The sequence below is a fragment of the Strongylocentrotus purpuratus genome, unplaced genomic scaffold (assembly GCF_000002235.5).
Source record: "Strongylocentrotus purpuratus isolate Spur 01 unplaced genomic scaffold, Spur_5.0 spur5_scaffold_15, whole genome shotgun sequence".
NCBI lineage: Eukaryota > Metazoa > Echinodermata > Echinoidea > Camarodonta > Strongylocentrotidae > Strongylocentrotus > Strongylocentrotus purpuratus.
Genome location: NW_022145600.1, coordinates 8,190,133 through 8,257,664, shown reverse-complemented (window position 1 = coordinate 8,257,664; position 67,532 = coordinate 8,190,133). Strand labels below are relative to the sequence as shown.

The 67,532-nt window shown below is 36.3% G+C and overlaps 1 protein-coding gene and 1 long non-coding RNA gene across 3 annotated transcripts; both read right to left on the bottom strand.

Annotated features, from left to right (window-relative positions):
* Positions 1 to 6,877: 6,877 nt before the first annotated feature.
* LOC579394 (somatostatin-like receptor F_48D10.1) lies at positions 6,878 to 24,140 on the bottom strand. 2 transcript variants are annotated; one of them, XM_030985493.1, is made up of 2 exons: positions 23,883 to 24,140; positions 6,878 to 9,179 (listed from the first exon to the last, which is right to left on the bottom strand). In XM_030985493.1, the coding sequence occupies exon 2, from the start codon at positions 9,107 to 9,109 to the stop codon at positions 7,904 to 7,906; it is 1,206 nt and encodes a 401-aa protein (XP_030841353.1). In that variant the 5' UTR covers positions 9,110 to 9,179; positions 23,883 to 24,140; the 3' UTR covers positions 6,878 to 7,903. The 2 variants fall into 2 exon arrangements, with proteins under 2 accessions (XP_030841353.1, XP_003731621.1); XM_003731573.3 differs by lacking the exon at positions 23,883 to 24,140 and adding an exon at positions 9,562 to 9,887.
* Positions 24,141 to 38,412: 14,272 nt separating this feature from the next.
* LOC115924005 lies at positions 38,413 to 41,575 on the bottom strand. The gene is made up of 4 exons (XR_004064118.1): positions 41,343 to 41,575; positions 40,176 to 40,488; positions 39,128 to 39,231; positions 38,413 to 38,909 (listed from the first exon to the last, which is right to left on the bottom strand). It is a non-coding gene; the product is annotated as an uncharacterized LOC115924005 (long non-coding RNA).
* Positions 41,576 to 67,532: the final 25,957 nt, after the last annotated feature.

The window sequence follows — 67,532 nt, the reverse complement described above, 5'->3', positions numbered from 1 at the left end:
GAGCAGACACACAAAATCACAGAGTAACTTACAGATATGTAGTATACAATTATATAAACGGCCACAGGCTGTGACTACAATTTCTTTCATGAGGGACGCTGCCCTTAAAGTGACTCGGTAACATTGCCTCAGATTCTGAAACAAAATCCTGGATTTAGCTCATGCTGCAATCATAATTATAAACCTCTAGATCAGTCAGGAATCCCACAAGCCGATTGCCTGTCTGATTATCAAGGTATTTATGATTGGAAATCGAAATTTCATTTTTCGTTTTCCTAACGGTTTTTATAACACTACAGTCTATTGGGGAAAATGAGTATGGTAAAACCGGTCACTTAAAGATTTTTTTTTTTTTAGGCACGTCATGATCATTTTGAAGCGCAATTTTTTAGGGCTTCAATATTACATCATAGCACAGACACTGAAAACACGTAGGGCCATGCATCTCATATTTAACATTGTTAAACGATGCCTTTAAGGAAAACGGTCGTCATCACGTCTCACCAAGGATGTCATAGTTTAACTAGAATCTTGATTTGCAGCAGAAAATTAGTTTATATCCTTCATCTTAAAGCATTGATATACTGATGATCATCTGCACCTCAGGGTGGCCACTTGCCCCTTTTCGCTACGCTATTGTTTCATATTATAATGACGTTAATTCGTATGCACATTATGTTGCCCCCCCCCCCCATGAAAAACACATTTATATAAACATGTATGCATAGTGCATTCATCTTTATTTTCATTTTTCTGTCAGTTACTTCCTGGCGTTCACTGGTATGAATATGATATTTGAAACAATCTTCCTTTTTTGGGCAGCCGTTTATCAAATGATTATGAAATATGCCCACCGATTCATCGAAAGGATTTTTTTCAGTTAACAAGGGGGGGGGGGGGGGGGGAGGGGTGTTCATAGGGGTATTATTTTGATTTTTTTTTTAATCGCAACTTAGACAATAAAGAGGGTTAGCACCAACCACATTTAACTTCGATATTGGTCCTTGAAATATCAGCATTTCCAAGCATTCGTAAATGACATTGGATATACTTACGTGATTGTGTTAAATCTGTCGAATATGATATAATTGACAATTACGTTTTTATTACTGAAGCGGATCTGACTGTCTATGACATTTCCAGGCACATTAAGAACAGACAATAACTGCAGACGAGGAATCAAATAAAAAAGATCAAAATTGACTATGAAATTAATCAATATAAGTAATGGTCAATTACGGGCTCTTACCATTCCAATTGTCTATACATAAAATGATTAAGCTTGCAAATTGAAGTTTACCGTCCTAACAAGTTCATTATTTTCTGACTTGTCTTCTAACCTACTTATTTATTTTATTTCAGACTTTCATAAAAAAAAATACACCCACACTTGCGGATATGTTCCTGAGGAACCATTTTTGCAAACACACTTGGGAGTTATTTTGCTTTCGAGGTGACCTACTTCAACGTCTCCACACCACAGTAATTCACACCATATTTCTGCATTGCCCACGGTTTGCATGCGGTTTGGTTTTCTATTTCACAAACTGGACATATAATTCTTCATTTATATTTTCATGGTCTATAAATGTTCTTTGGTATTTAGAAACACGTGCCACACGGTCGCATTGAATTAGAATAGCAGTAATGGAGGCAGGTGTGGTCAGGCACATTACAAACATGTAGCATGTCGAAGCCACGCATGATGTATTGGTAAACCACCATATTTCTCCAAATGAATGATAAATACGCTGAACAATAAAAACCAAAATGAGAAATTGTCGCTATTTTAGGAATTGAAATATGAAGTAAGTTATGAAAGAATAGAGGAAACTAAAAAAAAAGAAACAATCTCTCAATATCGATTTTTCATCGATAGGCGATAGACACATCCTTGAATTTATTATTTCAAATTGTTGATTATTGACTGCCGGTCAATTTAATGTTATGATTCTTTTACCTCTCGTACGAAAACTTGAGCATATACAAAGCATACATATTTTTCTTCTTCTAATGTTTCAGTTTAAAAAAAAATCTTTATTTTCAGAGTCCTACACTTGTGTCTCTTGTTGAACCCGGTAACATGATATAAGGGGCTTACCAAGCTTAGGGTGGAGGCGGCAGACAACCACCCCAGCCATTTTAAATCCCAGACCATAAATATCAATATACATTCAGGTCCACAGTACAGAGGCTGGGCTGCCCAGCAGATTCATTCGCTCCAAGTTTGTGTATAAGAATAGGGAGGAGGGGTGGAGGGGGGGGGGGGGGGAAGGGGGGAGGGGCGAGGGGGGGGGGTGAGTGGGGAGGGGAGGCAGGAAAAATTATGGGAGACTGTGTCCCCTTGTTATTCTTGGATGGGCCAATAAAATTGATTAATCAATTTGAGGGAAATTAATTTTTGTGTAATGTTCCCCATTTTAATTTTAGTTTTGATCAATAGTGGGATACAAAAGGTAAGTCGGTACGTGTAAAAATAAAATACAAAACAATGTTTGCAATAATTTAGAGCACTGGTATATAAATACTGTTTGTTCATTTTCTCTTTCTAGGCAACGTCAGAAACTCCAGCAGCTAAGAATCAAGTTTTTTTCAGGAAAAAGTATATTATTCAGTTTGCTGAAATTTCTTCAGAAACGGCTTCTTAAAAAAAGAACAACTTTGTTTCATCATATATTAGTAAATGTATTCATCAATTTAGCTAATTTTAGTATGATATCGTTTTTCATGTTTTCTGTGTAATGTTACAAAATGTCGGTAAAGATTGAATCTGAATTAATTTTTTAATTATCTAGATAGAAAAGAATGAGAAGAAATCAGAAATAGGCAATGAAGCTAAAGATAGTGATACGTAAATACAATGAAGATCCATGAGTGAAACCTTAGTCACACCACCGAAACGATACCTTGTCAACTCCAAACCGATCGATTATATATTATAGGCAATGTTTGTTTTTCTCCTTGCTCGCTTGAAAAAAAGATTCAGTTGAATTCAATCAACCGATCCGAGATTATAGCTCATATTCATTGGTCTACGTTTGCACTTCTAATAACTGACATCGTTCCTTCATTACACTGTGTTTAAGCTGCAATTTCGACCAATCAGATGGCTGGATTTCTTAAGTGAGGTATATAATTAGAATTATCAACCATGGTTCGTTTCTTGCCCATACATCACCTACATTTAGTTCACTCAAAATCTTGCGTTTAGATGATTTACACTTATTCCAAGTAGGAATGTTCATGCACTTATGTCATAAACATATTCTCCCCGAGTCAATCCTAACTTATTTTACTTTAAATTGCAATATTCATAGCCATAGAACAAGAAATGTATGGATTTTTATTTGCTTCATAATTATGCGTACACACTTTTTTCAAAAATCTACAATGTACCAAGGACCTATCATTTGGAATTCGCTTTCCCCATCAATTAAAGAATCTCATTTGCTGATTTTTTTTTTAAAAGGAGGTTTAAAATATTTATTTATGCAATTTTTTTTTTTAAACCTCTTGTTTTATTTATCTGTAATAGTATATATAAGGCACTGTTGTATCCTCCCTTTATCTTTCAATTATACATATTTAGGTCGGCCACTTTATATAACGGTCACTTTCTTTCTGGCTGCTACCTGCCAAGCTTCTATAACACTTTTATATTGATGAACCAATGTATATCCATGTATTCTATTTCTTTATTGAACAATGTATAGTTCTCTCAGTGTAATTTATATTTTTGTAATTGCTTTGATGAAATAGAAAAGAATAGAATTGAATTGAATTGAAAATTATGTCAGGGTTGACATTTGTTTCCACTGAAGTTTGTTTCAGTTCAAACGCCGCTTTCCCAACACAAAACGGTCTTCGTGAAAGCATTTTGTGAGGAAAGCTTCAGCCGTCGGAGCTCCTTTCTCTCGTGAAAATGTCGTGTCCTCCCGTACCCTTCCGTAAAGAGAGAGAGAGAGAGAGAGAGAGAGAGAGAGAGAGAGAGATAGAGAGAGAGAGGGGAAAGGGGAGAGAGAGAGGGGAAAATGAAGGAGATATGGGGAAATAGAGAGAAAGAGAGAGAGAGAGAGGGAGAGAGAGAGAGAGAGAGAGGGGGGAAATGGGAGAGAGAGGGGGAAATGAAGGAGATATGGGGAAATAGAGAGAAAGAGAGAGAGAGAGAGAGGGAGAGAGAGAGAGAGAGAGAGAGAGAGCGAGATAGAGAGCGGAAAGGGGAGAGATGGAACAAATGAAGAAGATATGGGGGAAATAGAGAGAGAGAGAGAGAGAGAGAGAGAGAGAGAGAGAGAGAGAGAGAGAGAGAGGAAGTGGGGGAGATAGATGAGGAGAGAGGAAAAGAGAAAGATACAGAGGAGAGAGAGAGAGTGAGAGAGAGAGAGAGAGAAAGAGAAGAAACCACAGGACACTCACCTATATATTCGTAGTGTAGGCCCCTATATGGAGATGTGAAATATGATACGTTATCCCCATGGGGACAATGAAAACATCTTCATCAAAATGTCATCGTCTCGATTGAGACAATAGTGACAAAGAACCAACTTTAAAGAAAATATGGATTTCATGTAGGATTTCAAAATGAATATCGTATTTTCAGCTCTCACCAAGCGGGATGAGCAAACATGTAGTAGCAGGAGTAGTCCCCAGACGACAGCTCACATGATGTGCCTTCATTTCATGTTTACGGTTGTTAACATGTCGAGAAAAAAAATAGTTTTACATTTGAATGCTGCAGCGGATCGATCTAGTATTATTATCAGAAATATAGGGGGAGGGGGGGGGGGGATATCACGTGCCAATAACATTTACCTAGGAAGGAATTCGAACGGCCTTTTTTATGTCCGGGTGGGGGGGGGGGGGTTGAGTTGGTGAGAGCAATAAATAAGTTCCGTTAGCCCTTTTTTTAAAGCTCATTGAGGGGGACGAGGATTGTATTCCTTGACTAAAACCCCATTTGAATCATCAATTCTTCTGGGAGTGGATTGTTTCTGGACCTTCGATCCATCTTTAGTTTTAATGTACATTGAGTATCAGTAGAAGTAAAAGTAGTAGTAGTAGTAGTAGTAGTAATAGTAGTAGTAGTAGTAGTAGTAGAAGGAGAAGAAGTACAAGTAGCATTAGTAGTTGCTTTGTTATCATTATTGCCTCATACACGCTCCAGATAAACTACTAGACTCTAAGAAATGAATACTATCACCTTATGACGTGCAAGTTTCATCCCATGTTTTATTTTTTAATTGGTTTATTTTTTATAATACGAATTAATATATAATCATTTCATCGTATTTACACGATTGCTTACACAAAATTTCACAGGTATCTGTACATAGCATAAGGCACTGTTATATACATTGCACAAATCCGCGTTTTCCATATACCTTATAAAAAATTACAGTGCGAAGTGAAAACGTAGAACATAATTAAAAATATTTAACTGTTAACCCTTTATTTTATTTTAAAAAAACACGAAATATGCTTCTTTAAGCCAACTTATATTTTCCCATCCTCGTTTGTCACAATCTTTTGAAACATTTGCACCAGCAATTTTGATTAGTCCATAAAGAAATGCGCATATCAGTCAGTACATTTCTCAAGTTTGCATGGAAAATGTGTTTATGCCTTAAACTTCATAATTAGGCCATTAGCATCAATTCTAAAAACAATAATTTATTATAGATGTTATGAACTGCAATAGATGAAATAAGAATACAAACAAACAAGAGGAAAGCATAATTACACATCCAGTTGATGGTTCAATAAATCAAATATCGTTTACATATTTAATATAATATATGCACGTGTTAAACATACTAAGTTTGGTATACCCAATCCCATTATTGTATTGTACCATCAAAACGAATTTTGGTAAGGCTTAAAGAACCACCCTGTCATCGCTAATTGCCTATACAGAATGTTATTTTCAGCACTGCACTCGAAATCAATTCAATGTAATAAAAACAAAACTGCATCAACGACATGACACATTTGCAGAAAAAACATTGCCATTTTTTCCGCATGAAGAAACGTACATATAAATCTATCAAACTATTCAGTGGAAAAGAAGTAAGAACAAAAACTATTCAGTGATATTTGTTTTCTTTCTGTTCAGTAAAGCATGCCATGTCATGTTTATAACTTTTGGAGAGATGAGGGCATGATGGAAAATTTGCCCTGTATAATGTCAAACTATATATTGCTAAGAAATAAAATAATATACACCTGGTGAAATATTTCTCTCAAAAATACCAAATATCTTTGGAGGATCATGGCAGATACAATCAAGGCAAATTCTTTTTTGACACACCACAAAGAATTTAAATCTAATAATTTACCTGATAAGCCTTTTTGGAATTTTACATAGAAATAAACAGAAAGTGTGAATGCACAGTTTAGCAACAAAATAATAAAAAGCTTGTTAGTATAACCAATGGATTTAAAAAAAAATTCCCTAAAAAAAGTGAATTAAACAATCAACTGAGTCAATTATCATCTTAATTTATTGTTCGGTAACGCGATGAAATCACATTAAAACAAATTCATATAGCATGTTTATGTTTTCAATTTTTGCTTGAATAAATGGACATAATAGACTTGTTCTACGGGCGGAATTGAGCAAATACCCGTGGTTCTCTTCCTTCACCTAATCTTAAAATTAATAGCTTACCCTCGTCAAAGGAATGGAACAGTTTGTCTCAAAGGAAATATTTAGTGGCCATATATCATCGTAGACATCTAGCAAAGACCAGAGGCATTTTATTAATGGCTCTCAAAAGATCGCTAACAAGTCGTTTGTATTCGTCATTTCGTATATTTGCTTCAATGCACATACATACATATATTTATTTGAATTTATATGTGGAACGTGAATTAATTCAAAAAATGCCAACCAACTAACCAACCAAACAAGATAAAATAAATTGTATTATCACACACTTGTAAATAGTCCTCCTCCCACTCACAGAAAAATGATCTAAAGCCCCAGGGAAAGTGGTTTGTGGTGTAAAAACCCAAATGATGGAAAGGTCATTGCACAATGGAGAGGAACCCTTTCAACTAAATTAGCAAACAATCAACCTAAAGATTTGGTGAATTAAATTTGTGAAGAAACAATTCCCACAATTAAGCTGATAACCATTACTTTATTCTTCCATTTGTTTTATTTGCTTGAAATACTGAGTACAACCATTCACATCCCCCAAAACATCAAGTGACATATATATATGTGTGTACTCCATGTTGAGGCACCACAATTATCAAGGAACGTGCAATTAAAATATGCAGAAGTGAATGTGGCAAATCGACTTCAGAGCTTGACCAGCTAAATAAAATTACCCCGGTAAAGGGCCTACATCCTAGAGCCATATGCTCAGGAGGCGTTGTTCGACAACCGCCAATTACGCCAACCGATTGTCCTGATCACTCGACATCAAGCCACAGCAAGAAATAAAAAAAAAATGGGCCAATTTAGATACTAACATCTGAGTCAAGAGTTGTCACACAAGATGTTCTGTATGTTACCCCAATTGTTTGTTTGAATTTTCTTTCCGTTGAAAGTCGATTTTCGGACAAATCCTAAACCTTGCGCCAGGACGTCACTGCGCCAGGACGTCACAAGGGGTTGCGTCAATGCTTGATTGTACTTTAGTGGCGCAATTGAAATGACACCTCGTGTGCTTTCGGCCGAATTCACTTAATTTGTTTGAACGTTACACCTACACGCACGAGCATGTACATGTTAACAATACGTACAACGATTAGAATTGATTGCAATGTCCTCGATGCAGCATACTTATCGTGCATGTTAATAGGGCTTATGTAGCATTAAAACGACCTGCATCGAATGATAAGGTGCTTTGGCATATATAGTGTTCAAGTAAGGCATACACAGACGACAGTCACATCACACCTTGTTACTCTGAGATTGTTCATATGCATCGTTACTGCTTCCGTTTACATTTAAGCTGTAACTCCGACTTTGCATCGTCGCTCTGGAGGAAACCGGGATCTTCCTAGCGCAACAGTGACACGCCAATATGACACCCCGCCGTAACTCCCCGTAATGAAAAGCGTAAATTATGGGATTCAAACACATGTTGCACAGTACAAAAATAACAGTTGTGTAAAAGTACACACTTGCGAAGTCCACTGCGATCCCGAGATTGAAAAGTAGGTAGAGGATTTCATTAGGTCCCCAGCAGATCAGGTACGCTAAAGATACGATGACCATGGTTTTAAGGACGCTCCGAGAGGCCATGATGGCAAAACGACGTCGAGGTTGTGATGGGAGTTTCATGCTTGATTTTTTGTTTTTGGGTAAGTCACTATCTTCGTGGTTCTCTTTTCTCGATCCAGGTAAAGTGCCAGAAGACACGCCGACACCCATCCGCAAGGTTGGCATGTCCTTACGAAGTCGAACGACGATGCGAATGTAAACGTACACCATGATGGTCAAGGGTACCAGGTAATGATCAATAAAGACAATGCAACCAAATGCCTTCTGCAAGCCTACTGGTTCTTCTGGCCACGTGGCCCAGCACGAGCGGTTGTCTATGGTAGCATTGTTCTCATCAACGGCTAGGTCACCTGATATCTGATGGACCATCAACCAAGGAATCTCATGCAGAGGACCAATTATCCAGGGCAACAGGCATAGTAACCGCGCACGATTGATGGTAAAACGGTTCCTGTATTTGAGCGGATGGATCACAGCGAAGTACCGCTCCACGGTCAGGCATACCAGGTTGACGGTAGATGACACCGAGATGGCCCAAAGAGGATACTCCGAGTACCAAAACTTGCAGACGAACATCGCGAATTTGGGCTGGATCGGCAGCTTCGGTTTGGGTGTCACATAGAGAAAGAAGAAGATGATGCTACTTGTGAAGTCGATAACGGATTGGTTGGTGATGAGGACATTGGTGAAGGACCGTAGAGACGGAACGCGGGCCAGGACGAAGATGACGAGGCCATTCCCAATGACTCCCAGCAAGGCGATGAAGAGGTAGATGGTAAGAAGTGCAGGATTGGTGCCTTCGTAACCTCCTGAAGAAGCTGTCTCAGATGAGTTATCTTCAATGATGGTTGCGTTGGTGGGATCGATAGACATTGTGTGGCTTAGCGTGAACCAGCTGATTTCATGGGAATGTGGTGGCCTCAATATCGCCCGGAGAAAGGATCTGTGAATCAATAGGAAAGCATACGATTTAGTACAAAAGGAGAAGAAGCAGAACCGAACAAAAAAAAACGAATAAAAAACAAATAAAACAAACCTATGGGAAAGTTGACCAGCGGCTGGCGACGTACATGTACTCTGAATGTCTTTTATCTAGGATACTCGCGGAGTATCCTCTTTACAAGAAAAGAAAGAGAAGAAGGAGGGAGAGAGAGAGAGATAGAGAATGATAGAGAGTGAGAATAAAAGAGAGAGAGAGAGAGAGAGAGAAAGGGAGATGCTCGGGAAATAATAACACTCTAAAATGACCATCACCATTTTCTCTTATTTCGACCAAGAATTTAACCAAGAAAGGTGATTTGTAACACAATCTGCACCAAACAAACCTTTCCAAAGGAGCTGTAATGATATTGCCGGGATAGCACCAGCGCCTGTGGCCTTTTAGTTTACGCCCGCTCGCCCAAATAAAATGTTTTGTCTCTGACAGCTCAGTTTCCGGAAAAAGGAAATTTGACAGGGTTTTGCGTTGAGAATGCGGGTCGCCAAGAACTGTGCTTTCTTTCTGACGTAGGAATGTGTCAGCGAGCTGCCTAGCCCTTTAATGCGCCGGTGAATTATCGTTCGGTCTACAACCAGTTCGTCTACTATCCAAATGGTCTAGTTATCATTTAGTCTACTTATCATTTGGTCTAATGACCATTTAGTCTAATAGTAATTTGGTCTATTGTTCATTGAGTATAATAGCCAGTTAGTCTCATTCCTAGTTTGTCTCATGTCCATGTTGCTTCCATCCATAAGGTCTAATAATCATTTTATGATTATCATTATTCAAGATTGAATGATTATTAGACCATTATGGATAGTAGGCTGGATGTAGACCAAATGGGAATAGACCAAAATGGTAATAAACGAACTTGTTGTAGACCAAATGGCAATAAACCGCCATATGAGAGTTACATCGTATACACAATGAATGCAAAATGAACGATACAAATATATTTGTTGAATTATTATTGTATGAACTGCACTTTTACCCATAAAATTGGAATCTATTTAAATTTAACAATTTGTATGTAGTGATTGTGAGAATATAACTTATCATTGATAGATAATGTTTATATCTTCCCAGAACTTTATAGATAAACCTATTTAAGAGTCATCTAAATCTATCAATTAGGTTCTGAGAAGATAGTTATACACTTCATCCAACTTTATTGGCAACCGTGCCTTCAAAGACTTGATTAGCACGGAATTTTGTTTAATTCCTGGATACGGGTATATTAAACTTCGAACAACCCTTGCTCCATAAAAAAGGTTAAACTTTCCATGGTACCCTGATATTTGTAGTATTATATTCTGTAAATGAAGCCTGTAATATAAGGCTGTATTATGAAACAAATACCAAAGAAAAACACCGTACCAATCAAGTTAATCTTGTTGAAAAAGCCAAACAAGCAAAAGACGACGAGTTATTCTTATGCTTATAAATATTTTTGTATTCATCTATATGAGGAGTGTTAAAGACGATCATAGCATTTTACTTTGAGAGAGATTATTAAATCTTGACATTGTGTAAAAAAAAAAAAAAACACTCCATAAAGCTGACTATAATGTCTACGTGCTGAGCATGGTTCGGTCATCTTATAAGGATATGAATGCACACAGTTTCTTTAACATGACATAAAAAGAGAAAAATCTTTGCCAAATTTTTCGCCGCGCTTTTCCCTAAATACTCCGGTAGTGGAAATTTGTTGATTTAGGGTAAAGCATGCATCACTACTTTCACATATGACGTAGTCAATACAAACCGTTCCCATTTGCTTTTAGACTATTTGTTTTCTTAACGAATACTGCCGTTTTTTAGGGGCTGTACAAGAACCTCTATTTTTTCTCCAATTTGAATATTTCAAAATACCGCGACTCCTTTTTGGGAATACATGAAACCCTTTTGGATTGTACGAACCTGTATTTGCACTTTGTTAGATTAGATCGTATCGAAGCGCACTCTCGCTTTGGAAAAAGCGCGAGCAGGGTTGTTTAAGGAATACTATCAATATCACAATCAAATATTATGATATGTGATATTCCTAGCGGTCGTTTCCTAAACCAACTATACACAATTCGAGACAACTCTAGATAAAACCCTAAGTTCATCACCCCAGCTCTGAATTCATATTTCGATTCGATTGAAAATGTTATGCAAAGTCACACATTGTATGTTATTGTACGTGCCACTCTGATATGGACCCATATATAATGGTGTACTTGGTTTTTATTTTCGATAGACTAAGTGCTGCTCCATTTCACATGTACGCATTTTCAGGACTTTAATAATTCGGGAAGGGAATAGACTGAATATTGCTCTATTTCACATATTTTGTAGGCAAACACTCACATTTTCGGAGAGAGAAAAGACGAAATAAAGAAAATGGTTTCGAGCAAGAGTCTTTAATTGAAACAACGTCCATATCCGGCTAAATTGTGTCAGAATAAGATATTCATAAAAGCCTGACAAAATGTTAGTGCTTGTAAAACCAAAAAAGTACCCGCACAAAGCTGATTAAACTTCAGGGTGGATTGAAAAATAGGTAACCCTTCGAAGAAATGCCCTCTTCTGAAACAACAATTATTCAACTGTTCCATAAAATTTGACCCATAATAAAATAAAACATGATAAAGATAATAGTGGCACCAATTTACAACAACAAAAGAAAGAATGAAGAAAGAAGGAAAGAAAGAAGAAGAAAGAAGGAAAGAAAGAAAGAAAGGAAATTTAAATTTCATCACTTTTTACAATTTTGTCGACAAAGACATCAACAATCTAAATTTTGCCAGGATGAAAATGAGTAATTTAAAAATGTCATCTCAATGTTAATACCTAAAGCCTCAAATATCTTTGATTAAAAAAAGGTCATTAAAAACTAAAGCATTATCTGACAGGTTTTCTTCTAATATAAGACAGAAAAGCCAGGACATACTAGGAACGTATCTATATCATAGAAGGCTACAAATATCACCCTGGATTTTAAAACCAATCCTCAATGCTTTTGCATGGTCTAAAGAGTGAAGAGACTAGAAGAAGGAAACACTTGACACCTTCTTTGCATTGTGAAGAGGTGTTTTTGAGGTATATGGTGTAATGCTCGGGTGAAGTTTGTTTCTCCTGAGGTACTAGAGAGATAAACCATATCGATGTGCAGGCGCGTACGCAGGGGGGGGGGGGGGGGGGGAGGAGATTCAGGGGGTTAAACCCCCCTTTTGTATTTTGTATATGTGTATTTTTACGTAAAAACCCTAACCCCCCCCCCTTTGGTTTTTTTTTTTAATCATAAAAAAAGCCCCTCTAAAAAAGGTGACCTTAACCCCCCCCCCCCCACACACACACACACTTATTCAGCGGCTGGCTGAGTCGTTGCGATTTTTTTGGGACCCCCCCCCCCAAAAAAAAAGTGTCCTCTTACCCCCCCCCCCCCCCGATTTCAAAATGTTAACCCCCCCCCCCTTGAAAAAATCCTTCGTACGCCACTGTCGATGTGTATGTCACTTTGGTAGGTGGATGAACGTTGGGATTCCCCAAGCAATCCTTGAAGACATTTGCTTCACTTTTTGTAGGCAATCGATTTTTTTTTCTTTCTCTTCTTTTCTTTTTCTCTTTCTTTTGTTTGTTTGTTCGTTCTATGTTGGTGTGTGTTTTGTATACTGTTGTACTTGTTATGTTTTTTAAATGTTGTTTGGGGCGGGGGGAGTAGGTGTTTTCTAGCTCTTTATATATATATATATATATATATATATATATATATATATATATATATTTGTCTCTAAAGGAAATTTAAGAGGAAAACAAAATATTGTGGAAAAGAAATAATTTGAAATTCATAATCAAACTGGTCGAGAAAATAGTACAAACTTTATTTGCGTTGTTTTTTTTTTTTTTGGTGAAAATATAATTTTGTTTATGTGAATATTTTTCATCTGTAAATGTGTAACTTTAGTTGGAACCTTGTATGTAAATGTAAAAGTTCATTTACAAATTTATTAAGACCTATGTTGAAATTATTTTGGTGGCTTGTATACAATGTTATAAATTATGTACAATTTTTCTTTATGAGAGAAATGAATAAAAACCTATGAAAAAAAAAAAACACTAACGAGAAGTTTGGATGATGTGATTAACGTGACTGCGCAAAGACGAAATCAGGTAAATGTCACATAATTATTATCAAGATCCCAGATACAAGAACGAAAAATGGAGTTGTTACACGCTCAAGAATCTTTTGAGTGTCCAATTGCTTGAGGAGGCGCGATAGCTCAGTCGGTAGAGCAGTGGTCTCGTAATCCCGGGTTCGAAACCAAGGCGATGGGCCAGTGCCCTTTGGTAAGGCATTATCCTCATTACCAAGTCCCTCGGAGAGGACCTAAACCCGTCAACCGTCTGGTTGCTTACTAACAAGCATTTATGCTTACTCCACCACCACATGCTTCAAATCAAAACCAATATAGTTTTTTTGTCTTAAATGGGAGGAAAGATTATATCATTGGACATTTAAGTTCTAGCAGTTTTTCAACTTACTGTCATTTCAGCCCACTACTGTTCACCCATTGCCTGTTACATAGATTCTTTGTCTTTCAGATTCTTCAAAAATAGGGGCGAGGAGCAGGGGGTGGGGGGGGGGTGGTGCACGCCGACATCACGCTATGCTGGATGTGACACCATTTCCCGTTTGCTTGGACGGGGCACACAAAATACATGCACATTTTTATCTAGTGTACCCACAAGGCTGGACTGTCAGATACAAGAGAACGACCGATGTAGAGAGTCATACTTGTTTACTTATGCGTGAGTGAGAATTGTATGTTTTAGGATACCTCGTGACGCCAAAATCACACATCTTAACTTCGTACAAATTGACACTGGCTAGAGGAAAAGGGAAAATATGGATCGCAGAAAATAAAGTGAAAATAGAATGAGGGAAAGGGAGAGGGAAAGGGAGAGGGAGAGAGAGAGAGAGAGAGAGACAGAGACAGAGAAAGAGAGAGAGAGTGAGATTTGATTACGCGCTCGAACCCAAGCCCACGCCATTTCAATGTAGTAAGGATACATCGACCTCTTGTCAGATGTTTCTGACTTAAAAATCTATTTTAGATGCATTATTAGTTTTTTTCTGTAAAATTTAAACAAGGAAATTGTATCAAATGTAAATTTGGTTTTCATACTTCTTTTCAAAAACATCAATGATTCATGTACATGTCATGAAAAATTGAAAAAGATAGAAAAGTGATGTAGTTTAGTGTTCCTTAAGTATATTTTGATTTCTATAAGGAATTTAATCGAAAAAGGAAAGCGAAACACTTTGTGCTATTCAGTGGAGTACCAAGAAATGGACTAAACAGTGGCGCAATTTTCCCTTGAACGGGGGGCGGGGGGGGGGGGCGTCTTGGGGCAGCCCATTGTGATGTTCATCCATCACACTGAACGTCGATTGTTTTCTTCCAGGAATCTTCAAACGGTCGATGGAGTGTATGCCGACTACAATCTTTATTGGATACGTCAGAACCTATAGAATATCTTGATTTCAATAACGAATGAGAAGTAATTATTAGGCTGGAAGTGCGTGTTGAGTCTTCAATCAACTATATCTTATCTATAAAGTGACATCCCCATTCCTCGTACAATTTGATCGACGTGCTCTTATCGTAACGGAAACGGGTTACCTTGAGTTCTGGATGATGCGATACCGGGCCGAGCGGGGGATACGCAATAGCTCTTTTATCAAGGTGTCCTTGGCTCAGTTGAAAGAAGAAGAAAAAAACTATTCTATCATTAGATTCTCAAAGAGATTAATTCTAGCTTCCAGCCTTATACTTGTCTCCTGCCGATCAATACATGCAAACATGTCCTTTATTAAAGTCAGAGAATCTTTGTTTGGATGTTGCATCGAGATGAAACTGTGCCAAGTTTGTTCAATGGCCGCAGAATCACCGCCAGGTCTTTCCCTAAATTACTTTCATTGAGCAACTTACTTCGGGAAACTTTGTTTGAGAAAGTTTGGCAGGTTGATTGATTTAATGATGAAGCAGCCGCATTGCATTGCTTCATTAATCAACCTTGTTGTATATCTATCTGTTAACAGAGAACCTGGGCAAATTTGAGGTCATCTCATTTAGCTATAATCTACACGCTGAGCTTTTTAATAGGTTTCCCACATTTTACTCTGTATAACCTTCTATTCATTACAATTAATTTCGACGTCTTTTCAAAGAATTAATTATATAATGTGACACTTTTAGTATATTTCATATTATGTTCTAATTTTGTCAATTATGTAAATTCCTTTTATTTGTGAAATGTGAAATAAACTTGAAACTTGAAACTTGAAACTTATAATTATCTTTCAGAAAAGACAAAGTTGTTGCTTGGGGGTTCGGTTTCCTTTAAGGAAACAGGATACTGGATATTAGTTCTGCACTACAGTTCTACGAAGGTGGACTATCTTCGTCTAGAGGATACTTGATCACTAGAGGAATATGGATCACATGGTTCATGGTACTTATATCCTTCATTTTAATCTACATTTGCCGTCTCTACCCAGGTGTAGTAAATTAGTACCTGGCTGGGAGTAATTATTTCTGAAATGCTTTCAGCGCCATAGGCTATCAAACTTGTCAGAAGCCAGGGTTATATTAGTACTTTTCGGCGCCTCCAGCAGGCCATGACTTGCTCAAATCATAGCAAGTATTTATACCTGATGATGGCTATGTTTTTAGATTCAGTGTATGATGACCGTATCTGGGTAAAGGTGTTTGAGCAAGGATGACTTAAAGAGAAGGTTGAGTTCTGGGGAGAGGTGAAAGATAATTTGTGAGCGTTTTCATTGATATTATGCAAGTGTGGAAGAACATCAGAGAGAAAAGTGTTCCCTGAAAAGCATGACTCTTCAAATGCCTTCGTATTCTAAATATGACAGGTAACAGCTTAAAAATGTGGGCCTCATTTTTATGATGCCACATGTTTGTGTAGTCCCATATACATCCTTCTGTTTAAAGTGCTTGTTGCGTTTACCATGTATGATTTTTTGATGATTCTAGAACCTTGCAGTACACACCAATAGTCATATGCTAGCTACATGATCAACTGTTTCTGATCGATTCCACACCGTTATTTTCACAATGCAATCGCATGACCAGAACTCAATTTTATCTACAACCGTCATTATTGACTGAATCAATCACAAATTGTAGCAACGTCAAATTGAAGAAAGAAATCATTTGGTGATTGCATGTCTTCTTTAAAGCATCACCTTGATCACTGTCACGAGCGTTGAGCATATTTGTTGCATCAACCAAACCCATGCTCTATTATCTCTTCATTCCATCCTAGTTTACTTGCAGGGTCGCACTCATGCTCCTATTACAAGCTCGAACATCCGCATGTATTCCCACACGTCACCTCCCTAAACAAAGGGGTTGTCCAAATGTATCGCTGTCTTGCCAAGATAGTATGACGCGATGCAAAAACCTCGACATCAATCGATCGATTTTTGGATGTCTCGCTCTCCAAGCCCGTCCAAACAATCAGCCCACTTCCCCGGATGTAATTTTCTGCCTCTCTTCAAAATCGAAACCATCACCAATTCATAGTGTGATAACCTTGATAGCAAAGTTTCTATCGACTAAGTTGCTGCAGAGAAGTGACTTGATGAAAAAGCATGTACATTCGTGGCAAGTTTAACTAAAGAACGGACATTATTTAAAAGTACTATGTTCATTCTTTTTGGTAGAGCCAGAACTGTTTCCAAAACTACGATTGAAACATCGCGATTTTACTTACCATCCTGATATTATGTTTGAAGTATCGTTGGTTCGTTTGTATTATTTTTTCATTTTACGTGACTGCTAAGAAAGCAAGTGTATACTTGTAATTAAGCAACCAGCAGACAGGCGGCTTTAAGTCCTCTCCGAAGGACTTTTTAATGAGAATTAAAACCTTACAAATGGGCACTAGCGCATCGACTTGGTTTCGAACCCGGAACCTCCTGGTTAATAATAATATTTAATTCTTATATAGCGCTACCACTGAGCTATTGCGCCTTTAATTTGCATAGAAACTACATGAAATTTCGGCGAAGTAATTGAGGAAATAAAGCCGTACATGATTATCATGATGCATGTGGGCCGTAAGAATTTGATAGGAATTACAAACAAAAATTTCATACACAAAAACTCATTATACAATAATTGTTAAAACCTCTCAAGAGCTCATTACTTTATATTACTCTAACTGAAACTGAAATCAAAGAGATATTTGGCGATTGAATTGCGAAGGCCGCCGGCACTGTGCCAACAAACACTTATAGGAATGCCGTTGATTCAGCGCCCACTGAAAGTGAGAGTTTCTCAGAATGTCAAGGATTAACTTCTCTTATCTTTCTTGGTAAGTGTATCAAACTATCAAGGTAAAATCATAAAGAAGAGAATTAAAATGAGCGTTTTCATTGTAATCCTAACTATCACGTTCAAAAATTGATAGCTTTGCTGGCCATCAGACGATGATTCTTCTTAAAAATCAATAGCCGATAAGAGCTGTATTCCCAGAAGTATACAGTCTCGCCGGTGTGGTTGTATCGGTTTCAGAAGACAAGCTGACAGAATCGTGTCAAGTTTTTTTCCAGATGATATCATTAGTTAAAAGACATTTCCATAAAATATCGGTTTCATGATCAAAGCGAGACACCTTTGATACTCATATACCTAGGGCGAAATGGCTTTAATTTTTTTAATGCATTTTGCCCCTCGAATCCTCATCGATTTTCGTTTTAAATCTAGGACGAACGTTACTTTATAAAGCATGTATATGGCACCTTAATGCTTTGGTGATTTGTGAACAGTTTAAAACAAAATAAATTTAGGTCTAATTGCTTACGTTCGAATCAGCTGGATAGTTTAGCAAAGCTGTGAAGAGATTTTAAAGCAATACATTAAAACATCTTGTTAATCTTAGCAATGACTTTTTGAAATATTAACCTCAGGCGATTTCAACTGAAAGAAACCGCACACGATTGCTATGGGATTGACAAAGCGCTATTGAAAAGTACTCTTTAATCATTATTCTCGAAAGTCTTTACAATCGTGAAATTTGTCGTGAACTATGGGGGAATCTAGTATTAGCTAGCCCTTAAAAGTGTAGATGCCTTTATAAATAAGAGCATTTTTGCATGTAATTTATACATGTATTCAAATATTTTTTTTAAAGAATTAGAAAAATAAGAAAAAGGCGAATGAGAGAATTGGTGAGTATTGCTCCATAATCACTTTTACCACACCTTATAGACTTTAATCCCAGGACGAAACACGATACCTAACCACAAAAAACAATTAAACTTTAAATCCACTTGCAATCCTTACTCCGATCCTTTATGTTTTTTCTGGAAATAAAGCCCGGAGCAAATGTCTGGTAACCAATAAAATATGTTTGGAAGACAAAAAAATATTTTTTATAAGTTTTTTTAAACGCATCATTTTTACTTGTACAAACACGTCAGCAACTAAGTTTTTATGTTAATCTGCTGTTCATAATATAATAGATAGCATGGATAGCAAACGTAAGGAGAACCAACGAGAGAAATTCTTTTTATTGCGAGACACATGAAGTTCAAAGGAAATCAATAGATATTGACTACCTGTTCTATTTAAAACTCCCTGGTACACATGTAAACACAGGAATACGTGTAGATACCCGGGTTCGTATTTGCTCTGTCTAGTAACATTATTAAATCTCTCGTTGAAATTTTAAAAACAAAATTGAACCTACCCCCAAACAAAATAATCCACAGGTGTTGTACAAAATCTCAAGCAGCCCAGCGCAGATAATCTACACAACTCTGGAGGCCCAGTGCTTGTGAAATCATCGTGGTGTTGTGATAATGTCCATATAACAAACAAAAGTATGGAATTAAGAAAAATGTATAACTGCTTGAAATGCATGTAATACAAACATCTGTTAATACTGCTATTTACAACAACAACACCAGCATTACCACCACCATAACTCTTCCTGACGTAATACCACTTTACAATTTGCTTCACCTGGGTCGGGTGAGGCAACTGCCAATAATGTACCTCGTCTGTTTTGTTAAAAGTACTTGACCTTACTTTAAGAAACTGCATCACAGCACCGCCTCAAATTTTTCTTTCTAGGCATAGTTTGCATTATGTTATTGAGTCAAAAGGGCGGGTATTTGTATGAAAGTGTTTTGACGGCCGTTTCATGGTGCTGGGTGCCTGCAAAGAACAGGAGTGACAAGATAGCAAAATTCAGGTCCGATGTAAATTATTTGGTACCATGATATCATTCATGAATATGACAACCCTCTATTACTCGAAAGTTGATTTCTGTAAATAATTGTTCGCCATCATTTACATTTGCCCTGTTTCAATTTTATGAAGGTAGTATTATCATTCAATTAAACTCTTGACATAATTATTACGTCAAAGCAGAATTCTACCTCATTACTTTCATTATCGCGATATCAACTCTTTTTCTTCCTTTAATTTGTACGTGATAGCGCTTTTTTCTTGTAATTCTTTTTTCTTTTAGCATTTGTGGAGTAGGGCAAAAGCAAATTCTGAAAAACAACACCTTTTAGTCAACCCAATCTCATCAGCAAGACCTAGATTTGTCCTTCGAGCGAGGTTTTAAATTGTTACTTTAAATTCCAATCACTGCAGCCACGTCTTCGCTAAAAAAATAAGGCCTCGTCTCCGTACCGGTTTTAAGATGATTTTATCAGTAGATGGGAGGGGAAGTCTTTATGATTAATAGCTTTGGAAACAAATGGAAAGAAGAATTAGACGATGAAGAAGATGGAGGGAAAGATGAAGAGGAAGAAGACGAAGTTTCTTTGTATGTCTATGTCGTAATGTATCTGGTTTCCTTAATGCTGAAATATCAATAAAGTGTTGAACCAACAATCTATAGGTATTGTTAATGATCATGACCGCCAGACAAAGGCATTACTAACCATGTATCTGCTTTGTTTGTCTAATGGAACAAGCAATGGATTGCCTCGGTCAACTTTTGTCACACATAAAATATGTATGCCCTGTTATGTACTTGGAAACACGTGACGGGTTATGATTTTAATCCGTAGCAGCTAAAGAACCGAAGGAGAAAGCGCGTGACACCAATTCCAAGTTCGACAAGTCGGCAAATGAAAAGAAAAGCGTTTTTCCTCAAGTTTTTCGCTCTTCCTTGTCGGCATACTTGAAATGCTGATGACTTTTTTTCCTGCTTAATTTTCCGGGGAAACTCGTCAGGAAATGTTGTCCAAGCCACCCCCCTTCCCCATCAACCGTTCAAATTGGTCTAGAAATGCCTGGTGTTTTAGAAGTGTTAACATTCCTTAAGCGGCCTTATACTACATTGTGTGGCATAAATCTGGAAGCACAATGCGAATGCAAAGAAAAGCCACCGAGAATACCCCGAAATCAACTCTGTGGATTGTCTGGATTTCCGCATTTGTGTATGTATAAGTCGTGGAGAGTGAACATTTCCAATTCAACCCAACCTCGCATGAACACCAGGACTCATCTTCAATTATCCCCTGGTATTACGAAATCATCCCTAGGTGAAAATTGAATCCGGACAAGTAATCATTCGATCTTTTCCGTTTGATCATGAAATCCAATTATGGCACAATATGTCACGATTGATGGGAAAGCTTTGCAAACATCTGCTTGTTGAGGCTAAACTCGTCAGCAGCATTACCTCTGGGTAATTTTTATGATTCGGTAGAACCAGACTGATAGATCATTGTGTCTATTCAACATGCATAATAGGAGGTTAAGTATGACCAAAGTACAATTTGTTAGAATCCACACAGTCCTTTACCATAGGGAAACCGATATGCTAATGAAAACGTCCCTGTGTAACAGACCGAAAAGCGAGACTAATTGATCTTTCGATCTACAGTTCTACAAAACATAGATATGACGGTTGGATGAAAGAGAGTGAAATTAAATGTCATTAGCAAATTTCCTTCTGATATGTTCATGTTTTAAGCTTCGTCGCGGATCTACGAATTCGAAATAGAGGGGAGCCCGCAAAATCTCATGAAAATCTAGAAGCACTTGGAGATATGCCAAATCGAAGGAACTCGCTCCTTTTATACAACATCGCCTTTCATCCGCCGTTGACTGTAACCTTGCGGAAACATGGCAATAGGTTTTTACAATAAAGACAGGTTTGCTGGTATTTTTTTTTAATATGTACTGCGGGCAATTCATGTCATCGGTGCGCTGAAATGTTATTTAATTAAATATTTGTTAAGGTTGGCAATGAAATATCCTCGCGGTTGGCACTGGATAAGGCATTAAAGACCCCCCATCAAGCCAGGATTCACATCGTATCATTAAGTATATGTTTCTTCCTACAAACGTAAAAGCAAAATGATACAATAATGTCAAGAAATATTTTCAAACACCACTTTGAAGGGCACATATTTTCGTTCCTTTAAATCATGTTTCACGTGATATCCGCAAATGGAATACTGGTCATCAATATTGTTGGTATTATATTTATTATTACATGCATAAGCATTTTAAATCAGATGACGCGATTTTTTTTAAATAATAAACAGGATAACGTCACTTAAAATTTCTTTTCCTTTACGGAACCTAATTCTTCCTCTTGATGTCTTTTTCTACACGATTTGCATCATTTCCTTTAGAATTGGTATCAATTCGAGAAAATAAAATGGGACTTTCATTTTCGCTATTCACCTGAATATAAAATCATGCATCTGAAGCTTTTATTCGTAAATGAAAGGAAAATAAAAGGATAATTATTATCCATCGTAGTGAAAACCTTTCAATGGCCTGGAACTGGATCAAGTTCTGAATACATGAATGAACAGATCATCTGAATTAGATCGGAAGCTTTGCAGACTTTTAAACCAATGCAACACATTAAAATGAAAGCTCGTGACTTTCATTCCATTTTCTTGCATCGGTTTAAAAATGGAAATGAAAGCTAGTGATTGCTATGAAGCCACTTTTTGAAAATATATAAAAAGACAAGTATTTTGTATTTCTCACTCCGACCAATTTCTCCATGTTCACAGAAAATCAGTACTTGACAAAATGTGAGTTGAAAATGAGTTATTCAAGTATTAAAGGTAATATGTCCCTTTTGCAGCCAACCTCAAATGCTGTAGAACTTTGCAGGAATTATGAATATGTCATGTATGTCCTATCTGTGAAATTTAAACGTTAGCAGTGTCCTCATATTCAAATTACGCAAGGAAAACCGTTTACTTGCTAGACTTCACTGTCAGACAATATTGAGTGACTGACTGGCATGTTTTCTTCTTTGGTAATAACATACATGAAAAGAGTTGTAAAGGGTACATGAGCATTTGCCTACATCAATAACCCGCTTCTTGAGATGGCCAAGATTAAACTGATTGAATCTTTGCGCAGCATAAAACGTATGACCATTCGGTACAATTGTCTGAAAATCAAGACTATTACTTTCGGGCTCTATAGCCCTAAAGTCGATTTGACAACTAATAGTCGTTATTTTCCCACTTGAAGACATTTTCAAGCCCCATCTTTTTTAGGGAAGTTCTAAATTAGTATTATCTTTCAAATGCAGTTGGAATTTAACTTTTTCATTTTTTGGGCCTGCAAATGGGACATAGTTCCTTTAAAAGAGATTATTCAAGTATTAAATCAGACATTTTGGTTATTGTAATTAGCCCGTTGACTCCTGGAACAGGGGGTCTACTGTGTTAAGCGTAACGGAATGAATGAATTCAGTAGTCAATGGATTAAGTGAGAGTAATTTACCACATAATGAGAGGAATCGTCGACATAATGCCATATGGTATATACGTGATACCATAGATTTCCTATACATATATTTTTTTAAAGTGATGAGCCAATGGCTATAGTTTCTTTCTCTTGTTATATCTGTGATCGTAAATTAGTTGGGATATTACAGGCAAGTAGCTTCATCTCATCGGATTACATTATTGAAACAAATACTAATGAAACATGGCTTTACTAATTGTCATGATAATTTTATGTATAGGCTATATGCATATGAAACCTCAATGAAAGAAACAGATTGCAAGATAGAAAAATACTAGTTATTGAAAAAGAGAGATTTCATCCTTCAAGTAGTGACATGATCTCTAACGTATAAACCAATACATATACATGTAATTTGTAATTGTCAATTGTTAATGAAAAACTTAAAATGAAATATACATTTATACATACATTTCTCAAAAGGGAATTATGTTCTTTCACAAGAGAACATGTAATTGCAAAATGATATAAAAGTTTCAAAAATAGTGAAAGGAATAAAAAGATTACATTTGATGTGTCAAATATTTGTTCTGTGCAAAGATTTCTTTAATCACGTTTTGTGATAACAAAAAAAGGAAAAGCCGGATTTATGCAATTTACACAACTTTCGTTTTTAACTCGAAATTGGAAAAAAAAAAGCCCCTTGGAAACTTCAACAGCAGTTAAGTATTCAGAAAATAGTTGGTAAACGAAACTATTAGCAACATATATATCAATGTCAATTAGTGACCAAGAGCATTGATGTATATCAAAACGACGCCACAAAAACCCACATTATAAAGGCTATTTCTTTACCAAACTGTGTTAAAATGAAATACAAGTAGTATGACATACTCACATTCAGTGTAAACCCAGCCACTTGATCATAGTCTAAATATCCCTCCAGCTGGATTTCACTCTTTTCCCACAGCCGATGAAATATGAGCACGATTCCAACTCTGCCGTGAGGTTTGACCGAGAAAAAAAAAATCGTCGACAATCCTCCTGAATAAAAGACCATAAAGCAGAACGAACAAATTATGAGTTTTCCCGCCAACCGGAGCAAACGTGCTTCTTCACTGCGCGTCGGCACTTGGAGTAGTATATATATTTATCAACATGGATCACCGTTTTACATCCTCAAGTGGTCGTTTTAGACCGTGCTCATGAATATGCATGATGTAGATTGGCCAATCGCATGTGACGCATTAGGAAATGGTTTGATAGCGTGTATGGATCACAGCCAGTGCTTGATGAGTAGGCTAATCACACAATATTTGATGATCGATTTTGGTTTAACGACAACCTGTGGATTCGAGTTACCACAGAGAGTAATTTCTTGACACATAAACACATTGCAGTCAAAGGTGATAAAGATGATTTTGGTCATTAGTATGACTTATGAAGCCAAGTGTGTGTGTGTGTCAGGGTACTTTAATGTAAGATTATTTCTTTTAATTTACTAATGCAAATATATATGAATCATATTTTTAATGTTGATGAAAGACCAGTATATTGGGTGAGAAAGATTACAAGTTGGTAAAATTCGGTCTTTCTTGTTGAGATAAAAAGTAATATAATTCCTAAAAGCAATTTGTGAATTTGACAAACAGTTGTCAATTACATTTATAAACACTGATTTTTAGAAAATGCTTATGGGTTATGTTGGTCTATGAGCATGGTATTTTGAATTAAAGGTGGAGTGAAATCCGAATTACATGTTGATTTCTCAGTGTTGATGGACAGGGCTGCATACAACTCTAATTTTGTTATTCAAACATCTACATATATTTCATAGATTTTTAAATATTTGTTTAAATAATTTTCTCAGACCTGCCCAGCACAACCCTACAAAAAATGCTCCAGATCTCATTCATCTTGTGACATCATCTGTCAATCACTAGTGAGCTAGCAGGAGACAGTGGCATGTAGCTTCACCAGAGCAACCACTTGTTTACCATATACCATACATTACCAACATATGAGTTGCTATGTCAGACGTGCTGTAGCATCACCAGACAAAAGAACGATAATGTGGAGGTCTTGTATGAAAGAACGCAATTCTTTTGTGCGCATATGCTGAGCTGGGGAGTTACATACCATTGTCTCTTGTTAGCTTACTAATGATTGGCAGGTGATGTCACAAGATGAATGAGATCTCTAGATTTCTTTTAGGGTTGACCTTTAGTAGCAGGTCTGAGAAAATTATTTTGAAAAAAATTTATGACATAAAGTTAGATCTTTGAATAACAAAATATGAGTTGTATGCAGCCCTGCACATCGACAGGAATCAACTTATATTTGGATTTCACCCAACCTTTAAAGAGGGTATAAAAGACACATGGCTAATGATTAGCAAATTAAGAACTAGATATCGCATTAGCGTGAATATAATGGTTAATAATTTTGTAATATTTAGACATTGACTACCAGGTGAAGTGGATATTTTCCTTTTCGTCAGTATTTTATGCATTATTTTAAGACATAATATCAAGCAAAAAACAAAATTATCATGATATTCAAAATTATCATTATGCTGCCAATTAAACCACATTTGCTATAATTGCATATTAGCAATATTACTTGGCCAACACTGTTAGACAATAGAAGTACTTGGCAGTTATAGATAACGATAATGTTTAGATTGTCTTTTTGCTTCCGATATTTTGATCATAAGGGTAATTTCCAATCTCCACTATCAGTAAATTCAATCAGTAAAAGGTCTTTGACCACTTACAATCGATTTCATTTGACCAAGTTTCTCACTGCCTTTCATTGTCCCAATAATGAAAATACATTGATATAATCATTCTCTAGGTTCCATTAGGAATGAATGACTACAGAGAAAGTAACGTGTGTGTGTGTGTGTGCGTGTGTGTGTATGTGTATGTGCGTGAAATTGGATAAATGTTCATAATCTATGCAATTACCGTCCTCCAAATAATAAAGCCTGTTTTTATTTTTATTGACTCTTCTGATTTACTTTTATTAAACACTAGCCTAATGACTTTTTTAAAAGATTAGATCGAGCTATATATATTATTATTAAGGCGTAATGAGAAATCATAGTGATAATCAAAGCTGGCTCATTTGAATCACCGGGCTGGTAGGACTTTAGATAGAAAATAAGTTAATATCTGCGTAGGGCACATTAACACGTTCATCTCCACACACACGCGCACACCCACACACTACCAGAAACATATTTTAGTTTTTTTTCTTCATATAGATTTAAGCTGCTTTCCTTTTGGTATATTCATGGATCGTCTTCTCCATTATCTCTTCACAATCAACAACAAAATGACCACTGTCATTATCCCTATCATTAATATAGTCTTGTATCACTTTCATTACCAATGAAATTATCATCACTCACACACACATCACCAGCATAAAAGCACATATAATTCTTACTTTTTTTTACATATAAATTCAAGTTGCTTTCCTTATGGTTTATTCATGGATCGTCTTTTCTATTAAATTGTTCACAAGCAACGGCAGAATTATCATCGTCATTATACCCATTATTAATCTAGTCATGTATCACTGTCATTACCAATACAATTATCATCACTCACCCACACACACCCACACAAAATAACATGCATATCTTACTCCTTTTACATGTACATTCAAGTTGCTTTCCTTTCGGTTTATTCATGGATCGTCAATTTTAATTCCTCTTCATAATAAACAAAAATCAAACAAATCATCGTTAATGTCTCCATTATTTGTGTTCATCTATCACTCTCATTATCAATGAAATTTTCATCACACACCAACACGAAATCACATACATATCTGGTTGAATTTCAAACTTAATCAAGACAATCGCAACTTGCGAAGTTCCCGAGGTACTTTGGTGCTGCAGATCCCATCTATAAATACAAAAATAACGCTAGGTGATCGAGCCCCAAAACTCTGGAATAACTTTCCATTTGAAGTCAGGAAATCACCATCTGTGCATAACTTTAAAGAAAAACTGAAAACACATCTTTTCAATTAACTGTAACTCTAAGCATACCAGGAGCTCTATAGTAGCGCAGAAGAATATATACTTAATATTGGATAGTTGATTCTGCGCTCTATAAATGTATTATTATTATTATTATTATTACTACTTTTTTTTTACACCATCGACATCATCATTACCATCGTCTTTGTTATAACGATTAACTTGAATGTTTTATAAAATATATATACATTTGCTACATGCCTTTCTACCCGGAAAACATTTCGCACCACATCCATTATGCACATCTGTGTTGATTTTTACATTTTCTCTTTTTTTTTTCTCAAGTACGCTGGTATATCCAGATATCGTCACATCAGAAATCAATACCTTTGCGGCGCATGTTTAGAGAAAGATGAATATTTACTAAAACACACACATGTAAATTGATATCATGTTTGCGGAAGAAACAGCAAAGAATATCGAGAGTCGTGTTCGACATTGTTATTCATTTCGTCTCCCGCGGTATGCTGTTACAGATTTCAATACACGTTAACCCTGAATTCAAGCCATGATAGCGATTAAAAAAACAGATTGATAATGCGTTCGGGAAGATGACCACCGTTAATTTGAAACAAGAAACCTTTTGATCGAAATGCAACTTTCTCTATCTTAATTCAATGTTTGAAGGGATTGATAGGAAGTAAGTTGGGTGAGAGAAAAATAGTACTCCCCTTTTTGTTTTTTGGTGGATGTATATAGTTTTAATAACCATATTTTTTAAGTTAGTCTTTCTTTATCGAGGACAGGTGCTAAAAATAATAAAATAATAATTGAGTCTTATTTACCTTAGGTACCCAATTCAGTATTAATACTGCTCTTCCTGCATTGTATCAGTTACCCATTTAGACCTGGGTGGAGAGTGGCAAATGTGGATTAATGTGCCGGACTGGTATTCGAATCTTCAACCTTTAAAATTGAGATTCAAGTGGCTTGAACCCCTATACTGAATGGTGGTGGTGGTTGTTTTACCTGACTTTTACCTGACTTGTAAGTAAGCAACAAGACGGCCGACGGCTTTAGGTCCTCTCCGAGGGACCTGGTAATGAGTAATGCACTACGACTGACATCCGTTTGTGCCTGCAAACTAGTGGTTACACTTCCTTATACGAGCACACATTGTCACTTTAACATTTTATTGATGTTGTTGTGCTGTTTCATTCCTTAGATACACTCATGTAGGTGACATGACTGATGACATGAAATCTATTGTCGAACAAGATTAAGGGTTAATGACCTATTTAGTGTCATGGTAACATAATAAGATTAGTGTCATGGATACCGTAGATAAGGCAACGATACTTAAAGCGAGTCAAAGCCTTCATACAAAATTACTTTGATTTAACATTTTAAAAGATTTGAATAACATCAATGAAAATTTAAACAACAACAGGCAAGGAATAAGGAAGTTAAAGCTTTTATAAAAAGCTTGTCACCAGAGAGAGATATTTAATTTCATAGCATCATTTATGGACAATTGTCCGAGCCATCTGACTGTGATATTTCACAATCTTTTCATTTTCTTCAGATTTATTTGTGGGTATGATTCGACTTTAAAAAATGTCAAACAGATTGTGATTCTGCATACTTTATCTAGTTTTCATCTCAATCACGAAAGGAGAAAAAATATGAAGTACAAATGGCCTGGACATTTGTTCATAAATGATGTCACCAAATTGAATATTTTCCTCTAGTTACAAGTTATTAAAACAAAATGTCCTTCCTTATTCCTTGCCCGATTTAGTTTAATTTTTTCACTGGTTTTGGTTCCTTTTGATGTAACGAACTATAGTTTTATAGAGCTTATCAAATGGCATGCAATTAGGTTTTAAATGGGTAAGTTATCATAAACGAAACGTCAATATGAATTAGATTTAAGAGCAGGAAACAAGAGAAAATGATAAATGATAGTTTGAAGAGATCCCATTAAGAATTTTAGATTAAATTATTTCGATCTAATTGTGATTAATCTCTGACTAAAGATCCATTAAGTGCTATTTCGTGTGTTGTTTCTTACTCAATAATTATACAGTAAAACTTTTAATATCATGGTTTCTCATTTATCTGCTATTAACCACTTGGCTTTCAGGGTAGACATGCCTATTGTATTTTCACATTCCATCCAATGTCAATTTTCAGACTGTTTAACGTCTGAAGACCACTTGATGTAGATATCTGGGGCAAGTTTCAAGAAACCGACATAACTCAAAGTTATTGGACATTCTATAGACACACGCGTTAGATAATTAACGCGGGTTACAATAGAGTATTCATGAATATGGCGGTCTCGGGGAAACTGCCCCAGAATAGCAGACTGTGTTTAGGACATCCCATTTTTCCAGAGGAAGTACCCCCTCTTTCGACCGATTTTTATCTTGAATGTAAACTGGAGATAATACTTGAAGTAGTTCCTGGATAGTATCTGATTCCGTTAAAACAAAAGCAACAGGTTAATAAGCATCACAACAAAAATGAATGGTTAGAGTTTTTTTTTTTAATTTTTAAAGTGGATGGAAAAGGAGAAGATTATATCATTCCCAAATTGAGATAAAAGAGAGAGAGAGAGAGACTGATTCATTTATTAGTTTTCCCTAACAACTATCGATAAGAATTTGACGTACTTTAATCGTGTTTAAAATCTTCGTCATAAATATATTAATTACTTACTCATGGATTTTTTTCTTTTTCGATAGAAATAAAAATGATGGAACGGGCCCAGCAGGCAATACTCTCGTCGTTGGCACCATCATTGGAACTCCTCTGCATCTTTACACAGCCTCAATCTCTCAATCCACTAATACAGTATCTCTGCAAATTGAGCAAGGATATAGATTCCATGCGTGACCTTCAAAACGGACTACCCTGTAACGATATCTCAACATCATTCAAACCATTATGATAACGGTCACCGTGGTCACGTGATCCTCGATCTCGCAACGGGGCCATGGTTTCTTTCCTCCCCGATGGCGATCTCCTATACGATCCTGAATATTGACGAGGTCGGTTGTATCGCAAGCTGCTTGTCACCGGACATCGAGTAGGTGATGGACGCTCATTCCTGGCAGGTGTGCGTACGCAGGCGATTCGCTCTTCGATTTACGGGGCGGGAAGAGGGGGAAGGGGTCAGATTTCCCCCTGATTACCAAAAATAACCCTAATGTACTGGGAAGGGGCCCCTCACACGATGGAAAACACTGCATGCTCATAGGAAATATAGCCTGTAACCCTAACTTTTAGTCTCCAGTATATGCCCTTTTTGGAAGCTTCATGAAAACATGTATGCAAATGACCTTTTTTTTTATTTTCCCCCTCCAGCCAAAGTCCGATGTTTTTATCTAAATCTCCCTACAGCATAAACGACTCTTATATTTTTAGATTAAAAAATATATATATAATTTCGATATTCTTCTGTTTGTGTCCTGACCGGATACCATGTAGAACTTATGATTACAAAATACAAACATTTATAGATTTTATTGAAATTCTTAATCATTTAGAAAAAGGAGTAACTTTTACGCCCAAATTAATTGATAAACGATACACATTTGCGCTTTACAAGAACCCATTATTATTATTATTATTGTTATTTAATTTGGATATCGATTTAAGCATAGTTGGGGGTTCATGAAATTTCAGTTCTTGTCATATCAGAGATATCTATACTTCTTGACATTGAAATAAAACTGTTCGAATATATGTTTGTTAAAACAGTATATTTGTATTTTATATCCTATATCTTGGCCCATCTAGGTTGTATGGGCACTATGTATTTTTTCTTCTTGTCCTCTTTAATACCGAGGTGTTATATAATTTCACATATTTCACATTTCATATATATTCACATCAATTTACATTTTAACATAATAAAAAAAGACAAAAATAATTGAATAAATGGTTATAACCTTAACATTTCTTGAACATACTGTGCTTATTTGCTATAAAACAGCGTAGTTTTAATTTGAAATTAATGAACGGACTTTTACTATTGTACTCATAACCATCATACCGAATTTGGATGTACATTATGTGTATAATGAATTGGCTTAAAAATAACATGAAGTTTATCACAATTTGTTTTCGTCAATAAAATATTCTATAACTAATGCTTTTTCATTAACATTTATTTGTTCATCAAAGTAATTATAAAAAATAAATTTTCAATAGTTTTCCAAAAAATCGAACCTTGTTCCATTTTAACAAGACATGAAAAGTTGTTTCTGTTTCTTTACAAATATCATATTGAGGACTTAAATTATTCGTAATTCATAGAGCATGTTGTCTTTGTTCTGCGAAACAGCCCCGCCGACGAGCTAACAGCTCCGTAATTTGTTCGGAAACAAAATACGAAATATTGCCCTCGGCCATATTTCTCATTAATTCGGAAGTACGGGCCTCTCTTCTCGAAGGAAAGACAAAAATTTGATGGGAATACAAGAAGCATAGAATGTTTTATAATTATTCTCAATTTTCAATTAATTATCGTTGAAGATGATATGTAAGAATCTCAATTATATATATTACTGGTGGATTGTTATATATTGATATAATTGGCACTAATGCTCAATAAAACTACGATGAGAAGAACCTCCCATATTCTCGGATACATCTATAATACTGATTATGGACAAACTGGCCAAAGTATCAATACAAAATAAGTATGACATTGCATACTATATGATTTTGTTTTACTATTACCATATGCAGATACTTATTCACAAGAAAAGACCGTCTATAAGCACAGCCTAAAAAGAAAACAGACTCACTTGTAACGAAAGGGAAATACCTTAAGTAGGCCCTATATATATAAAAAGCAATAATCTTCGTGACTGCTGTCACGAAACCTCATAATTAGACAAATTATTCGAGGTATTCGTATATTCAAGTATTCAAGTATTCAATTTTATTTCACATCTCTTTAAAAACACATAAAAAGATATACAAACAAATAATTATGAATTAAAACAATACAAATTAAAAAAAAACACATTCATTTACATGGTACTGTGAAAGAAGAATGAAGGGTAGTGGATGCGAGGGATCAACAAAGGCCATTGGCCTGTCAAGGTTGATCCCCTATAATACCACCCTTCAAGAGAAATACATTTTACAAAATATAAAAATAAAAACAATCAAACAAACAGATAATATAACATAGCATAATCACATGAAAAAAACACAACATAACTATTTACATAAATCACATAAAAGGCAATTAGATCAGATAAAACTACTCACAATTAAGAAGATAACATTTATATTTTTTCCTGAATGTAAGAACAGTGGATATTACGTTTGGCAACTCATTCCAGAGCTGTGGGCCTTTAAAACTTACTGTGGTTCTTGAAAAGTTAAAAATATAAAAAGGTACATACCTTTATTGGAATTTCTTGTTTTATAGTTATTGATGTTGCTATTATATTGGAAATAGTCATAAAAGTTAATGGGCAATAGTTGCTTAGAATAAGAAAACATAAACAATGCTAGTTGTAATTTATTTATATAAAAAATATTCAATATTTTAACTTATTAAATAATTGTTGGGTATGTGCTAAATAGTTTGATTTGGTAATTGCTCGTATTGCACGTTTCTGTAGTAAACACAATTTTTTGTGATGAATAAAATGAGCAACCGCCCCATACAATATTAGAATACATAAGATGTGATAGAATCATACAGTTATACAAATCTGTTAAAATCTTCAGTGGTAAAATGTGTTTTAAAATATTAAAGGCTCCAATGAATTTAGATATTTTTAAAGCAATGTAATTAACATGTTCTTTCCAGTTTAAGTTTTCGTCAATGATTACTCCAAGAAATTTAGTACTGGTTTCTCTCTTTATACTTAGATCATTAAGTTCAATATTTATTACATTATCTTGTATTCTACAATTCCTACTCTTAACGATCATATAACATGTTTTATTGCGATTAATGTAGAGTTTATTGGCTGTAAACCAAGTTTGTATGTTTTTCATTTCAGAATTCAATAGATTATTTAATGCAACTGGGTCTTTACCTGATAAAAATAAACTTGTGTCATCGGCAAATAAAATGACTGATAAAATATTGCTAACATATTGCAGATCATTAATATAAAGTAAAAAATAAAAGGGGGCCGAGATTAGATCCCTGAGGTACACCTACTGAAATACTTTTATATTCTAAATTAAAATTATCAACGCTTACATATTGCTTCCTATTGCACAAATAACTTTCAAACCACTGTATTGCATTTCCCCTTATTCCATAATATTTCAGTTTTTTTTTAGTAAAATTGAATGGTCAATACAGTCGAACGCCTTTGACAAGTCTAAAAAGAGAGCTATCACTATGTGTTTCTTTTCAAAGGCTTTGGCAATTTTATCTGTTAATTCAATCAATGCATGGGTAGTACTATAACCTTTTCTAAAGCCAAATTGTTTATTGTGCAAAATATGATGTTTTTCAATAAGATATATCAATTTATCATAAACAATTTTTTCTAAAATTTTACTAAAAATTGATAAAATAGAGATTGGTCTATAGTTATTCAACATATTTTTACTGCCATTCTTATATATTGGTATAACTTTAGCTATTTTTAATGCATTAGGAAATATGCCTTTTTCAAGAGAAGAATTATATATATTGCACAAAGGAGACACAATTGCATTTATAGAAGATTTAACAATTTTAGCACTAATTTCATCGTAACCAGGACATTTACTTACATCAAAAGTCGATAAAATATTAATTATAGTAGATTCTGTAATTGGGCTAAAAACTAAAGACTCACAAACAGATCCCTGTAAAAAGCTATTAAATGATGTAGTTACTGCATTATCCAACTTCTCATGAATCTTCTGTCCAACCGTACTAAAGTAATCATTAAATAAATGACAATTCGAGATTTATCCTTTATAGATCTACCTTCTTATTCAATTTCATTTTAAGTCATTTGGATGCAAATGCAGTTAAATTGGAAATTAGGCAGTCAATGGTCAGAGCAAGCAAATTATTATTTATTTAATTTCATTTCATTAGTGTTCAAAAGTCCCTATATCTCTCTTATTCACAATAGAAAACGTTACACAGTTGATTTCAATGAAGCAGAAATCACATGAAAAAAGGCATGAAAGAGCCTTTTTTAATATTTTTGTTTTTAACAAAGAAATCCTGCATCGATTACATTCTAGTCTGTAGAAGAAAAAAAGAAGTTTTTACTGGGTAAAAAAGGTGGACGTTTAAAAAAAATATATATTTATGAATTGTGGATATCTTTTATAGACAAAACAATTTTCTAATGTTATCTAAATAGCTATTTATTTATTCCAACGTTGGCGTTGCATCCCAAAATAAGAAGATTTATAAGGAAGGAAAAAAGGTATCTACCAAGATGAACTTAATTTGCGAGCAAGTCAGAGAAGTTGAAGGGTCGATTCATATGAAGAGCCTTTGGCATTCCTACTTTACGTATCTTTCGTTACAATGAAGAAAGAGAAACAAAAAAACAAAGTCGGTCTTCAAGAAACTGGGCTAAAGTGGCTGGTCAAGATATATAGTCCAGAATATAAAATCCATATCATTATATAGGCCATCATGTATAGAGATACTTAAGAAAATAATACACACGCGGTACAAGTAAAGTACCGTTGTTTCAACATCAAAGAAAAAATACTCTACAAGAAGGATACTCTATCTACACTTGTCCTTGGAAAGTTAGAACCAATTCGCAAAGATTGACGGAGCGACAAACCTCTCTATTCTGATAAAATCACATCGATTGGCTATGCTAGAATATCAAGAGTATGCCTGTGTAGAACTAGTAAGAGTCCCACAGTGTCTGAACACATTTACGTTTTCAATTTGAACGTATTAATAATCAACTCTATTGTCCTACTTTAAGCCCTTGGCCACACTGGAGATGAGACCGTTTGATTTGAATTTGATTTGATTTGAATTTATTTCCGTAGAAAAAGAAGTACGATGGAAATATTAAACAATATGTACAAATACAATATGAGATAAACGGCTGGATGGCCCTACTCAGCATCCATCAACATCGTGGCGTTGTTCTACACCCTAACATTACACACTAAAAGCAAAACCCTATAATAGGCAAAAATAATCACCAAAAAAAAAGGTCTGTTAAGACCTTGATATCACACCGTGTAAAAGAAGGTGTGAATATAGTGTTTTTCTACATTGTCAACACTATGGAAGTGTAGATATTCCACTGTGTAGCGACAGTTTCGTTCATGCACTGTTCCCATATGCACCCACACTGTGTTTTTATCTGTGGTCACACTGTGGATTCATCGTGCTCTAATGAACTTAGTGTCCCACAGTATGGACAAAACCATAAACTTCAGTCTCTAGTCATTTTGTTATGCACACACCCTTTGAATCTACCTGTGGCAGTGTGGTCGCAGGGGCATACTACTGCTAAGGCCTTCGTGTGAATGGGAACACAGTATTCCCATGTTTTCAGCACTTATTTACAGTCTAAGTTCCATCCGCGTTCACGCTTACATGCTCTGTGTATATTTATCACCACACTAGCTTACAAATGTGAGGGACATTTGGCATTGGAATGAAATTAGTTTTGTGTAAGAACACAGTATAATAAGAGTGATAGCACAGTGTGAATGCATTATTCCCTTTTTTTTCTCGAGAAAACGAACTTAGGTCTGGACGCCGCCAGAGACGTTGAATTCAAAGTAATTACTTGGGCATTAACTTCAAATGTAAACATGAATCAATATAATGTGTCGTGTGGAAAATGATTTATTAGTGATAGTAATAAATGTATTTTGTGAGTTTTTTTTAATCATCAGGGGTAAAAAACAAGCTGATCAAACTTTGCTTGAAATTAACCAATGAAGAACACTGCTAAGAGATAGCGGAATGTAGGGCAAACATACACGTGGAATCGCAGTTTAGTCCACAGTTGCATAGATATATTTCTCGCCACATTTGGAATAATTATGAAATCATTCCAAGATAAATCCCTTTCATGTGACATTGCTGGTCAAATATTTTCCCAACAGGATCAACAATAATGTGAAAGCTCACAAACTTTTATTTCACCTTAACCAAAACTCAACCTCGTTTTTAGAAGATTGAACTTTTTCGTTCAAAACAAACTCCTTTTCCCGCATCCCTTCTGAGAAAACACACTCGATTTTCCAACATGACACCAAACAATATGTATTCATTCCAGGTATATGTGCCTTGCTTAATTTCTAAGTGAGAAAACAGATATTGTTGGCATTATTGTATATCCTTTCCTAGCTTTGAAAACGAGTATCGTTATCGTATTGTGAGGCTAGTGGTTGAAACTAATGTTGATGGCAGGGCCCCTGGTGAGATACCTGTCTTATGTGTTGGATACTATTCTACTTTTAATCAAATTTAAGGGTATTAGATGACTGGAATCACGGAAGGCAATCAATAATGAATTAAGGAGGTTGTACCATGGCCTTATAAAGTGAAAGGGATACATGAAAGGTCGACATAATTGATATGTAAAGTCTGTGAGCGATTTATAATGTTATTAAAAAACTCAGTTTTGTTTTCTTGCTGTCTACTCTGGTTTTTTTCCTCTTGATTCTTAATTTCTGTGTCTCGTGTGGGTTTTTTCTTCTGTTAGTGTCTTGCCTCTCTGTTTAATTTGTCTGTTCTTTGTAAAACTTAGTCCGAGTTGAATTTTTAATTTTTTAATTAAACAAATATATGTATGAATAATCTGTGATTTTTTATTTTTCAAGCAAATTTAATTTTAAATGTAGCATGTAAAACTGAGACCAGAGAAAAACAAGATTTGTACAATTTATATGTGTTGATAATTTATGTATTACTGTGTTTACTATTTTCCTCCAAAAAAGTATGTATTGGTCGATCATCAATTATTTATGTGATATTTTCCAAATAATTTTTTGAAAAAGGGAAAAAGGAAATAAATGAAAAAAGTATGTATTGGTTGGTCATCAATTATTTATGTGATATTTTCCAAATACGTTTTTTGAAAAAGGAAGAAATATTTTGTTTTAAATTTTTTTGTCATGACAAATAGAATTTTAACGCTTAATACCTAAAAAAGGAGAAATAATGTGTTTTCAGACCAAACGTGATTTCCCACGCCAAAACCGATTTAACAGTAAACTAATGGGTGGTATTCTCGAAAGCGGCCTAAGTTAAACCTGGCCTAAGTTAAACCGTGGTTTAGTTAGGCCAGGCTTAACTTAGGCCGCTGACCTAAGTCATTTTCATTTCTCGAAAGGTGGCCTAACTGATCCATGGTTTAAACCTGGCCTAACTTAGTCCATGGATTATTCACCATGGTTACAGTTTCTGCACATGCTCAGTACCGAAGCTGCGACGTCACAATGCACTAAGACAATGGATGCGCGCAGTGTGGAGAGGATGCATCACCTCGACAACTTGAGCAATATGACATCACAATGCACTAAGACAATGGGCTAAGACAATGGATGCGCGCTGAGTGTGGAGAGGATGCATCACCTCGACAACTTGAGCAATATGACGTCCAGGGACGGCGGAGCGACTTCCAAAGCGGGGGGGGGGGGGGGGGGGGGGGGGCAGCACCAACAAAAAGGGCACTTGCTGGAATTGTATCATTGTTAAAAGGGAAATTATCAGAGATGAAAAGGGTCACATATCGCACTTGAAAAGGGGCATTGAACATATTTTAAAAGGGGCACTTATGAGAATGAAAAAGAGGCACTTATAATAAAGGAAATGTGCATTTGTTGAAATAAAAGGGGCACCGATAATTTTGTTAATAGGGGCACCTCTCAGATTTAAATAGGGCAATAATCAGAGGTGAAGGGGCACTTCTGAAAAGTGAAAAGGGGCACTTATTGCAAAGGAAAATGAAAAATTGTCAAATGAAAAGGGGCGCGTGTCAAAATTAAAGGGGCACTTATCAGAGGTGAAAAGGGGAAGGGGCACTTTTCCTATGGAAAAAGGGGCACTTCTTACAAAGTTAAAAGGGAACTTTCCTATATAAAAAGGGGCATTTGAAAAAAGGGGCACTGTCACCCCCCCCCCCCCCCAACTCTTTCTCTCTATCTCCATCTCTCTTTCTCACACACACACTATCTCACATCATTGTTTATTTCTCTCACCATTAAATTGTTCTTTCTCATTTGGTTCCCTTTCTCTTTTACGCTATCTCTCTCTCTCTCTCTCTCTTGTTCGCTCTCTGTTCTCCCACTGTTCTATTTCAAGACTTTTTTCATGTATAATTCAATGAACCCAACGATATGCACACTTAAAATCAAAAGATATGAAAGAAATATTGTATATAACATATCAACAATTATGTTCAATTTATTTATTTTTCTTAAAACAGAAAAGATTGTAATACATGATGAATACGATTATAAAATTGAAGGTCAAAATCAAATATTAAGCTCCAATAGCCTCATAATCTGCTACTTGAAACTATTAGAATTAAATGTTATGTATTTGTTACATTACCTTCTCCCATTTTTTTAAAACAAAGCATAGTCTACTTTTGAGCCATGTTTCTTTTGCAGGGAATCTGTTATATCATGACTTGCACTATATTATAAAACACATTACAAAACATAATTTCTTAAATGACTTAAAATCACAATTTTTCCAGTGAAACAGTAAACATCTGATGTACATAAAAACATCCTTATGAGTAATGGTTGCTTTGTGGTTCACACACACAACAAGGACATATCAGGCTTATTATCAATGGTTGCTTGTTTGTTACCATAGCTTCATGTTATGAGGATTATACTACAAAGGTTTTGATCCCCATGCAGTCACAGTTACAGCAGATGGAGTTTGGTTCATTGAATAGGCTAAGTAGAACTTCATAGTCCCCGCAAGTATGTCTGTTGTATGAAAAGAGAAAAGAATAAAAGGAAGCACATTGAAACCTATTTCTATTAAACATTAAATTGGTCTTGCATGTACATTGTGACCAAAGTGGACTTACATGCACATTGTGGTAAAAGTGGAGTGCATTTAGTTACATGAAAGTATTGATGGAAAAATGTGAATGAACAAATGTACCTGGGCATACAAACAACAACTTATTCCTACAGCCTACCTCTCAGAAATTCAGCAGCTCAGTAGTTCTCCTTCCTCTCTCTGAATTTGTCTTAATCATCAGGTTATTTGCCTTCATTTATTTTACTGAAGAAGAACATCATCCTGAAACAAAAATATAAAGGTTTAGACCTCATTAAAATACCAAAGATCTACTCCATTGATAATTGGTCTTAGTTATAGTGTCAATCATATTCTAACTTAAAAAAAACAACTAACTTTCATGTAGGCAGTGACTAGGCACCCCCTCCCCACTCAGTTACTAGTAATCATTGATTTACAGAATGACTACCGGCATCTCTTTTAAAGTCAAGAACAAACATACACATTCTTGCAGTACTATCTCATGTGCTTGCACCAAGTTATACTTGCCATGTCATGGCCTAAGAAAGCCAAGTTAGTCTCTTTCCTAAAATCAAGTCTAGAGGTCTACATCTTACTTAGATAACTAGCCGACAGTTGGCCTAACCTAGATGTAAACGCAGCCTGGAATGTAGATTTTACAAGGCCCTAATCGTTAGAGCCCAACTTTTCCATTTTAGTTCAATCTAACATTAGACCAAAGATTGTCTTTGTTTACGTTATCTCCCAAAATGAGCTTCGTGAAGGGGAAAAAAGTAAAATGAAAATTTACTGCACTGTACTGTACTGCAGTCTGTAGGTCTCTAAGTCTTATATGATCTAGAATTGTTAGTGGTAGGTTTGAGTTTTCTTCTGACCCAAATTTGAAAGTAGTTAATCAACTGTTGATTATTTGTGTCTTATTTTCAGAGATAGTTCCGCCCAAAAGTCTAGGCCAAGCTGTCACTCTCAGGAGTGACTGGTAGCCATGGCAATCAAGCTGAAGATATTAGCTCGTGCCGACGTAAAATGATAAAAGTTTGAGCGTAGATTGCACCTACATTCATCAGACAAAACAATTTTAAATCACTACATAATGTACCTTTAGACACATCTGCAGATTCATAAAATCAGCACATCTTTTAAATAAAAATTGTATAAACATTATTTAGTTTACAAAAGTAAGACGTTATTACAGCATTACTCACCAGCAGACTTTCCAAGAAAAATGGAGTATCTATTTTTCCTGTTCAGGAAATAACTGGTGTTGGGCCAACTGGCGTGGAGACGCCTATGTGGGTGCAATCAATAGCACCAACCATATTTACGCCAGGGAAATGGCAGTAATTATAAAATTCATGTTGGGTCTTCACTCTGCAGGACTGCCTCTCTTGTTGAAAGAATTGAGATGTATTGCTCCGATCTCCTGGCAATGGCTATTGAGATGGACTTCACAAGGCGGGTCACAGTAGCTTGGGAGAGGCCTTCTTTTTTCATCCCCATGCATCAATTGAAAAGAACCTGAAATAGCAGAAAATCAAGATGAAAAATATGTTGATATTTGATAAGAAATTACAATTTCTCTTTCTCTGTAGTTTACTAATAGTAAGCTAGGTCTACTGTACCATTATCAGCAAATGTATATGTCAAAAAAGGAAGCTTCTGTCCATTTCCTTTCAATTCCTATAAGACCTGTCAAGACTAGACTCTTATTGATGAAATTTAGATTTCTTGGGGAGGGGGGGGGGGGGGGGTGGGTGGTTATGAAAATCATCATCATCCTGTAGAAAATTATCCCAACAACAGCCACAACTAGCACTGCAGCTCAGGCAGAGGTGTTACCAGACCGAAATTTCCGTCTTTTTCGTTCATTAGCCTCTGATTTGGGTAGGGTCGGCTCCTGAAAAAGATCCTACCCAAATCAGAGGCTAACGAACGAAAGAGACAGCCAGATCTAGATTTAGGTCTAGGCCTAGTGCTAGTCCACTTTTAGGCAACAGCGTCTCGAAAATCCACTATAAAAGTAGTTTCTACGTCTAGCAATGATATCTTTAAGGTGGTGTTAAGGTGGTATATGCGTACGAAAGTACAATAGTGGCCAGATAAAAATTACCCGGTAAGAAATTGCTCAATCTCAGGAAACGAAAATGTTAACCGACAATTATTTGCACGTATGGGACTGGTCTGCAATCACCATGAAAATTAACCAAGTTTCTCCCAAATTTATTCAGTTAAAAGCATTTTAGATTATCACCAGTACAGCAAAATGAAAGTAACAAAAATATTTTATTAGCTGGTGTAACTTTCATGAGCGCTTATCCATGCAAAAGAGTGTAAATTGTTATCAAATATAGAAATTCAAATGCAAAACTTACCGTTCACTCTCCGCGGACACTCGATTTAACTAAAACGTGACGTCACGCGAAGTTAGGCCGAACTATGACGTATTTAAACCTGCCCTCTGAGCGGCCTAAAGTTAGGCCGAACTATGACGTATTTAAGCCTGGCTTATCTTTAGGCCACCTTCGAGAATAGCAAAAAAGATAGTCCATGGTTTAAACCAGGTTTAGGCCACTGATTTAACTTAGGCCGCTTTCGAGAATACCACCCACATCAAATCATACAATTTAAAGATAAAATGTTGGGAATGGAGGAGCTTTCAATGTTAGTGGCAGTCGAAGAGTAGAAATAGTAGAAACTAACTCACTATTGACCATTCGATATTATACAAATGATACACACCAGTGAGGGCATTAGTAAGAATTACCCACACAAGGTAACTTTGGAACAGTTTTACACGCCCGAGGTGATAGGCGAGGGTGTTTGGACTGTTTCGGAGGTACCGAGTATGGATAATTTTACTCTCGCCCGAACAAAGTGATGTGTATTATATCTTTTATAAAATGATGATTTATTAGTTTAATAAGAAGATGTTTTATAACATGAGTTTACTAAAGACCAGTCATTAGTAAATGACCGATCGATCATTAGTAAAATTGCGTGTTAGGCAAAATAAATGCGTGTACGCTCTCAACCAATCCCTTGATTAGGATCCGCTTCATGGTCATATAATTAAAATTAATACTTGTATATCTAGGTCTCCAACTGAAGGACACCCTGTTTAAACAAGACAAATAAATGTCTGAACGAATACAAATTAATGGACTAAGTTGATGGACGGATGAATGAATGAATGAATGTAGAAATAAATAAAATGTTAAATAACTTAATAAACGAAGTTCAGTAGTACGCTTAGTGAATAAATGAATAAACGAATACAAATTAATGGCCTTAGTTGATGGACGGATGAATGCATGAATGTAGAAATAAATGACATGTGAAATAACTTATTAAACGAAGTTCCATAGTACGCTTAGTGAATAAATAAATGAACGAATACACATTAATAGACTAAGTTGATGGACGGATGAATGAATGAATGTAGAAATAAATGAAATGTTAAATAACTCAATAAACGAAGTCCCATAGTATGATTAGTGAAATAATATGACTACATTTGATCTAACATCTACCCAATCAAAGTGATAAAGATGCGCCCGTATAATCAAACCCCTCTCGTCTTGAAAAGACAACCCGCTCGGCTCCACTGTATATCAGTTTCTAGATACGCTTCTGGAAGTAACCAGAGTATTTAGGTTACTTGAGGTGGTAAATTACGAAGAAAATCTTGGCATTAGTCCAATATACCGAATCAAAATAAATGCCTGGTCACGTGTGCGCTCCCAACCAATCATTTGATCAGGATCCACGTCACCGTCTTATAATCCGATGTGCCGAATCAAAATAGTATTTCTGTGTTGAGGAGTCGATACTGGACGATGCATCTTCAAGTCTCTCGAGGGGAGGGCTAATAATGCGGAGACTTATATAAGGAATCAAATTTCAGAGTTCGGGGAATCATTATTGCCCTACTTTTCTTTCAGAGCAGGTGAAATGAATACATGGGCATGACTTGAGAAAATGGGAAAGAAATTTAAAGATCCTATCCGGCGAAAAGACAAGTTGATATAAATGGAGAACTGGATGAATGTAGATTACAAATATAAAGCAATAACAAGTATCTACACTTTCATTATTGCACAAAAGCAAATTAAAACCTTATTTTCAGAACCCCTCCAAATTACGGTTCAACAGGGTTCAAATTTGCAGAAGTTACAGTGACGACATAACACATGGACGATGAGCCGTGCTTAATTTTTGCAAAATCATTGAGAATATGCGTACTCCACATAAAGATGATGTCATCAAGTCGATAAAAAGTTTTTAGGTCCACAACCTCCGATTTTCAAAGCTTTAGATTTTGAGTCTTCAGAGAGCTGATGCTCCTCTGACAGACACTAAAATGGCATATACTTGATATGACTGCAATCTTTGGCTAATAAGCTTTCTGTTGATATATAATTCATTCATTTCGTTTTTCAGTTCGGATATGGTCTTTAAGGAAGTTGGAAAATGTGTCGAAAGCAGCGATGAGGGTGAAAGATGAGTGCGATATTGTGATATCAAGAATGGAAAAAATAAGGGACTCGAGGTCAATCCTTGAATAATCAACGATGAGGTTATGTAGAGAGAGAGAGAGAGAGAGAACGAGAGAGAGAGAGAGAGAGATGGGGGAGGGAAATGGAGTATAGGGGATGAAAGGGAAACAAGAGATGAAGACAAAATGGAATATAAACCTGATGCCAGAAAAAAAAGTTTAGGGTGTGGGTTTCAGCCCTGTGACATTAAGAGTGTGAGGTCGTGTGTGTGGGTGTATGCGCGCGCGCGCGCGAGAGAGAGAGAGAGAGAGAGAGAGAGAGAGCGGGGCAGAATTCAGAACGGTGCAAAGTAAAATTACATGTATTCCATAATATTGGTAAAATTGGATCGATCTTTCATCCAGCAACCTATAACCTCATGGAATCTGATTAAGTATGGATGTCACGCTTAACCAGGCACCTGTATCAATGAATCCGTGCCACAAAATCTGAACGGAAAATAACTTTTCCCAACCAAAATTTCGTGATCAGAATTGACCTAAACCGTGTTTATACATACATTCCTTGTTATTCAAAGCACGTGTGTTTTGAAATATGACATTTCGTTGTCCACTCGTTGAAGTAGCTCGGTATACGTTGAAATAGTTCACATTCTTTGTTACTTGTAATGACACACAAACAGATAGTAGCTTAACTCTCTTTGTTAATCACGTACATTTGCGTCGGCGTTCTTTTCTTCTACCTTATTATAAATTTTCTGGTACACTACAAAAAGATTTTTATCCCACCGCTGCCACCAGAAATTGTAATTGTTTTTGGTACATACTAACAAAAAAGAGATCGATCCCACACCGCTGTCACCAGAAAATGGAACTTTAAAATAACTATCTTGATATAAGAAGACACGAACAAACGAACATGTAACAGTCAAACCGGCAAGACCAACAACAGACCGAAGGGAAATATGACATAACGTCTAATGGCAAAGAATCAGTCTGCTTGGAGTCCGTCCGAAGTTGGTTTGGAGGTGTGACCGAGGCAGACAGTCATTTTTATCCAGTCTGCTTTTAGAGTAACATTTGGAGCAAACGTATTAACGTCAAGTTTCATCGAGATTCCAACATGTATTATCAGGTACCTCCCCTAGAAGGGGATAGAGTTAGGGGTGTCAGGTTGTAACGCCCCCCATTTGAAATTTGATGTTGGCTAATTTGCTATTTTGATGGGCTGTCGGCAAATCTCGAAAAGTGTAGTAGCCCAGATTCAAACATTTCACATTTTACTTGCATGATTCTTTTTACGCCTGTCAGCAAATTCGAAAACATGACGACATATTTCATATTAATTTATATTAGGTTGCATTAAAAAAAAAAAAAAACTTGGAGGCAACTTTGGTCAGACAAGCGCCCTACCCCCCCCCTCAAGAATTCTTTGAAGCGTCTTAGTTTTAGATTTTGTATTTAAATTTCATAAGTTTTTTTAATCATGGTTTGCTTCATTATGTTCAAGTTGATAAAAATAGTGTTCCATGATACAAAGCTTTACGATATATTAGCTCATTTTGATGTCGAGCAGGACAAGATTTCTTTGGTCCAAAAGTCAAACGGGACGATTAAACTCGCCAATGGCAGAAAAAGTGTCTAATTTCGTGAAATGAGGGCAGAACAATCTCTGATACGGCAAACTGTTTGACAGCAACAAATCGTACGGATAATTATGACATGTTTTTTTTACAGGAAAGAAACACAGGGAACCTAAGCGCCTTAGGAGACAGACGCAACGACCTATTTAATCACTCTTCCGAGTTCCTGAATTAACGATGAATAAACCTACAACATGACAATATTATCCATCATTTACATTATTATTGGCAACATTAAAACTGGAATATTTCATGAGCATTTAAATAAGTAATAGTATTAATGGGATCTTGTAGACCGTATATACGCTAAGCTTTATTTACTAGAAAAATTCGCTCAAGTATTCTTAACATCCGGGTTATTGAAACCCAATGACTACTGAATTACGTAATTCCCCATATGGTTTGTACAGGAACGACCCAGTTCGAGTAAGAAATGAATTAATTTCCAGACTGTTTTAACATCTTAGACCAGTTCATTTCCGCTGACGAACTAGGGAAATCTTTCCCATTTCAGAGTGGTCATCAGGGTCTAAACCAATGAATAATGTTTTATTTACTCGTGGAACCAGCATTTCAAAAATGTATTCCACTTCCAGCCTTTTCCCCTAAATAATCATCGGCCCGTCCATTTGCTTCTGTCCCAAGAGGCATCAATAATGGATTGGACAATGCGATTAAAGACGACATAGAGGATTTGAATTCTATAGTGAATTCAATTTTATTATATGTATTTATATAACTGTGATTAATTTAGATCCACGCATGCATGGTTCATAACAGAATCTGTCCCAACCCCGTGCGCTTTGAGAGCTACGCTTTGAGAGTTAGGATTTGGCTTTGATCTTCTGTTTTTCAAGATTTCTTTATTATTTGTTAATTTAGCTAAAAGGGTGATCCGTTGTCGTTATAAATGCATACATACAACATTGAAATTTGAGTCATTTCCACGCAATTGTTAAACCTCTTTATTGTTGACCAGAATATGTTGCTTTACCAATCCAGGGGCGGATCCAGGATTTTACAAAATGGGGGGGGGGGGGGGTAGGGGGTGTGAAATGTACGAAATTGCGAGCGTGAAGCATGTGGTCCAGAGCCCGCTTCGGAGCCCCGGAAAATGTTGAACTCTAACATACTCTTTGGTAAATTTTGAGGCATTTCTGAATGAGTAAACTGAACATTAATATGTGTTTGTTTTTTTTGTTTTTTTTGGGGGGGTTAACAAAAAAAGAGGGGGTCATTTGTGGACCCGCCCCTGCTTGAATCCCTTTGCAAAAACAAGACACTGCTCTTTTTAGTGGCTACACTATATAAAGCAGATATTCATGACATCATCAACTCATCTGTAAAAGGGAAAAGGAGCAATTATCCATTAAAACATTTCACAAGAAAGTCGTATATACATTTTGATTTTGAAAAAAAAAACAATTTTAAGGTTAACTTAATCAAACTACTCTGAAATCCCATTGATTATGGTCAGTTTTAAATCAATATTCTTTTGTGTCGCGATGTAACTTCGAAACAAACTATGGCTACGTACGTAAGATGAGGCCAAAGCTCAACTGAAACTACCATCTGCACCAAAGTTTTAATTGCCGACGGAATGTTTCTAGAATGTCAGTTGCTAAGAACTGTTATTTCTCTGTTGCAGCGGAATATAGCTTGCGGGCGCTAGCAATCAATTTTGGATTTGAAAATCACCATCGATTCACGCCAAATTGCTCTTTCCTGGGGAAAATGAAAACACCCATCCTTCACCAGGGAGTTCATCAACAAACATTCGAAAATGTTGCAGCAGCTACGATTTTGTGACGCTTTACGTCGGATATTCATATTTGTCTGCAAATAGAGGAATTGTGTTTAAGACCAGAAAATTCATCTCGAAATCGAGACGAAATGTAACACATTAAATTCTGCATTAGAAGATACATGTGAAGAAAAACTAACTACACATTCTGTATACTTTCAAATAAACAAGATTAGATTGTCAATTTACAATAATACAAAAATGCGATACAAAAGATATTGTGATAAAATGCTATTTGAAGTAGCTTCTTCATTTAGCGAACCGGTCATTTTGTGAAATGTTTACGTGCATTTATTTATTTATTTATTTGATTCTAATCTTTTGTCAGGGTAGCCAACTCACCAATAAGTAATGGTCTTCCATGGGGCCCTGAATAAACATGAACATATTTACATAACAAGCATAACGTTTATACAGAACAGTTACAAAAAGGTTCCATAGTACATTTAGAAAGATATGACACAGCAATATTAAATAGACGTGGCACAAACGAATACTCGTTTGCAAAATAAACATATATCATTAACCTAGATGTCGAACAAAATTTCGCATCAAAGTATGTAGTAAAACCTAGATATTTAGTGATGGATTAAAATTCAAATTAATCTTAAAAGCTTGATGCAAACTTGAATTTCACCGAATTTGTATAAAATAGATGGGATGGACACATTCAAAGTGTCTAAAACGTTAGGAACGTTAGCTGAAATGGTACCAGCTGTTAAAAATTAATTTGATGTTTTTATACAAGAATGCAAATTAATTATCTTTGTTGAATTGTCGGCACTAAATTGTCTTTTAATTGAAATAGTAGCCTGCAGTATTATAAGAAACCAACAATTAATCGAAAATCACCTTTCTAAGCGTATTACCTACATGTATGTCATAATCTTCATATGTGGATTAATGTTTTACCAAAAGACGTGAGCAGCGGACTGGGTATCGAACCCCTTGGATTGAGGTGCAAGTGAATGAACCACTGCACCACGACACATCCATTTTACGAGACGCCGAACTGAAAACTGTTTTCTGACACATGCAGGTGGTCTCGTTGGAATTTTAGAAGTAGAATTTATATCAAAGAAAGAACAAATTATTTCGTTGGAGGAAAAGAGGGTACATTCAGTTTATGAACTTTGTTTTAATGTGTGTCATGGACACCTACTCCGTCACGTCCGCTTTTAAACTTTTGTTAGACTTTACTTAAAGGAAATAATGATAGTGATGATAATAACAAAGTCAGATTTATCGCACTCTTGCACATATTAAACGATTTCAAAGCTCTTCAGAGAGTTGAAACAAATCACAAACTAGAGGCAAACAAAAAATTGGGTTCTGGTAAACAGGGTAAAGATGAAAAATAGTTTGTTAGTTTTCTCGTTATTTTTATGTCAGATTGTAATTATGTCATGGTAGACATGTCCCCTGGAACCGATTGCTCTTCCGCACGTTCCATAATTCAAACTAAATAGCAATGCCGAAAAACTCGTTAGCTTCTATTCGTCATTATTGGAGACAGCTAACGACTTAGCTTCTAAATTAAGAATTGACTAAGAAGCTTATTTTCAACTCTTTAAGGACGCGGCTCTTTGAAACATGATGTTAAAGATCTTTCTTTTGCCGGAATTGTAATAAAATGGATACCTTGCCGCCTATTAACATTTAGGATGATGGAGATATGAAGAGAAAATCCGATGTTTTTGGAGTTGATTTAGTCTTGTGCTAATCCGTCGTACTATATTCGCCTGGGTAATAAGGTTCTTTTAGATAAACTGAAAACATTCGAATTACTATGCTGCTCCATTTTCATGATTATATAAAGCAAGCTTAGTAGTGCTAAGCTGTAATAACGATGAATGATAATCAAAGTAGAAAATATTTGCCGACTCTGTAAGGAAGATAAACTTCTCGGAATTGCGTATATTTCAGTTATTATTATTATTATTCATACTTTTACGCATTTGCGACCACGCATGCGTTAATGTGGATTGAAGGAGAAGAAAACAGAAAGTCTGCTATGCTGCTAAGCAGATCCAGGGACCCGTTTCACAAAACTTGTCATCAGTGACAAATGACAGTTTTTGTTATAAGCTACTGAAATCCTTGCTTCTGATTGGTTATCAGCATATTTGTCGCTGATTTTTGTCATTTGTCATGGAAAAAAGGCTTTTTGAAACGGGTCCCGGATGGACTGATTCCTGTGAATGTTTTTTTGTTGTTGTTGGGGTGTGGGTGGGTAATAGACCCCACAAGAAATCCTCTTTCACATAATGATTGGAAAAGATATATGCTGTCTTATTATACTTTGAAAGCTCTGTTATGATTATGAGGAATATTGTAATCGTAAATTTGTTTATAACTACAGTATATTGTAGGTACTTATCAAGCTTGAAGTGGAGGTTTTCAAAAGCTGCCTTTCAACAAAGAAGAATTAAATATCTCGGTTATGAGTTCATGTCTGAATAGCCTTTCGATATGTCTGACAAAAAGACTGTAAGACTCACTGCTCAAATGTTTTTAAGTTTTGCTCACAATTATCTACCTCTGAATCAAATAATGTCTTGTTTGTTTGAAAAGGAATCGAAGTATTGGAGAACAGAATCAATCGATACCCCAAATGGTTGTTGTTATTGATATTTTCACTACGACGATGAAAAATTATGACCGCATGCCAAAGTAGAAAAGGGAAATTGGTAATACTATTAGTCTCTACAATTCGATAAGTACTTTCATGGAACTGACATGGCATGAAAACGTCACGTACGTGTATTGTACTTTCATTAGAATTGAATATGACTTGAATAAAATGGAAAAGAACGTGATTAATTCAAACGGTAAGTGCGAGCAAGAATTACATTTATGTCAACATGTTGTGACACCAACAATAAACGGGATAGATAACGAAATCTTAGGGGATCTGTTGGTATGCCATCTGAGTTATTACAGAGATGATTGGTACTACAAAATCTAATAATCGCAGTGAATACTGGCTATATATGAATATGATATTTGATATTTGATTTGTTCCTGTACCTGGACATGCTTAAGGATCCATTTTAACACGAAAATGTGTTTTGAAAGTCCATAACATTCTACATGGCCTCAAAAACAAAAATTACATGGTATTGTTACTGTCTAGATGTCCCTAGGTTCATATTAATAATAATAAGTAGAAAAGGGAAATTGGTAATACTATTAGTCTCTACAATTTGATAAGTACTTTCATGGAACTGACATGGCATGAAAACGTCACGTACGTGTATTGTACTTTCATTAGAATTGAATATGACTTGAATAAAATGGAAAAGAACATGATTAATTCAAACGGTTAGTGCGAGCAAGAATTACATTTATGTCAACATGTTGTGACACCAACAATAAACGGGATAGATAACGAAATCTTAGGGGATCTGTTGGTATGCCATCTGAGTTATTACAGAGATGATTGGTACTACAAAATCTAATAATTGCAATGAGTACAGGCTATATATGAATATGATATTTGATATTTGATTTGTTCCTGTACCTGGAAATGCTTAAGGATCCATTTTAACACGAAAATGTGTTTTAAAAGTCCATAACATTCTACATGGCCTCAAAAACAAAAATTACATGGTATTGTTACTGTCTAGATGTCCCTAGGTTCATATTAATAATAATAATAATATTGGATTCTTATATAGCGCACGTATCGACCTTGCAAGATCCTCAAGGCGCTCCAACATTACCCGGCTATGCTAGACTGCCGATTTCGGCGCTCACAGCATTTAAGGAATTCCTTCCTACCGGTACCCATTTAACACCTGGGTGGAGAGTGGCAAGTGTAGATTAATGTCTTGCCAAAAGACATTAGTGCCGAGGCGGAACTCGAACCGCGGACCCTGTGATTCACAGTCCGACGACTTATCCACTACGCCACAACATTGATTAGTCAAAAACAAAACAACAAAAAAAGTAGCAAAAGAAAAATGAGCAGGCCGAAAAAGGAAGGATAACAGGGCAAGAAACTAATAATTGACCTAATATACAGTAGAAAAAATTTAAGCACTTTTTCGTAGATGAGCTAATAATGTTTCTTTCGCCCTTTACTTCTACTTCGTCGAAGGCAGATGACGACAAAATGCATTGTATCATGGAAAATATTCATTCAAAATATAATCTTTCTTGTTTCATACATAGTCTAATCTTCAATCGTTTTATCCAGTAGCGCTCTTTTCCTAGAATGGGAATAACTTAAAGATGAACATGAAACTGTCTAGGAGGTTACAAAGGCGATACAAAGCCTTCCCGCATTGCATTTTTGCATAATCGATAATCCTCTCCCAGGAAAGGATTTGTCTAATATCTGGTAATCTTAGGAGAAAAAGGCATGTGGTTAGGGGCTACACCTCCCTCCAATGTTCTTTCTTCTAAACTCAGCATTTGGGGGCAACCCTCAACCCATATTCGGCCCTCATTGTATTTAGTGTTTCACTAATACTTGAATGACTACATGACATTTAAAAGTCAAGGTAAAATGGCAGACACTATACATAAAATAAATCGCGAAAAACCCTCGTTTCGCTACCCCAAAACATTTAGAAACAAAAACGTTGATGCTCGTGTAAGAGACGAAAGCCGCCCCCTCTCTTCCCCTCCCCTCTTCTCGCGATGCATCAAAATGACGATAGCACAATATATAACATAATGACAAAATGAAGCGTGCATAAAGATTCAGAAAATCTCATTAAAGAAAACTCTCCGAAATCTAATTCATCGTTGATTTGCGGCTGCTGTGGGTGGCCACTGGACACATGCAAATTCAGGTATTCTGTAGTTTTGATGCGAATAGATCAGTGATAATTGCGTAACATGAAGAACTCGAGAATGTAAACTGAATTTGGGGTGTGAGTTACTTATATTGGTGTCCTTGAGGGTTGTATCCGTATGTAAAGCAATACCCTTCATTTTGATTGGGTCTCCAAATTGCAATGAAAGGTGAAGGAAGCCAAGGAGAAGTGGGTGAAAGAGACGGAGGCGAATAAGAAGAAGAAGGAGAAAAGAAGAAGAAGAAATGAAGAAGAAGAACAAATTATGAAGAAAAAGATTAAGTGGAAGGAGAAGAAGAGGGAGAATATAATGAAGATGAAGATGGCAAAGGAGAAGAAGAAGAAGGAGAAGAAGAAGACGAAGAAGAAAAAAATGAAGAAGAAGAACAATATGAAGAAAAAGATAAAGTAGAAGGAGACGAAGAAGAGGGAGAAGATAATGAAGATGAAGATGGCAAAGGAGAAGAAGAAAAAGATGAATTTGAAGGAGAAGAAGAGGCACATGCGAAAGTAACGGGAGCGGAAATATTGTCCAAGCTCGGCTTCCCATTTATTCTTGCAATTTACCCCGATGAGTGCAGCATGTCTGTATTTACTGCTGTTCTTCGATTTTGTAGTACCAGTTAACTCTTTAAACTTGTCTTCAACGAAAGTACATTTAGGTAAACGAACTTAGAAACAAAATAAGAGGAATGATAACCGGTATACGCTGATAGCTTCTTGTTACACAATGATTGCCTTTTAAACAAAAGTTCTTCAATGGAAACAGGAATTGGGAAACGTGATTTCTCAGTTTTAATTGCCACGACCACATGTTAAACTACCTGCTAAATGAGGTTTCTAATACTTCACTTATAGCAATGATCGTATACAATAAGGTTATGAGGCTGATGTTATACTTAAGGGTATTTAGGTAATAGCTGGTTTTGTTTTATCGCCTCGGTATCATTGCTACACTGACGCTTAACGCAACTAGCTCAGACGATAGAGAGAGAGAGAGAGAGGGAGAAAGAGAGACAGACAGATCAAAAGAGAGATAGAGAGATAAACTAAAATTGAGAAAGAGAGAGAGGGAGAGAGAGAGAGAGAGAGAGAGAGCGCGCGCGGTGGGAGGAGGGGGATACATAATATTAGTATACAACATCATAGCAAATTTATTCTTTTATTTTAACATATTTGTGGCTTACACCCAGTAAATAGGGACTTTTAGATTTGCACGTTGTCAGCTTTGACTGCAACGTGTGACGTCATTTTAAGGCACTGCGCATGCGTTACGACGTCTCAGTCGGCGATCGAGAATGCGTCAACCTTGATTTTCCTAAATCTAGTACATACATACATACATATTGATATTTATATAGCGCCTTTACATGCTCAAGGTACTAGTATGCCGCGTGCGCATAAAATATACAGTTCCTCAGGTAGACAAAGCCGATACATCCCTTCCCTGCTATTATGTAAAAATGTGTAGAACAGGTGTCACATGCATATTCACCTGTTCTACACATTTTTACATCATAGCAGTGAAGGGATGTTCTTTTCTTGAGGGTAGAATGAGGAACTGTATATTTTGTCCTCTTTCTTTGTCCGTGATGTTCATAATGTTACTTCCTGCATGCATGTATATCGTCGAGTGCAATCTAAAAGATTTCTAATTGTAGTCAACATGGGCAGTTAAGTACGTTGACACGCATGATCAGTCGGCGTTCGTCGTGTTCTCGTCCACTCCTTCTAAAAGTCCCTAATAAGATCGATTGATCGACCTCTATTGAAAAACAAGTCAGAAAAAATCTTGGAACCAGCGGGACTTGAGCCTGTACATCTACTGCTTGCGACTCTACCACCAGGCCATCACAAATAAGCCACAAATATGTTAAAATAATTGAAATTTCTCCCAGGAAGCATTACATTTAAAAACAAATTATTCTTCTATCGCTTAATTTTAACATCTTCATGATTCTGCTGACCTTTTGCTCTCAGATATTATTCTCATCTTTTGCTTCATCTAGAATTCACATTAACACATTTTGAGGTTCAAGCTTAAACCCTGTTTATATCAGGATGTTCCTATTACACAGTTGTGGATGCAAACGTGCAAAGGTATAACATTGTTTCTCATTTTGTAATAGTTCAAAAAACCTAAGAGCCTCTTCAGCAGCGCATCAAGTTACAGGAAAATGTGCAAATGCGATCTCGCTTGTACATAAATAAGGATATAACGAGACATTTAAAGTACGTCGAACCAAACGATTTACATAAAAGTAGAAACAGATGTTTAATGAAATACATTAAACATATGCATTCCCACTTTGCACTTCTAGTATTTCTGGCGCTACAGGAAGCAAATGTTTTGTTTTGTTGAAGTGTGGTATTAGAAGTTTTATCGCGAGACATTGGATATTTCCTGTCGAATCCTGTATCTTGAAAGGCATTACATCTTGGGTATTAAACAGTTTCGAAGTGTTGTCATTTAAAGAGTTAACCGCCCATTTATGAACAAATCCATGTTAAACAAAATTTCTTCAATGTAATCAGGAATTGGGAAACGTGATTTTTCAGTTTTAATTGCCACGAACACATTTTAAACTACCTGATAAATGAGGTTTCTAATACTTCACGTATAGCAATGATCTTATACAATAAGGTTATGAGGCTAATATTACACTTATGGGTATTTAGGTAATGGCTGGTTTTGTTTTATCGCCTCGGTATCATCGCTACACTGACGCTTAACGCAATTAGCTCAGACGAGAGAGAGAGAGAGAGAGAAAGAGAGACAGACAGATTCGTCGATGTAAACATTATTTTGATAAAGCACAATTGAACAAACTGTACTGGACTTTTGTAGTGCCCCATTTAATGTACTGTTGTACCGTTTTGTCTGGGAGATCTGAAGCAAACCATAGTAAACTGGAAAGATTACATAAGAGGGCAGCATATATGATATCTCGTTTTTCCTGGGAAACCCCATCTGAACAAGTATTTGAAATTCTATCCTGGCCGAAAGTAGATCATCTGTTTTTTAGAGCATCTTGTTGCATGATTCACAAATGCTTACATAAAACTGCACCTGAAGTACTAGGTGATAAGTTTATTTATATTGAAGCGATATCACCTCGAACAACAAGGAGCACAAGATGCTAATTAGGATGCCTCATGTTCGTACGACCTTTTATCAGAAGTCATTTCTTGTCACAGGTCCATCAAACTGGAATAAATTACCCGAACGTATTCGATTTATAAAAAATATGAAACCATTTAAACAAGAATTGGCAAAATGGCAAAAGACATCCACGTTTTAATATGATTATGGTTTGATATAACTCTTCTTTCTCTCCTCTTTTTATATATATTATCATATCTTCTTCTTGTTTTCTCTTGTTGGTTTGTTATTGTGGTTGTATGTTTTTTAATAACTTTTTACTGTTTGCTTCAATAGGATACATGGCATTTACATATTTGTATCATATACATTTTACTCATTTCGTTATTCTCTATGTTCAAATCCTTTTTTATAACCTTGTTTGCTATTTTTGTTTGTTAAAATCGTATTTTTAACTTTCAATATTTATTTATATTTTTATATTTGTATCATATACATTTTACTCATTTCGTTATTCTTTTTAATCAAATCCTTATTTATAACCTGGTTTGCAATTTTGTGTTTGTTAAAATCGTATTTTGTAATTTTCTATATTTATTTATATTTTGATTTGTTGATGAAATGTATATACTTGTTTGTATCATGAAGGGCCTCAACGAAAACCAGTATTTGTTTGCTGATTGGGCTACCCTCCTTTTTAAAGATGTGTTATAAATAAATTTAAAAAAATAAAAAGAGGGATAGAGAGATAAACAAAAATTGAGAAAGAGAGAGAGAGAGAGAGAGAGCGCGCGCGGTGGGAGGAGGGGGATACATAATTTTAGTATACAACATCATAGCAAATTTATTCTTTTATTTTAACATATTTTGGCTTACACCCAGTAAATAAGATCGATTGATCGACCTGTATTGAAAAACAAGTCAGAAAAAATCTTGGAACCAGCGGGACTTGAGCCTGAACATCTACTGCTTGCGACTCTACCACCAGGCCATCACAAATAAGCCACAAATATGTTAAAATAATTGAAATTTCTCCCAGGAAGCATTACATTTGAAAACAAATTATTCTTCTATCGCTTAATTTTTAACATCTTCATGATTCTGCTGACCTTTTGCTCTCAGATATTATTCTCATCTTTTGCTCCATCTAGAATTCACATTAACACATTTTGAGGTTCAAGCTTAAACCCTGTTTATATCGGGATGTTCCTATTACACAGTTGTGGATGCAAATGTGCAAAGGTAAAACATTGTTTCTCATTTTGTAATAGTTCGAAAAACGTAAGAGCCTCTTCAGCAGCGCATCAAGTTACAGGAAAATGTGCAAATGCGATCTCGCTTGTACATAAATAAGAATATAACGAGGCATTTGAAGTGCGTCGAACCAAACGATTTACATGAAAGTAGAAACAGATGTAGAAATGAGATACATGTGCATTCCCACTTTGCACTTCTAGTATTTCTTGCGCTACAGGAAGCAAATGTTTTGTTGAAGTTTGAAGTGTGGTATTAGAAGTTTTATCGCGAGACATTGGATATTTCCTGTCGAATCCTGTATTTTGAAAGGCATTATTCTTGGGTATTAAACAGTTTCGAAGTGTTGTCATTTAAAGAGTTAACCGCCCATTTATGAACAAATCAATGTTTAAGTGCCTTTTATATAATAAATGCTTTCTTTACCATCATTTCAGTTTTTAAGATAGATTCCAAATAAATATATTATCAAACAAGTTGATGTAAAATTGGCGTATCCAGCAATAGGCAAATAAAGGGTAACAACCCCCGTTTAAAGGAAAAGAAAAATTAAAACACAGCAAACAATTACAATATCATCGATGGTGGATCTCTCATACGAGAAGAATGTGTTGAACATTTTACCTCCCCCTAAAAAAAAATCAGGGAGAGGGTGACAAGAATTAGAAATACATGTTCTGGACAGAAGATCCATCTAAAGCGCTAATGCCGAAGAGTAATTAGCATCTGATAAGCACTGCCCCTGGCTCATTGCCCCTCCCTTCAACCTCGTACGCCTATGGCAATGGACCCTTGATACGTTCACATCTAATTAAGATCAGCGTTTACCAATGCAAACGAATCAGGAGTGGATTTCTTAAATATCAATCTACAATTCAATATGATAAAAGGATACGCCTTTTAATATCTAAATATTCTTCTCATTATTATTAGTATTCCTCTTCTTTTTCAACTTCATCATCATCATCATCATCATCATCATCATCATTATCAACATCATCTTCTTTTTCTTCTTTTTCATCGAATTATTTTTCTTCTACATCTTTTTCTTCTTTGTCGTCTTCATCATCTTCTTCTTCTTTTTCTTCTTTTTAATATTCGTCTCCTCCTTCTCCCTCTATCTCTAGCCTGATTAATAATTCCACCGGAGAAAGGGCAGACAGATCGCCTCAACGAAACACTTGGAGGGGAGGGATCATCTGCATCCTGTCAAAAGCTTATATCTAAATCGCCAAAATGCGGTGGAGTACGGGAAACAACAATTTCAAAATGGGACACTGGCGTCGCGTAACCAACCCTGTAGAAATAGAGAAAAACGATACTCATCCTGAGGATTTGTCTTAATCAGCAGTGTAAATGCAAAGAATAGGGTAGGTGCCTCCATTTAAAGGCGAAAAGAGGGGGAAGATGAGAGAGAGAGGGAGAGAGAGATGGTGTGTGCGTGTGTTTGTGTGTGGTTTGTATGAGAAAGAGAGAGAGAGAGTGTGTGTATATATATGTGTGTGTGTAAGTGAGAGAGAGAGAGATATATATATATATATATAAAGAGGGGGGAGGGAGGGAGTGAGTGGGTAATTGTGTGTGAGAGAGATAGAAAGAGAGAGAGAGAAAAGAAGCAAAAGAAGAGGAGGATCGCAACATTACAAGATAACACTACCCTCCCCCACCCTATTCTTATACCCCACCCTCACTTAATGGCCTTGTTCTTTTGCTTTCCAGTGCCCCCTTCAATGACCAAGACCATGCGACGCCCCTATCTTTAGTAGCACTAAGGTAGACTGGATATCAATTTATGTTCATACCCTTTCTCATCGACGCGGAAGTCCCCTTTCTACACCTCATCAGACGACAGCTTTACCACCCTACTCGATTATGTTCACCATCTTTTGTCACGTGTTGCCCTTTTACGACCACATTCTCTCAAGAGTGGTTTTCCGAAACAGCAAAGATTATTGCATGTTTGATGAACCCCGACGTCAATGTCCTTTTCTGAATGCGAGCCTCTTCATCATTCATGAAACAAGTATGAAACAAGTATTATACATCCCATCCGAGGGGCAGATGTAAGTTTGTCCTCATGACAAATAGGTAATGAAAACAAGAGTGCACGGATGGGAGTCAGAGCTTCCTTAGATCCCTGGTTTCGAGAAAGCAAACTCTAGGGAATCTTTAAAATTGAAGATTGGTATTAACCTTACATAGTTTGGTGCACCGCCGTATGTTATTCGTATGCACAATCGGAACTTTAAAAAAAAAAAATTACTTTCAGTTGTTATGGAGTGTTTTCAGTGTTAAAGATGGGATCCAGACATTGAGGAAGGGGACCAGTGTCGTGGGGGGGGGGGGGGGGAGCGGTACGAAATGCAAGAGTAAAAGCCCATATAGCAAGGGTAGAATGTTGGATAGGTCGCATCACCCGAAAAAAACAATCTTTTAGGATGTATACTTTTAGATGAAGATTTCCGACGGAATAACAGATAAAAAATGATGGCCTCCATTAAACAAATTGTTGCGAGCTTGAGTTTTCCAAGGAAGTTGGGGTAAATAAAATAGAGTTGTAGGATGAGACATGTATAGAGATATAGCCTTCTGCATGGAAAATAAGAACGAATTAGTGCCGCCATTTCCTAGAATATTATGTTGTAAAACCGAATGTCCTCCAGGCTACCACAATAAGAAGGCCACGAGCAGAAGTGTATAAAATTGAAGATGAGCGCCCTGGTTGAAAAACATACATCCTGGCCTCTATTTCCGTGAAAATTCCGTGAAAATTTGTTAGCCCAACAAGGTATTAAACGGAATAACAACTACTTGTGCTTGGTTAACCTTGTGTTCTGGAAGTCCCTATACCCTATAAGCAAGAATAACCAAGCAGGTATTATTTAGCCTATCTCCTTGAATTAAGTTCACCCCGGCCTGGAAAAAAACAACACAATTTATGGTGGTCAAAGTTGATGTTCATGCATGGGGTGAGGTAATCCTCCTCATTCTTTTGACTACCAAAAGCAGCAGGATGAAGACGGAAGGTTTATACATTCAGAACAAGCCTTACGGCTGGCGAAACAAGAAAATACGAATTACAGCCTCCATTTTTGCGAATAGGATAGAGAAAGAGGAGAAGAAGAAAGGAAGGGATGTTACTTTTGACATTTCGATGAAACCTTCCGGCTGAATAATGGCAATTTGGGCGCGCGATCAAGACAGTTATGTCCAAGTTCATGCTTGAATTGTCTTTGAGATTGAAGGAAGGAGGATGTTTGAAACACATGGCACGAGGAGAGTGTATCCAGAGGCGCAACTCCGGGGATAAATTTTGAGTGATTGTTCGGTCAGACTGTCCGTCGTCTGCGCCTAGGAATTACATGGCAACAAAATACAATTAAACCGTTTAAGTGGGTCAACGGTGATGGGCAAATCACATTTGGACATGCCAAACATAGGCTTGGTATTGCGTGTTATGTTCATTGCATATTACACGATCCGACGAACGCGAAATCGTGGAAGTAGTTGCGTTAGTAGGAATTAGATATTGAAGAATGAAGTTGAACAATGCGAACACTTGAGGTAACTAAAATAACAAATTAAAAGTCAAACTTTCCGGTTGATTGTACAGCCACTCGCCGATGGAGTAGAATAAGTAATCGATGAATTGCGTGGGACTTGACTTGCATCCAAGACTCACCACAACGCACTGTCAACAACATAGCTTCATTAAAAGCAGAAATAGTCACCCCACCTCATTTCTGAATATAAAGATTAAAAATTCATGCTACATTGCTACATTGATGTTTTGTGATGAATTTTAAAACAGATGGAAAATTTTCATCCAGCACCCTTCCTTTTACAGAAGAAAATGCCAAGTCGTCGAGAAAACAATTTGGCGCTAGTCGTGCGACATCTACCCGTCTTCACGCCGATTTGCGTTCTGTCTTTTACCAAAATATATGAGTTGCCTGTTCTTTGAGTAGAACAAGTTGTCTGAGTCTCGATGTAGCGATTTAAACATCATATAAGTAATTCGAAATGTCACCTGACCCAGAACTCCGTCGTAGGGAACGCAAAGTCTGCAGTGTGCTTTAACAAAACAACACATTAAATGATTATTTAGTTACATTGAGTCGCCATCCCATTCCTGACCCAACATTAGTCCCCCAAAAGCACGTTTCTCAGACAACCATTGTCCTTCTGAATAACATCTTATTTCATCATATATGCAAAAAGAAGGTAAAAAGCAGAAGTGAAAAGCTTTTCATCAAAAGACGATCAAATTTAGGTTCGCTTCATGAGCGTGTCCAATCCGGGAGCCTTCGCAGACGGCAATATGTTTGCACATGCATGTACGTCCTGAAGATGTCGTAGTTTGTCCGAAGTATCTTTTTTTTTTCCTTCTTCTAGAACCCCTCTTGAGCATGCATCCTTTACAATTACTAATGTAATATTGATTTTTGTTATGTATTCAGCGGCATTCTTCATTCGATGAAAACAAACTAACATATGGATGTTGACACGAGCCTGTTGCCAGGCCTGGGAGACTCGATCGATGGACGAATGTTCTCATTTTGGCCAACCGTGGTCGAATAGTGAGTGGCATTGATTAAGAAGTAACGTAAAAGACCAAGCCTGGAAGAGGGTCGGGGTTAGAATCTAATGTGGCAGGCAAGTGCATTAAATACGTATACATAACCAAATCACTGCCCCCTCCTTTTGATTTCATCTAGATATTTTGATAAACGACGACAGCAAGAACATGGCAAAAACGCTAAGCTTTAGATTAATTTTTTTCTTTTCTGAAGGATATAATCTTCATAATTATATTACAATGAATATCAACACGAGTTGATTGATGTTTTAGACGTATATGATAAAAATGAGTGACCTTGGAAAAGCAGGGACTTTAAAAGACTAGAGCCCGGGGAGAGAGAAAGGGAGAGAAAAAGAGAAAGAGAACGAGGAGGAAACATTATGTGTCGGAGGTGAGAGTGAGAGAGGGAGAAGCCAGAAATAAAAGCAGATAAAATCAAAGACATTTCATCTGTCCAAACAGTATTTTAACGTCATCTGAGACAGTTAAGACATTTTTTACTTTTTATTAAAAAAGTGTATAAAGTGTCCACGTACGCCAGATCATCAAAATAGGACGCGGCGCCATGACATTTCAGTCCTACTAGTATTCAATATCAGTAGCCAAAGTAAAGATGTCGTTATTACCTCCGGCAATAGTGGTTATGTTCGAATTTATCTTAGGGTCAGTATTTTTTTTGTATTATTGCTTCTTGAAACAAAAGCAGAGAAGTCAGAAAGCTATATGCATTCAGTTCACGTGTTGTTGAAAATCGATCGACGTAGCCCGATTTCACAGACCTCTGGCTACTTTGGGTCAACATATATCATCACACGTCTGATGGTGTCAACCAAAATCTAGCCTTTAGTCAATCCGAAAATAATTATAAAAAAAAACTCATAAAAAAACCTTCATGTCAGGAAATAATCGTAGACCTGTTGAAATTGGATTTAATTCTGAAAACGACCTTAGTGTATTTACAGTTTTTAAGAAATGCGGAACTTTTGTCAATCATTTAAATTTCATAATTTCCATGTGACAAAAAATATAAGTATATTTGTCCTGAATGTAAACTACATCGGATTTTGGCCGTTCACACTTTTCTAGTGTGGAGAGCGGTGAAAATGGGGGGGGGGGGGGGGTAAAGGCATTCGGGAGAAACGGTTAGAGGTGTGGATTTGAGAGCCTCTCACGGTGATGGATGAGCCATTAAATAGTTTGACAGATTTTCCCGATGTTAAAGCATTGCAGGGGTTCAAATGAGGGATCAGGGGAAATCCCTTGTAGCTACTTGCGCCCTCCATACAGCCAACAATGCGTAAGCGGTACCCGTTGATCCCCCATGGTCCCCTTTTTCTTATGTTAGTTGAGAGCTAATTTCACGAGATAATCACCTGTCAGTGACTACGCAGGGAGGCATAATCCCTCCTGGCCAAACTAGTACAGATAAGCTTCAAGGGATCGATAACATATAGACATTTCCATTATAATGACAGGACGATTGAGAACCAGAAAATCGGGTCAATTTTTATCTTAAAACGACATATTAGAATTCCCCTCTGATCCAAATTATATTCTTTACGACCAATTATAACAATAGTGGGTTTCCATCATGCTTATAGCGTTTTCATATCCGTCACGCTCTTGGCGCCCCTTTAAACAATGGCAACGACAACGGTAATCATGAGCGTGGGACATTTGCAACATATCGCAGATTGTAAGAATTGGATGATAAGACAGCCAAGAAAATTCCTGATCACATTTGTATTGGCAGGCTGGTAATTATAACACTACTACCCGAAAGCTATAACGCGACCTGACATCTATGTGATTACTTAGTGCCCTCAAGAGAAATGGGGCGGTATTGTTGACACGCCGGTCGTCCGATCGTTATCAAATTGGCGGGAAAATGAGACGTTAGAAAAGGTTAATATCTATCCGGAATATCGTTTGCAAGAGCGCAGTTAGATAATTTTCACTTCCTCCTCCAACTATGGATGTCTACAGGGTGAGAGGTCGAAGATCACGTATAATCGGTTCTTGCAACATTTTTGTCAGTTCGCTAAGGGATGTCAATTCGACTTCCTTCAACATTTCGACAACCCAAGGACACTTGTTTAACTTACTCATAGAAATAGCAAGAATGCTATTTTCATTCGTCAGTATTAGAGCAAATTCAGTCTGTTTATTTATTATTTAAAACTTATCAATTGATTTGGTGATGGTATAACAGAGAGAAGACAACATCGTCATCGTCATCCTCATCATCCCTATCATCATCATCATCATCATCATCATCAGAGTGTGGCAAATTTAGATGTATGTTTTGCAAAAGGACGTTAGGCAGGGATTCGAACACCGAACCTTGCGGTTCACAGTCCGGAGATTTTTTTTTTCAACTAGACCACAGAACATCTATTTCAGGATAGTTGAGTTTTGTTGGTTTATGAAGATTTTTTTTCTCGAGAAAGCTGAACAATGAATAATTCAACCGTCTTTAGGAAAACAAAAAGTACGTTGTTGTGCCATTGAAGGAGTGTAATTGAGCGTTTGAGAATGTCAAATATCTACGAAATCAACCACGTTGTGAAATGTTGCTCTGTCACGAACATCATTTTTTGAATGATTTATTGCTGTTCATTCCAGTGCAAGGACACGAATCGCGCTCCGAAACAAATTAACTGAAAAGAGGCACATTTATCTTATTGAAATGATAAATTTAAAAAATTGAACAAATTCATGTATTCTTATTCAATAATGCCGTTTTCCCTTAAACTAAAAAGATGAATATCTTTGGTCCAAATTTATCGTTATCTCTATCGTGAACATGAGCCTTGGGCTTTCGGCCGTGTACAGACGACCAATGTCCCCGTGGTCGTTAATAATCATGCTTGGTTTGAAGTTTTAGAGTGACATTGCAATTTTGGAAAATCTTCTTTTTGTTCCATTATTTGAATAAACTGTTTAATAAAAAAAAATGACCACAGGTACTGCGGTTTGAAATTGTGTAATGTTTAGAGTCAAGGATTTTATTTTTTTTTGGCACAGACACAGCCATAGAGGGACAGAAAGCAATCATGAAAAATATTCATATTCTAGAAGAAATACAGCAATGTTGAAATAAATATCATTAGAAAGAGATTGTGTGCAAAGATACAGCCAGAGGGGGACGGAAAGCATTTAAGAGAGGTATAAATATTCAAGAAGAATGAAAGCATGTTGAAATAAAACTCATTAAAAAGAGAAATGTCACCTACCTATTTTAGATTGAAAGCCTCTGACTCAGTTTCTCAGATCAGCTCTAAATGTGCTGCTATACAATATAAGAGGATCGAAGTTCCTCTAAATTCCTTTCAAGATATCAAAAGCTCCAGTATCCATTTCTCCGGGGTAAAAGATGGAACAATCCTCCTGGATATCAAATAAAGAGAGAAAGAGAAATAAAAATCAAAAACGTAAATGAATATTAAACGTCAATGTTCCGTTAGAAATATTGCAATATACGAGTTGAAGAGAGTAAAAAAAAATCCAGTCAAGTTCCAATGCAGAAAGTCATTCTGGTTGTAAACTTGCTAAATATGTATCCGTCGCAATCTCATTAAACAGGTGATCCATATTGATAATCGTGGCACTCTCATGTAAAGGACTGGTCCATAACAACCATTACGACTATGCCTTTATGGCCTCCTGAACTCTTCGTGGAAAATGTATGTATAATGGTAATGATCTGAGAAAATAGGCGCCGAAGGATGATTAGCGTAAATAACTGGGCTGGAAACTGCAACTCTGATAATCATATATATCCAATTTCTTTTCCTCTCAAAACGTTTGGAGCTTCAGAAGATGGATTTTATTATTATTGTAATGGGTGAGATAAAACTCTTTTGAAAAGCCCAAAGGGACTACTTTTCCAAGCCGTTCGCGGCATTGGAAATGCGAGGCCGATATACTCTCACAAAATGTTCAAGAGATGTTGATGATTATTTCACCGTCGTGCTAAGAAAGCAAGTACATATATGCTTGTTGATAAGCAACCAGAATACCTTTTACTTTAAGTCCTATCTTAAGGATCTGGTATTCAAGTGAGGATAATATAAGGACCATATAAAAGGGAACTACTGTATAGACTTTGATTCGAATACGGGACCCGCCGTGGGAGTGATTTTGAATACAAAATAGCTGCCTTTTCTCACACCTTCACCGCCTCGTCCATATCCCTCTATCTCTCCCTCTCTGTTTCTTTCTCTCGTTTATCTATCTATCCGTCTCTCTCTCTTTTTCTGTATCTCTCTCAATCTCTCTCTACCGCAAGCGCCCCCTCTCTCTGTTTTACCCCTTTACCCTATCTCTCGCTTTCCCCCCTCTCTCTCTTTCTCTCCCCGTAGTTCCTCCTCTCTCTCTCCCCCCTCTCTCTTCGTACCCCCCCTCTCTCTCTCTTTCTCTCTCTTTCTCTCTCTCTCTCTCTCTATCATAGTCTTCGTCAATTAAAATCACATCGCAAAGCGGGGTAAACACGAGTAAAGCCTTTTTTGTGGGCAATGACGACATATTGGATCATCTAAAACCCACCTTATCTTTACATTTTAAACACTTTGTTGAATAAATTTGGAGCGAGTTTCTTTTAAGTTTGCGATGCCGTCACCGCTTTTTAACTTTCGAAGGGGAATTGAAGACATCTAGTTTAATTTTAATTGATGAATTACCTATTGGCTTTTTGTGGCGTAATAAAAGTTCTGTAAAAGGCAAAAACCTTTTTTTTCCTTCTTTAACAAAAATATAAATCATTCATATCTCGCTGAAAAGGGGTATTTCATTTATATTTAAGACGCCAAAGTAATCACATTTTTGCGCAATCGATCAGAATATTTCTCTTTATTTTGGTTCAATTGGTGGGTTTTTTCCTAAAATATCACAAGTTGTACAATTCCGTGGGGTATACATGTATCTGAGATACAAAAAATGCTCACATTTAAAAGCCTAACACGTGGCGGCAATATTCATGGAGATATGTTCTTACCCAAGAGCAATCGAAATTGAAATTAACGATGGCCTTGCTACTAACAATAGAACAATATAGAACAATACTTTGAACTTTGCATATAAGCCGCAAAGGATAGGCTGTGCGACTTATCTTTTTTCAATTATGATAAAACATGGAGTCAAGTTTCAGCCTGCTGGAATTGAATTTGCATTTATATGAGAAACATTCCTGATCCCCTCTTCTTTGACGTCATATATCCCATAGGATTTCTGATAACAACATACCCATCTATCTTAATGTGACAATTCATGATAGATTCCCCAGGGTGTTTTTAAAGACCATCATTGAGAGTTTTAAAAACACAAACAGAAAATTAACACTTTCAACAAACAAAATTCCCGCATTGAATAATCTCAAGAGAAAACATTTGTCAGGGAAAGAAGAGGGAGTATAATTTGAGGTTGATAGACTAAGTAATGAAAAACCTACCCGCGAGCGAGCGAAGCAACCGAGCTTGTAAGGAAGTGTGTAGAGAGGGGTGACTCCAGCTTCCCCCTTACTTAGTAGCCAAAGGCAATTCGACCTTCCTTAAACCTGAAGATACAACGTTTGTAGGATTAATGTCGGACCCACGGAGTGAAAGAAGCCTCTAGGCTGTAATGACTCTCTGCAAGTTGAAGAGCAAGTTGAAGAGGTATCGCGGTCTAGTAGAAACATCTCTGGACTGTGAATCATGTGCTTAACGAGTGGAGTTTGAGTGACCGGTTTTACCATACTCGTTTTTCCCATTAGACTGTAGTGTTGTGAAAACCGTCAGGCGAACGGTTTTCAAAATTTGTAATTCCAATCATAAATATCTTGATAATCAGACAGGCGATCGGCTTGTAAAAGTCATGGGGTTCCTGACTGACCTAAAGGTTTATAATTATCATTTCATCATGAGCTAAATCCAGAATTTTGTTTCAGAATCTGTGACAAAGTTACCGGATCCCTTTAAGCTACAGTAACATATTATGTGGTTGCAGGGCCCTCAGGGATAACAATTTGAATACTGTCGAGACTATACCCTGGGTAAAGTAAACTTATGATTAGGTGATCTGCAGCGTACCGTAGCAGAACACCTATTGATTATGATTTCGTCAGATTCTTTTTTGCCTTTCTTTCTGTATATATTTTGTTTGCTTCATATCTCACGAATGACAAGGTTAATGACCATGACATTTTCGTGATAAGTGCCAAATGCATTATTATTGATCGTAACGAACATATTTGTTTTTAATGACTAAGGCCTAAACAAATACATATGTTGTATTGCCCTTTATCGCCAAAACATGGGTCGGTCGGTCGGAAATCTTTTTCTTTTTTCAACTTTTTTTTTCTTTCCCTCTTTGGGCTGATATTTTTCAATTTTGAATGCTTTTTTCATTCATTAAACATTTTTTTTCTAAAAAACGGTAAAAAAAGAAAAATCTTTTTTTTAAAGCCAACCGTAGATTTCAAAAAATTGTTAAGGACATGGGATTCCTGACTGACCTAAAGATTTCAAATTATGATTGCAACATGAGCTTAATCAATGATTTTTCAGAATCTGAGGCAAAGATACCCAATCCCTTTAAGAGTTGTCAGGCTTTTTTTTTGTTATTCCTCCACAGTTCCTAAACCTCCAGGAAATTTAACAATTGGTGACATTTGCACTTGAATTTTTCTTTGAAAGAAGGCATTGTAATTTTAAAAGAAAAAAAACCGAAAGAATGCGGCTGGATAAAATTTCTTTTTGCATAATCATGATAATGCCGATTGAAGGAAACATGAACCCGCAAGTGGCGTGCACAATCTTTGGTTGTGGGATTTCAATGCCGACTTCAGAAGCCAACATCTGCTGTCCTTGGGTTGAAATGTGATGCCCCGGAAGTGAA

Bases quoted from the DNA above. Each gene is read 5' to 3' on its own strand.
- LOC579394 (XM_030985493.1), bottom strand. From the start codon at position 9,109: ATGTCTATCGATCCCACCAACGCAACCATCATTGAAGATAACTCATCT.